This window comes from Oncorhynchus keta, chromosome 14 (assembly GCF_023373465.1).
Source record: "Oncorhynchus keta strain PuntledgeMale-10-30-2019 chromosome 14, Oket_V2, whole genome shotgun sequence".
NCBI classification, from domain to species: domain Eukaryota; kingdom Metazoa; phylum Chordata; class Actinopteri; order Salmoniformes; family Salmonidae; genus Oncorhynchus; species Oncorhynchus keta.
In genome coordinates, this window is record NC_068434.1 from 67,377,348 (window position 1) to 67,449,436 (window position 72,089).

Consider the following 72,089-nt stretch of genomic DNA (forward strand, 5'->3'; position numbering starts at 1 on the left):
TTAAGCCATTTTGCCACAACTTTGGAAGTATGCTTTGGGTCATTGTACATTTGGAAGACCCATTTGCGACCAAGCTTTAATTTCATGACTGATGTCTTGAGATGTTGCTTCAATATATCGACATATTTTTCCCTACCTCATGATGCCATCTATTTTGTGAAATGTACCAGTCCCTCATGCAGCAAAGCAACCCCACAACATGATGCTGCCACCCCCGTGCTTCACGATTGGGATGGTGTTCTTCAGCTTGCAAGCCTCTCCTTTTTTCCTCCAAACATAATGATGGTCATTAAGGCCAAACAGTTCTATTTTTGTTTCATCAGACCAGAGGACATTTCTCCAAAAAGTACGATCTTTGTCCCCATGTGCAGTGGGTTCTTCCTTGCTGAGTGGCCTTTCAGGTTATGTCGATATAGGACTCGTTTTACTGTGGATATAGATACTTTTGAACCTGTTTCCTCCAGCATCTTCACAAGGTCCTTTGCTGTTGTTCTGAGATTGATTTGCACTTTTCGCGCCAAAGTACGTTCATCTCTAGGAGACAGAACGCATCTCCTTCCTGAGTGGTATGACGGCTGAGTGGTCCCATGGTGTTTATACTTGCGTACTATTGTTTGTACAGATGAACGTGGTACCTTCAGACATTTGGAAATTGCTCCCAAGGACGAACCAGACTTGTGGAGGTCTACAATTTTATTTCCGAGGTCTTGGCTGATTTCTTTTGGTTTTCCCATGATGTCAAGCAAAGAGGCACTGAGTTTGAAGGTAGGCCTTGAAATGCATCCAAAGGTACACCCCCAATTGACTCAAATGATGTCAGAAGCTTCTAAAGCCATGACATCATTTTCTGGAATTTCTGGAATTTTCCAACTTGGTGTATGTAAACTTCTGACTCACTGGAATTGTGATACAGTGAATTATAAGTGAAATAATCTGTCTGTAAACAATTGTTGGAAAAATTACTTGTGTCATGCACAAAGTACATGTCTTAATCAACTTACCAAAACTATCATTTGTGGAGTGGTTGAAAAACAACTTTAATGACTCCAACCTAAATGTGTGTGAACTTTCGACTTTAACAGTATCTTGTGCTGATAATATATTAGAAATGTATATAGAAATGTTTTTCTAACAGATTTTGTTTTGTTACAGCCTGAATTCAAAATGGATTAAATAGATTTGTGTTCTCACTCATCTGCACACAATAACCCATAACGACAAAGTGAAAACATATTTTGCAAAATCTTGGCAGTGGTGGAAAGCAGACTGAAACAAGTTTTCCTCTGGGATTTTGCCTGTGCTGAGCTCCATTCCATTTATTTTTCATCCTGAAAAATTCCCCATTCCTTAACGATTACAAGCGTACCACAATGCTTGAGAATATGTAGAGTCGTAAACAATAATGTGTTGTATAGGATTTGCCTAAAACATAACACTTTGTGTTCAGAACAAAAAGTGAATTGCTTTGCCACGTTTATGAGGTATTACCTTAGTGATTTATTAGCAAACAAGATACATGTTTTGGGACACTTTTATTCTGTATAGGCTTCCTTCTTTTCAATTAGCTTAGAATTCTGGACTACGCGACAGGACAGTTTTGCTATCACAGACTGGAATATGTTCCGGGATTCTTCCAATGGCATTGAGGAGTACACCACATCAGTCACTGGCTTTATCAATAAGTGCATCGAGGACATCGTCTCCACAGTGACTGTACGTACATACCCCAACCAGAAGCCATGGATTACAGGCAACATTTGCACTAAGCCTAAGGGTAGAGTAGAGCTGCCACTTTCAAGGAGCGGGACTCTAACCCGGAAGCTTATAAGAAATCCTGCTATGCCCTCCGACAAACCATCAAACAGGCAAAGCGTCAATACAGGGCTAAGATCGAACCGTACTACACCGGCTCCGATGCCTGTCGGATGTGGCAGGGCCTGCAAACTATTACAGACTACAAAGGGAAGCACAGCCAAGAGCTGCCTAGTGACACAAGCCTACCAGACGAGGCAAGTAACACTGAAACATGCATGAGAGCACCAGCTGTTCTGGACAACTGTGTGATCACTCTCTCCTCAGCCGATGTGAGTAAGACCTTTTAACAGGTAAACATTCACAAGGCAGCAGGGCCAGACGAATTACCAGGACGTGTACTCCGAGCATGCGCTGACCAACTGGCAATAGTCTTCACTGACATTTTTAACCTTTCCCTGTCTGAGTCTGTAATACCAACATGTTTCAAGCAGACCACCACAGTCCCTGTTTCCAAGAACACTAAGGTAACCTGCCTAAATGACTACCGACCTGTAGCACTCACATCTGTAGCCATTAAATACTTTGAAAGGCTGGTCATGGCTCACAACAACACCATTATCCCAGAAACCCTAAACCCACTCCAATTCGCATACCACACCAACAGATCCACAGATGATGCAATCTCTATTGCACTTCACACTGCCCTTTCCCACCTGGACAAAAGGAACACCTATGTGAGAATGTTATTCCTTTATCCTCAACACCGGGACCCCTCAGGGGTGTGTGCTCAGTCCCCTCCTGAACTCCCTGTTCACTCATGACTGCACAGCCAGGCACGACTCCGACACCATCATTACGTTTGCTGAAGACACAACAGTGTAGGACTGACCACTGACAACGATGAGACAGCTTATAGGGAGGAGGTCAGAGACCTGACCGTGTGGAGCAAGGTCAACAACCTCTCCCTCAACGCAATGATTGTGGACTATAGAGAAAGGAGGACCAAGCACGCACCCATTGTTAAACAATATTTTTTCATACAGAGTGAGTCCAGGCAACTTATTATGTGACGTGCAAATGTTAACTCCTGAACTTATTTAGGCTTGCCATAACAAAGGTGTTAAATACTTATTGACTCAAGACAGTTCAGATTTCAGAAGTTTTTACATTTTTAAACATGATTCCACTTTGATATTATGAGGTATTATGTATAGGCCAGTGACAAAAAAAAATCTAAATTGTATCTATTTTAAATACAGGCTGTAACACAACAAAAAGTATAAAAAGTCAAGGTGTGTGAATACTTTCTGAACGCACTGTAGAATAGCTTGCTGCAAGATAAATGAACCTGATGCTGTGAATACCAAGAGTAAACGCAAGTGGATGCTATGCTCTTTCACCCTCACATTGCTACCTTTACAGGAAGTGTGTAGTGAGTGACGGAACACTCTTGATGGGTCTGAACTCAGAGTGCAAATTTTGACGTCACAGTCTGGGCACATCTCTCTAAGCACATTTAGCTTTCTAATGTGTTGAAATACCAACGACTGTCTCCAAGGAAATGGTCTCCTCGCCAAAGTTACCAATAAATAGTCTGTGGATGGGTTCCATTGAGCCTTTGCTTTTGTGGTGGTCCAACAGCACTTTTTCACTTCAAGGCCTCATATACCCTTTACATGCTTGAAATAAATAAACAGCCTTAATTCTATATTTATATGACAGCCAGAGACAGTGACTCTGGGTAATTTGAGGATAGCAAAGCTCTGTTACGTACAGCAAAAAAAATAAAGACATCGATATCAAAAACTTTCATCACATCCCAGGTTTCTGCAGTTAGTAGATGAATAGATAGAGATTTAATTGAAGTAGACCCTCTTGTTCAGTGTCATGTCATGGACAACCATGGAATAGGTTCAAAAGCAGTGTGATCAGCAGGGCCCTTGGCAGACGACTGAAAGCTGAATAGTGGTGAGTGTTGGTGGAGGTGTCGTCATGCAGATGCCTGCACTGAAGGGGTGACATCAACATCAATAATGAAAGTGTCTCATCAATGACCAGGGGAGGGCTACTGTATAAAAAAGAGAGAGAGATACTCTAAGCACTTATAAAAGACTGATCAACCAGCAAGACGGGCCACTCCAAAGCATTACAGAAAAACATATCTAAACTTTGTGGAATACACTCAGGCAGAAACTGGTAAGTAAAAGTTTGCAATAAATGTTGAAATCTGATCTTGACAATCTAAGATACATTTAATAACTGTCTTAACGTTATGTTAAATGTGTAGCATTGTTTTACCACAGAGTTAAAGAGATAGACATGTTACTGACCTTTATGGAAAACAGATTACTAGTAATGAGTTAAACAAGTTCATAGGAGATTGCTGAGACGTGTTCTTAATTTTTCAGGCAATCAATATGCTTTCCATCAAATCTTTGGACAAACTTGTTTTAATAATTGTCCTCTGCAGTTTACACACAGAGGCGAGACCAATGAGGTAAGTTGACCAACTTATCTGTCGAATTGCAATTTTGTGTATTGCGTTTCATACCATGGTTTATTCTTCAATGGCATTTCATTGCTTTGTTGTATCCTGTATTCTAAGTCACCTCAATTAAAATGGGTTGCAATGGTTATTCTCTGACCAACAGAAAGAGGTCCATCAGTGAGGTCCAGCTCATGCATAACGTGGGAGTACACAAGCAGGTGGGGGAGAGACAAGACTGGCTTCAGCTGAAGTTAAAGGATATAATTGCAGCTTCACACGCCAAAGCACAACAACATGGACAATCAGGGAAGCTCCGGAGTCTGCTTCCTGATGATCTCACAGGACTGGGCCTGTATACAAGTTAAGCCTCAGTACTGAGGGTTTGTCTTCTCTTCAGTCTTACAGAAGTGTTACCTCGTTTAAAAAAAAAAAACAGTTCAAATCTCACAATGAAACAAAGTTTTCACTGTAAATGTCATTTTAGTTTTAGACATTTTAAAAATTATTATTCTAATTCTTTTTTTTATTAATGTAAGTACTATTTATTTATTTATTTATTTATGTTTTATATATATTTCCTGATTTTACTGCATTTGAATAAACAATACATTTTGTTTATGACCACTACCTGGACTAAAGCACACAGAACAGTATATTTTTTTACATTGCTTTCCCACCTTATGTGTCCAATTACCGTTAACAGTGTCAAAAAAACGTTTGCTAATGTCTTTGATATGTCCATCTCTTTGACATTGCTTTATTTCAGTGTAAAGCACTGTTTACTTTAAATAATGTTCACAATGAGGACCATCTTGGTTACTGTTTGTACCGTTATAATCATAATGACATCACTGTTTACTACTCTCACAGATGCTTTGTAATTTCAAAATAAGAATTAATGAAAAGCACAAAATGTTTTTTTTTTTTTATGTAAAAAACATTTCTATGTGAATATCATGTGAGATCATTTTTATATGCATTAATAAATAGAATATTTGCAAAACAATTGTGCAGGTCTACATTTTGTGGGTTGGAAGCAGAGTTGCAGGGACTCAGGGACACCCTGAATGAGACATGAGTCCCCCTAAATGCAACAAAGTCAAACTTTGGGGGGGTCTCTAAATAATGCTAATTATATATTAATTGTATGCATGTTTGTACTGCTATAGTAGTAAATATTAAAATAAAAGCTTATTCCAACTTAAATTAAGACCCCCACCTCTGTGTCATGGTTGAAACAAATTTATTCCATGTATCTGAGCTAGCCATCCTGGGACAGTCCCGTGTCTCAGCTCCTTTCAGGTGTCCCATCTTTTATTTCTACAAAAAATGTCCTTTTGACAGCAAGACACATCAATTAATTAAGGCTACAATAGCGTATACCCAATGACATTCGCGGAATGTGTTCATGACAAGTTAAAAGGAAATAAAAAAGACGTCTTTACTATTAAGCCCATGCACGTGAAGCGCGTGCACACATAGGAGGACCGAATGTTACGGTATAATTCACACCCTTGGTGTAAGTAAGGCAAGGAGTTGAGACTGGAGGAAGAAGAAGAGTCTCTCCCTTCTCATGTAAAATTAGACTTTGTGAGATACCCTAGCTTACTGTATGTGCACAAACCCCTTCAGTGTCACGAATGCAAAAGATTGTCATGTGTCACTTGTATGCCGAAGGGAAGAATATTGTATGCCAGCGGAGGTTACAGTGGCTTGCGAAAGTATTCACCCCCCTTGGCATTTTTCCTATTTTGTTGCCTTACAACCTGTAATTAAAATATATTTTTTTATTCAGCCCCCCAAAGTCAATACTTTGTAGAGCCACCTTTTGCAGCAATTACAGCTGCAGGTATCTTGGGGTATGTCTCTGTAATCTAGTCACTGCTGCAGCTCCTTCAAGTTGGATGGGTTCTGCTGGTGTATCGCAATCTTTAAGTCACACCACAGATTCTCAATTGGATTGAGGTCTGGGCTTTGACTAGGCCATTCAAAGACATTTAAATGTTTCCCCCCTTCCCCACGTGAGTGTTGCTTTAGCAGTATGCTTAGTGGCATTGTCCTGCTGGAAAGTGAACCTCCGTCCCAGTCTCAAATCTCTGGAAGGCTGAAACAGATTTCCCTCAAGACTTTCCCTGTATTTAGCGCCATCCATCATTCCATCACTGCTGACCAGTTTCCCAGTCCCTGCAGATGAAAAACATCCCCACAGCATGATGCTGCCACTATGGTGTTCTCGGGGGGATGAGATGTGTTAGGTTTGCGCCAGACATAGCATTTTCCTTGATGGCCAAAAAGCTCAATTTTAGTCTCATCTGACCAGAGTACCTTCTTCCTTATGTTTGCAGAGTCTCCCACATGCCTTTTCGCGAACACCAAACATGTTTGCTTATTTTTTTCTGGCCACTCTTCCATAAAGTCCAGTTCTGTGGAGTATATGGACAGATATTTCAATCTCCCCTGTGGAGCTTTGCAGCTCCTTCAGGATTATCTTTGGTCTCTTTGTTGCCTCTGATTTGTTGCCTCAGTATTTCTCAAGTGGTGTCAGAAGTTCCAGAAAACCCAGCCACAGTGAGGAGTGCGTGCATGCTATAAGATGGAGAAAGGTGACGTGACGCTTGAGTTGGTGAACACTGCTTATGACTGGTTCTGGTGGATGAGCACAGAGAATGCCCTGTTTGAAGGGTCCTCTATCCGGTCATCAGGGCCTCTATCCATGAATTTCCACAGGCCTGGCAGCACTGGGCGGAGCTTACCTGGCCGACTCACCGTTGGAGCAGCTCTTCAAGGTGCAAAGGTTTCTACTGGAGGTGATGGGGGGAGGCCTGTGTCCGGGAAAGGAGCTGTGCGACTGTGATACCCGCACCCCTAAGATAAGGTGTGCATGTGACTGTGGCCATGACTGGGAAGTCTGCCCTGGTGGCAAGGCCTTGTGTTATCACTGCAACAAGCACAGGCACGTACTGGCTACCTGCGTGTTCCACCAGCCATGGAGGTCCGAGGCGTCGGCTGTACCTGTTGTAGAGGCCCCACACTCAAGCACTGTTACCGACGAGGAACTGTCCACTCTGTTCTGCGGTGCGCTCCTGGAGGAGAGTATGAGCTTTCTCTGTCTGCTGGTGAGGTCCATGATCTATCTGTCCTTGATCTTCTGCTTCCTGCTGGAGGTGAGTCCGAGCTGCAGGCTGGGGTGCCAGAGACTTCATCGGAGCTGCAGGTTTCTGATGCTGTTGATGAGCTGGTGGCTAGCCAGCTGCCCATGGCCAATACTGCTGAGCTGATGGATGGCAGTGGATCGGAGTCTCTGCCGGTTGCTGGTAAGAGTGGAGAGCCTCTCACACGCTATCTGCCGAGACTGATAATACTGAGTTGTGTCCTAGGCCTGAAGCTGGGGAGGGGTCTGACCCTGCCCTTGGTTCTGCTGGGTTACTGGCAGTCAAAACTGAACATTTCTTTCCTGATGGACCTGACCCCCCTTCTCTACAAAAGGTGACTGTGCCAAGAAGGGTGGACACACCCTCAACAACCAAGCAGGTCAGTGAAGACCCGGGAGTGAAGCTGGTGGTCAAGATGTTCAAGATTAACAATCATACAGAGTGCAAGTTCTCATTGTTTCAGGTGATGTTGTTCATTCGTGTTTACCTGTGTAGGACTACTGCAATGCAATGTCAGGACTCTGGTCAGGTAAAATCCCAGCAAGCTCCGATTATGGTTCCTGTTTCTGTACATTCAGCTTGGTTATGTAAATCCCCTGTTTTTGTGTTTAAATGCTTTTGACAGCCTTCTTTTCAAGGGAGGTTATAAACCTATAATGGTTTAGTGCTTTTTCTCCACACTTCGTGCGTCAAGGAGAATGGGGAGTAAACGTGACACTTGTCATTATGTTATACGTCACATAATCTAAATTCTTGCCTGATTATGTATGTCCAGACATTGATTAACACCTGTTTATTAGGCAAAGCACATTTATTGACTGTTAGTGATGTGGGAAAATGTATCATGTGAATATATTACCTGAATGTGTTTGCATGTCATTGGCATACCTTTTATTGAAGTTGATTAACAATTAGGTAATTGGTAGGGTTTGTGATGCGTTCTGGGTAATGGGTGTTGCTACAATAAACATGTCTTGGCTTTGTTTGGGAGACAAGACAGACAGGTAACAGGTCGGCATGGTTTGAAGCCTGGGTTTTCATTTATTAGGTCTACTAGCTATATCCACTTGCAAGTAAAAAGCCTCACATAGGCAAAAAAAAAGCACATCTTCCTCGTATGCCTCCTCGCTGTTAAAATCCTACCGCATAGTAAGCTTTAGTAGAGTCTGCACCAGTGAATGGGTTTGTTTGGTGTTACATTAGACAGAGCAACCTTGGATCATAAATAACTACTCATTATTATTTGTTGATCAGTCGGTCACCATTTAACCATGACACATTACCGTTTTTCATCCCCTCGAACACGGCTAATGTTTCTCAGCAACTGATGGATCATGTCATATTGCGTGTGAAAAAGGTGGACTTTGTATCATTAATTGCAATGTTCATAAACTGCACACCACAGATGGAAGTAATCTGAGAAAATTGGAATCATTGTGAGTGCAGCTGAACACTTTTTGGGCTTCAGTGATTTTACAGCAGAGGCCTAAAGGGAATCCTGTTGAAGAATGATCCACCATTACAGGCCCCCGAGCCTGTAGCGATGTGACTTGAATTGGATTGTGACTGAAGGAGTGAGATGGGGTTTTAATGTGTCTACTTTTTTATATTATGTCTGGCTTTTTTCTGCAAAGTTTTTTTATTTATTCTATTGTTCACTACCTGGTACAGTAGGTGGCGGCAATACATCTTATAGGATGTAGTCTGCCTCAAACCTCAGATAAGCAGTGTGTAGGAGGGAGATTCCTAGATTTTATAAGTGTGCAGGAGGACATGAGACAAAGGTGTGTGTGTGTGTGTGTGTGTGTGTGTGTGTGTGTGTGTGTGTGTGTGTGTGTGTGTGTGTGTGTGTAAACTGTAGGGGTACCCATGGTGCTGGAGATCAGAACTGTGTCCGGTGAGAGAAGGGCAGGTTCAGGTTGCCAGGATCAGAGTAGTGCAGAAGGTGTTGTATGCTAAGGCAGTGAAGAGAGTAGTAGAGGAAGGTGGGTGTGGGATCCTAAGAGGATCCCTGTGAGTAGGCCAAGGCCAATGGAGTGATAGGAGTAACGTGCTTCAGTAAGGCTGTTCTTTTTGGCGTTCAAGGCCATGGTTGTCAATTGTCCTGCAGGGATGGAATGTAAATCACAGATGATAGATGATGTGGTGGCAGCTACTGAGAAGTACTTGGGTGTAGGAGATTTTACTGCCAAAGCGTTAATGTTTTTGAATTATAGTGTCCCATCCTCCCAGACTGCTGGCCTAAAGTAGGATCATATGGGGCCAAAGTAGTGGACTAGTAGTGAGGTTTTAATGGGCGTAGGGTTAGTTGGAAGGGCAATTTTTTTTCTCACAAAGTGTAATGAATTCATACTACAACAAGTAGTACAACAGTAGGTGGCGGTATGCACTATTGATATTTGTTTGCGGACTGCCAAGAAGAAGCTGAAGAAGAAGAAAAAAGTGAAGAATTTTGTACAGCCAAATCTCGCGAAAGCGTCTGAGTAGCAGGGACAACATCACTTTTGCCTTTTAGGGGAAAATGCCAAACCAAGATCCATTATTTTACTAACGGATTGGACTGATTCTTTGAATTCCGTGTATATGTTTTGTATAGGCTATATGCTAGAAATGCGAGAATACTTATAATTTAAAAGGTAAGACTTATTTTGGTGAATGTAAGTGTTCTTATGTCTGAGCTTGCTAGCTAACGTTTGACAGCGAGCAAGCTAGTTTACTGGTAGTTCCTCTGCAAATATAGCTTTTTGTAGCTAACGTAACTATTGATTGATTATCTATCAATACCCTGAATTAATGTAGCTAGCTAACGTGACATGAAACTAGCAAGGTTTTGTTTTGTCCAGTTAGCCGACGAGTCAATAGCCAATTGTTAGCCCATCATGTTTGGTCAGGTTAGCCACTGCACCTATGTGAAACTAGCCACAATAAGGATCAGCCACAATAGTGGAATTTTCTGTATGCCTTCAAAATAAAGGTCCCCAATTGACTGATGCAAACGGAAACAAATAGTGGTAATACAATTATTATTATAGTTATTTTGACCAAAAAAAATCTAAAGTTAATCGCACTGTGGATGTGTTAAGAGTTCAGAATTGCATTGGGGGCATACTAACATGCACCGTACAAGCCTTACCCCATTTCGTGAACCCAAGATCCATAGGTAAGGCTGTACATTGCAATATGAATGTCATATGGTCAATTCAAATTGTATTAGTCAAATATTCTGAATACAACAGGTGTAGACCTTACCATGAAATGCTTACTTACAAGCCCCTAACCAACAATGCAGTTTAAAAAAAACACATGAGAATAAGAAATAAGTAACAAGTAATTAAAGAGCAGCAGTAAAATAACAATAGCGAGACTATTTACAAAGGGGTACCGGTACAGAGTCAATGTGCAGGGGCACCGGTTAGTTGAGGTAATATGTACATGTAGGTAGAGTTGTTAAAGTGACTATGCATAGATGATAACAACGGAGAGTAGCGGGGGTGTAAAAGAGGGGGGGAGGGGCAATACAAAGAGTCTGGGTAACAATTTGATTAGGTGTCTTATGGCTTTGGGGGGTAGAATCTGTTTAGAAGCCTCTTGGACCTAGACTTGGCGCTCCAGTACCGCTTGCCGTGCGGTAGCAGAGAGAACAGTCTATGACTAGGGTGTCTGGAGCTTGGCCCCAGTGATGTACTGGGCCATTCGCACTACCCTCTGTAGTGCCTTGCGGTCAGAGGCCGAGCAGTTGCCATACCAGGCAGTGTTGCAACCAGTCAGGATGCTCTCGATTATGCAGCTGTAGAACCTTTTGAGGATCTGAGGACCCAGGCCCAATCTTTTCAGTCTCCTGAGGGGAAACGGTTTTGTTGTACCCTCTTCACAACTGTCTTGGTGTGCTTGGACCATGTTAGTTTTTTGGATATGTGGACACCAAGGAACTTGAAGCTCTCAACCTGCTCCACTGCAGGCCAGTCGATGAGAATGGGGGTGTCTTTTACCTGTAGTCCACAATCATCTCCTTTGTCTTGATCATGTTGAGGTAGAGGTTGTTGTCTTGGCACCACACGGCCAGTCCGTCTCATCGTTGTTGGTGATCAGGCCTACCACTTGTGTCATTGGCACACTTAATGATTGTGTTGGTCGGAACAGGGAATACAGGAGGGGACTGAGTACACAACCCTGAGGGGCCCCTGTGTTGAGGATCAGCATGGCGGATGTTGTTACCTACCCTTACCACCTGGGGGCGGCCCTTCAGGAAGTCCAGGATCCAGATGCAGAGTGAGGTGTTTCGTTCCAGAGTCCTTAGCTTAGTGATGAGCTTTGAGGGCTCTAAGGTGTAGTCAATGATTAGCATTCTCACATAGGCATTCCTTTTGTCTAGGTGGGAAAGGGCAGTGTGGAGTGCAATAAAATTGCATCTGTGAATCTGTTGGTGCAGTATGTGAATTGGAGTGGGTCTAGTGTTTCTGGGATAATGGTGTTGTTGTGAGCCATGACCATCCTTTCAAAGCACTTCATGGCTGAAGACTTGAGAGCTACAGGTTGGTAGTCATTTAGGCAGGTTACCTTAGTGTTCTTTGGTACAGGCACTATGGTGGTCTGCTTAGAACATGTTGATATTACAGATGTGGAGAGGGAGAGGTAGAATGTCAGTGAAGACACTTGCCTGTTGGTCAGCGCATGCTTGCAGTACATCCTGGTAATCCGTCTGGCCCTGCGGCCTTGTGAATGTTGACCTGTTTAAAGGTCTTACTCACATTGGCTGCGGATAGAGTGATCACACAGCCTTTCGGAACAGCTGGTGCTCTCATGCATGTTTCAGTGTTATTTGCCTCGAAGTGAGCATAGAAGTAGTTTAGCTCGTCTGGTAGGCTTGTGTCACTGGGCAGCTTTTGGCTGTGCTGTCCTTTGTAGTCTAATGGTTTGCAAGCCCTGCCACATCCGATGAGCATCAGAGCTGGTGTAGTTAGATTCAATCTTAGTCCTGAATTGATGCTTTGCCTGCTTGATGGTTCGTCAGAGGGCATACAGGATTTTTTATACAGTAAGCGTCCTCCTCTGGTTACACATTTAACATGCTGATAGAAATTTGGTAAAACTGATTTAAGTTCCCCTGTATTAAAGTCCCCGGCCACTAGGAGCGCCGCTTCTGGGTGGGCATTTTCTTCTTTGCTTATGGCCTTAGAGTTGGTTGAGAGCGGTCTTAGTGCCAACTTCGTTCTGTGGTGGTAAATAGATGGCTACAAATAACATAGATGAGAATTCTTGGTAGATAGTGTGGTCTACAGATTATCATAAGGTACTCTACCTCAGACGAGCAAAATCTCGAGACTTTAATATTAGACATTGCGTACCAGCTGGTCTAAGAAGAATGGTCTTGAACACTGGGCTGTCGTCAATAAACATCTTTCTGACATGGGTGTTCCTCTTGTCCAGATGGGAGAGGGCAGTGAGGAGTGCAGTAGAGGTTGCATCATCTGTGGATCTGTTGGGGTAGTATGCGAATTGGAGTGGGTCCAGGGTGTCTGGGATGATGATGTTGACGTGAGCCATGACCTGCCTTCCAAAGCATTTCACGGCTATAGATGGGGCGATAGACATTTAGACAGGTTACGTTGGCGGTCTTGGGTACAGGATTTATGGTGGTCTGTTGAAACATGTAGGTATAAATAGACTGTCAGAGAGAGGTTGAAAATGCTGATCATCTGGTCATGCTGGTAATCTGTCAGGCTTCACAATTCTGAGGAGTTTACACAAATATTAGCGTTGTAGCTCATATTAGGGAACTTTAACTGTGGGAAATCACCTCACTATTCAGCCTGTTGTGCATATTGAACATTAATATTGCAATTTACAGCCTTACCTATTGATGTCCGGTACTTATTGAGGTTTTGGGGTCACAGTTTGGTTCGTTTATGGTACAGCAGGAAATTGAAATGCCAACAGTTACGGTACTGTAGTTCATTTTTGTTTTTGGCAAAAGACTCTAACCAAAAAGCAGCCTATTTGTGGCCAGAGTCCAGCTTCTGTAACAGCAATCACAATATTCCTGCATTGTCTGTTGTGACATTTATTTTGGGCCTCTCAAGTAGTCTTCAGGGGTTCAAAATGTTGGACCCATTCCGAAATGGACCTGGGGCTTTCCCACTCGATATGCATAAATAAAATGTTCAATATAAAGACCTGTTCCGAAGAGAACTAGACCAGTTCCGTATAGACCTGGTCGGATCTGGACCCAATCCGAGTGAGGGAGGCAGCAGCCGAAAAGTCCATTTGTAAACTACTTTGTTAACCAGAGTTGATAAAGCGTGAGGGAGAAAGAGGTGCCGCTGTAGTAGATGGAGGGGCCTTGTGTGTGTGTGTGTGTGTGTGTGTGTGTGTGTGTGTGTGTGTGTGTGTGTACTGTGAGCGAGTGACACGGGGAGCAATGTGGGGAGAGGGAGACAGAAACCAACCATACCAAGCCGACGCGCTCTAGTAGACTAACTTCTAGCTTGTCATACCTAAGTTATCATCCAATATGATTACGTTATACCTGTCCAGACTGCATCAAACCGAGAAACGCTAGTTAGCTAGCTAGGCTAATTGAGGCTGCATGCACTTTTTACCTGTCCTACAGTTCAAAATATTACTTCCATTCAGATTAAGTAGCAGCCTAACTGTTGTCGCTTGGTCGTTGTAGCATATCCTTCTCATTCAACTTTTAGTTCCATGGTCCATTAATTTAAATAATCTCCTAACTTGCTTTGCCACACTGAGACTCTGACTGTAGGGCCACTTTGATGACTTGTGATAGCCCAAAAACAACAAGCTACACATGCCACTCTGCATAGGCTAGTCTCGATGAGCAGTGGTGACCCTTAACGTTTTATCCACAACTCTCTGTCCATCGCCGTTGTAATCTACCGTGAAGTCAAAATGTTTCCAAACTGGAGATGTCAACGATGATGGAGGATCCTCCATTTCTGGTTTATCGACCCCACCACTCGCCATTGTACCGAAGTAGTTGCCGGCTGCGCCTCACAAAAGTATAGTTTGAAATATGCCAGTTAAGATTTTAATTTTGATTACAAGGCTCTAGTTAATGGAATAGCCTACAATGTTTTTTTTTAGCTCAGTTTTACTCAGAGGTAGTGGCATACATCGCAGTGTAGGCGTAGCCTTTTAGTAGTTTAAAATGTATTTAGTATGTTTTTATTCAGGTTCACAGTATGGACCCAACAGAGGACCCCGTACCGAACGGTTCAGTATGAATAAATGTACCGTTACACCCCTACAACCTATGTATAATTGCATAGTTGGTTAGGGCTTGTAAGTAAGCATTTCACTGTAAGGTCTACTACACCTGTTGTATTCAGCGTACGTGACAAACTTATATTTGTATTGAACAATTATATTGCAATGTATACCTTACCCTATTTCATGGACCCAAGATCCATAGGTATCAGCCTACTCAGTGACACCCACAGATGACACTTCTGAAGTGTTTACACAAATATTAGCGTTATAGCGCACATTAGTCATCTTTAACTGTTGGAAATCATCTCACTATACAGTGTTTAGTCTCGCAATAAGAGCTACGACGCTAATATTTGTGTGAACTCTTCAGAATTGTAATCTGTGGATGTCAGAGTCAGCTGATACCTATGAATATTTGGTCCTTAAAACAGGATTAGGCTATACAGTGCATTCAAAAAGCATTCAGATCCCTCGACTTTTTCACATTACAGCCTTATTCTAAAATATATATTTTTAGGTATCATTAATCTACACACAACATCCGTTATGACAAATCAAAAACAGGTTTAGAAATGTTAATTTCTAGTAAATAACTGGTCACATTCAGTATTTAGACCCTTTACTTAGTACTTTGTTGAAGCACCTTTTTGTAGCAATTACACCCAATTAGACTTGAGGCTGTGAAGCTACAAGTTTGGCACACCTGTATTTGGTGAGTTTTTCCCATTCTTCTCTGCAGATCTTCTCAAGCTCTGTCAGGTTTGATGGGGAGCGTCGCTGTACAGCTATTTTCAGGTCTCAAGAGATGTTCGATCATCGGGTTCAGGCTCTGGCAGGGCCACTCAAGGACATTGAGACCTGTCCCGAAGCCACTGCTGTGTTGTCTTGGCTGTGTGCTTAGTGTCATTGTCCTGTTGGAAGGTGAACCTTCTGCGGTCTAGAGCACTCTGGAGCAGATTTTCATCAAGGATCTCTCTGTACTTTCCTCCATTCATCTTTCCCTCAATCCTAACTAGTCTCCCAGTCCCTGTGCTGAAAAACATCCAAACAGCATGATGCCACCACCATGCTTCACCGTAGGGATGATGCCAGTTTTCCTCCAGACGTGACGCTTGGCATTCAGCGCAAAGTGCTCAATCTTGGTTTTATCAGACCAAAGAATCTTGTTTCTCATGGTCTGAGATTCCTTTAGGTGCCTTTTGGCAAATTTTAAGAAGAGTGGCCTCCATTTGTCCGCTCTACCATAAAGGCCTGATTGGTGGAGTGCTGCAGAGATGTTTGTCCTTCTGGAAGGGTCTCCCATCTCCACAGAGGAACTCTAGAGCTCTGTCAAAGTGACAATTGGGTTCTTGGTCACCTCCCTGACCAAGGCCCTTCTCCCTCGATTGCTCAGATTGGCTGGGCAGACAGCTCTAGGAAGAGTCTTAGGGGTTCCAAACTTCTTCCATTTAAGAAGGATAGAGGCCACTGTGTTCTTGTGGACCTTCAATGCTGCAGACATTTCTTTTGGTAACCTTCCCCAGATCTGTGCCTCAACACAATCCTGTCTGACTTCTACAGACAATTCCTTCAATTTCATGGCTTGGTTTTTGCTCTGACATGCACTGTCAACTGTGGGACCTTATATAGACAGGTGTGTGCCTTTCCAAATCATGTCCAATCAATTGAATTTACCACAAGTGGACTCCAATCAAGTTGTAGAAACATCAAGGATGATCAATGGAAACAGGATGCACCTGTCTCCTCCCCTTCATCTACACTGATTTGAAGTGGCTTTAACAGATGACATCATCCAATAAGGGATCCTTGCTTTCACCTGGATTCACATGCGCAGTCAATGTCATTGAAAGAGCAGGTGTTCCTAATGTTTTGTACTCGGTGCCTGTAGAAAAAGTCTACATACACTCCCTTGAACTTTTTTCACATTCTGTTGTATTACAAAGTGGGATTGAAATATGTAATATTTTCTCATTGATCTTCATAAAATACTCTGTCAAATTGAAAAAAGAATCCTACAAATTTTTACAAATTAATAAAATATTTAACTAAAATATAGTCGGTGCATAAGTATTCACCCGCTTTGTTTAGGCAAGCCTAAATTAGTTCAGAAGTCAAATGTGGCTTAACAAATCCCACTAAGTTATATGTGAAATAATAGGGGTTGACATAAAACAAAAAATGATGACTACCCCCTTCCTCTGTCCCCCATACATACAGTCAAAAGTTTGGACACACCTGCTCATTCCAGGGTTTTTCTTTATTTTTACTATTTTCTACATTGTAGAATAATAGTGAAGACATCAAAAAAAATATGCAATAACACATATGGAATCATGTATTAACCAAAAAAGTGTTTAACAAATGAAAATATATTTCATATTTTAGATTCTTCAAATAGCCATCCTTTGCCTTGATGACAGCTTTGCATGCTCTTGGCAAACTTTTGACTGGTACTGTATATCCATAAGGTCCCTTAGTCAAGTATTGAATTTCACAGATTCAACTACAAAGACCAAGGAGCTTTTTAAAAGCCTCATAAGGAAGGGCAGTGACTGGTAGATGGGTAACAATAACAGATCAGACATTGAATATAACATTAAGCATGGTTAAGTTAATAATTATGCTGTGGATGATATATTAAACCATCCAGACACATCAGACTAAGTTGTCATTCTGAACTGAGCTGCATGACAGGAAGGAAACTGCTTAGGGATGTCACCATGAGGTCATCGGTGATTTTTAAAACAGCTACGGAGTTCAAAGGCTGTGATCGGAGAAAACTGAAGATGGATCAACAACATTGTAGTGACTCTACAATAATGACTTATATGACAGAGTGAAAAGAACAATTTAAATACACAGAATAAAAAATTCCAAAACATGTATGCATGAAGGCACTGAAGTAATACTGCAAAGAAAACACAGCAAAGGAATGCATCACTGAGTTAACTGCCTCCTTATGTTCAAGCATGGTGCTGGCTCCAGCATGGAATGAGTTTTTCAGGATGAAAAGAAACGGGACAGAGGTAACCACAGGCAAAATCCTAGAGGAAAACCTGTTTGTCTGCTTTACACCAGGTACTGGGAGGGGAATTCACCTTTCAGCAGGACAATAAACCAGATATGCACTGGAGTTGCTTACTAAGAAGAAGAGTATGTTCCTGAGTGGCCAAGTTAGCTTTGACCTAAATCTGCTTAAATCTATGGCAAGACCTGCAAATTGCTGTCTAGTCATGATCCCCAGATCCTTGACAGAGGTTGAAGAATTTTGAAAATAATAATGGGCAAATATTGCACAATACAGGTGTGCAAAACTCTGAGATTTACCCAAGAAGACTAATAGCTGTAATCTGTGCCAAATGAGTTTCTAACGTGTATTGACTCAAGGGGGTGAATACTTATCGAATGAAGGTATATTAGTGTTAACATTTTCATAAATTCATATTATTATATATTTTTTTAAAGATTCTCCTTCCACTTTGACAGAGTATTTTGTGTCGGTCGTTGACCAAGAAATGACACATCCATCCACAACCTTTCGCTAACTGGCCCAACGCGCTAACTGCTAGACTACCTGTCGCCCCACAATTCTGAAGTCTTTGTTTCTTCAAATTAACAAATTGTTGTCTTTTGCTAAGATTATATAACAACATTTCGAACTTGTTGAGCATTATCTTGTCCAAATATGGACAGATTCCGCTATATGTATCCGTTTGCATCGCTTTCAATGGAGGACCTTTATCTTGAAGGCTACCCGCAAATTCCACTATTGTGGCCAATCCTTACTGTGGCCAGCTTCACATAGGTAGCCACTGCCTGGCAAGCTAAACAAATATATTGCAAGCATTCTAAATCATCTGCTATTTACTAGTTGGGACTGGTAACTAATTTACTGCTGGCTATGTTGTGATCACATTAGTTCGTTTGGGTGCTAGTGTCATGATTGTTAGTTAGCCACCATTAGTTTAGCTCGTATTATTCGGGATCATCGTGACATTAGCTGGCGAGCAGCTGTCAAGAGTTGGAATGCGAAGGGGAACTGATTTTAGTTTCGTATTCACTGAACGTATAACTTGCATTTATGTGAATATTTACCGCTTGTTTTGCTCTCCTGAATCAACCCAGTGAATTAATATCTAACTCGACTCCCTTCGTCATGTCAGATTATGAATGGTGAATAATCCGGGTTGGACGTCTCTGTGAACTGGTGATGGCAGCACGTCCACAGTCATATGATAGCAACTCAAGTGACACTGAGAATTGGGAACGAAAAACAACCGACCTCGCAAACTCTGCAAGCACTCGAGGTGAGGCAATTGCTTTGTATTTGATAGTGTGTAAAGTGAGAAAGAACTGACACTAACCAATGTTGTTGGCATTTCTGTAGAGGCATTTCTCATCCATGAGCATGTGTATAGTGCTATAGGTATAGGCCATCATATTATAGGCTAGACAGATGTTTTTCAGCATTGTCACACACTCATTGTGCATTTTGCAAATATTTTCTTACAAAAAAAAGCTCTGCATTGTTGGTTAAGGGTTTGTTGGTAAGGTTTACACCTTTTGTATTTGGCACATGTAACAAATACATTTTGATTTCATAAGGTTGACATTGTCCTTTGTGATTTCCAATGAAGGGATGGTTACTCTTGAGCCCAACATCATAAAAGGCTACTGTTTTTATCATAACTGTAAAGTCAGATGGGCTGTCATAATGCTGCCAGTAGTCATTCTTTTTTCTTTCAGTCCACTGTCATGACAGCACTATGTACACTTTATAACTACACGTTTAAGTAAAGTGTTTGCTAATGGTCTATGCCCTTTACTGGCTGTTGTGTTAGCAGAAAGCAAGTCTTTGGCATTTCTTGGGTAATTGTAAGTTCAGTTATTTAAGAGTCCAAAGAGAGACTAGCTACCTAACTTGCAAAGCAAACTCTTGCAAAAACAGACCTTATTTTTTTCCTCATTTTTAAGAACTGGTGCAGAACATGACCATGCAAGTTTGTGTCTTTTGGCTTCTCTCCCAACAGGAATGTTGGCCTTTTTATACTTCCATGGCTCACTGATGTGATGTGTCGTCATATTAAGAGGCTGGGACAATATGTTCAATATTTCAATACTAAATGGGACACCATTACTCATGATTGTAGGCCTATATAGGGAAGCAACCATTTGTGATTAAAGACCCTGTTCCATTTTGATAGTGCTTTTAATGTCTGTTCCCTTTAAAAGACGTACCATTAGACAAGTGGTCTGCCTCCACTTAAAGGGATTCTGCTTTTGTGTGTACATTTGTCTTTTTCCATTCTGTCCAGTTAGTCTTCTTGGGTTCGATGGCTGCTTCTATACTGTCTGTCTTTCCAAATATCTGACTTTCACAGTATAGATGCATTGTTACTTATTGCTTTGAGTGTGTGACTACATTGTTTCTCTTGCTCCAGGCAGTGCATCAGGTCAGGGCGGTGTTGTTATAATTACCTCTAGAGGTAAATACTGGTTCTAGTAAAGCTCTAGCCCCGAACCATACTTTCACTGTGGTTCTGAGTGTCTCTACGGTTACAGCAGACACAGGATTTGTGACCTGCAATCTGTAATAATACATTAGGGGAGGAAGGACAACAGAGGGAGAGGGTGTGTGTTGTGTGATATCTGTGTAGAGTTGAACTGCAATTAGTATTTATTGTGCTTTCTGCTCTGGCCAGCGCTCAGTAGTGTGCATCTCGACTGGAGGCAGACCTGGTGAAGATGAGCCTGCATGGTGCTAGCGGGGGCAATGACCGCTCACGCGACCGCCGCCGCTCCAGCGACCGCTCCCGAGACTCGTCGCACGAGAGGGGAGAGGGCCAGCTCACCCCTTGCATCAGAAATGTCACCTCGCCTACCCGCCAGCACAACAGTGGTGAGTAGAACGTACTGAGAACACTTTCATAAGTCTCCTAAAATAAGATTTCTAAGAGAACATGTTGGATTCTAATGTTGGCATGTAATAGGAGTAGTCTGTGAGAAAGGTCAGTTGTCATGCCAGTGAGTTAGTGCCTCTCTCCCTCCACCTCCAGACCGTGAGAGGGACGGTGGCTCCAGGCCCAGCAGCCCCCGTCCTCAGAGGATTTCCCCCAGCGGCTCCAGTAACAGCGGGCTGGTCAGCAGCCGTAACAGCAGCCTGTCCAGCACTGAGGGCTGCTTTAAGAGCCTGGGGGTGGGAGAGATGGTGTTTGTCTATGAGAATAGCAAGGAGGGACTGGGCACGGGCCTGGGTACCCGCAGCATCCGGACCTCAGGCTCCGAGAGGGTCACTCTTATAGTAGATAACACACGGTTCGTGGTGGACCCTTCAATCTTCACAGCACAGTCCAACACCATGCTGGGCAGGTAGGGCTGACCTCATTGTTGTACTTTATTATGGTAAAATCATCAATCTGTATCAAGTTTTGTTTTACCAGTGTGGTTATGAGGCTATTTCACCTACATTGGTTTTTTCCTTTAGCTTTTTTATTGTATGAACGTTGAACAACACTGAAATGTGACCTGTTTTGTGGTTTCTTGCAGAATGTTTGGATCTGGAAGGGAACACAATTTCACACGGCCCAATGAAAAAGGAGAGTATGAAGTCGCCGAAGGCATCAGCTCTACGGTGTTCCGAGCCATCCTGGTCAGTCAATAGCACTGTATTACCAAGTACAACACTCCCTTTTACTAGCTTGGTCAATTATTGACTATTTTTTACTTGAAGAAAACAATTCCTTGATCTAGCGTTGCAGTTGCTAACCTTTGCTCTTCTGAGCCACAAGGGTCAGCCTGCTACTCATAGTCATCCTGAATTGATTAACTAATTTGTAGCCAAAAACATTTACTCAAGGCTACAGAGTCAACCTCGGACTGTTATTATAGAATAGAGTAGATGCCATGAGTTGTCCACTGAGGCTATGAGTGTCTGGAGAACAAGTACAAGAATCAGTACCAGTGGTTGTAGGCTGCTGATGTGAATATGGAGGAATGGATTGATTCAAATGTGGGCTGTTGACAAACAGGGATCACTCTTAGAGGCATAGCATTTGATTTGAAAGATGTGCCTTTTTATTTTTGTCTCTGTAATGGCTGCCTTTTGTGTTTTCTCTATTTACTCTCTAACTGGCAGGATTACTACAAGTCTGGAATAATCCGTTGCCCCGATGGAATCTCCATCCCTGAGCTGAGGGAGGCATGTGACTATCTGTGCATCACCTTTGACTACAGCACCATCAAGTGCAGAGACCTCAGTGAGTACACCCCCTTTTTACCCTTCTTGACCTGGTTGGCTCAGTGAACATAAATCATGAGCCCTTGGTTTTCATATCCCTTATTAGTGATTTAATTAGGTTTCCATAAGACTGATGGAAATGTTCTGGGAAGTTAGCGTGTTGGTTTGCATCTCTGAACTGCTGTCTACTGACTGACCATGTCCCATTGTCCCTAGGTGCCCTCATGCATGAGCTATCTAACGATGGTGCCCGGCGTCAGTTTGAGTTCTACCTGGAGGAAATGGTTGTGCCTCTGATGGTGGCCAGCGCCCAGAGTGGAGAGAGAGAATGCCACATCGTGGTGCTCACTGATGATGACGTAGTGGACTGGGACGAAGAGTACCCACCACAGATGGGAGAAGAGTACTCACAGAGTGAGTGAATCCACACACACTCTCCACCCACCCCTATTTGACCTAGATATTTTGTGTGTACGTTATGTGGTTCGTTTTTTAATGTTTGTAGTTCTGTCCTTGAGCTTTTTCTTGTCTATTAATATTCAGTATTATTTCATGTTTCATGTTCTGTGTGGACCTCAGGAAGAGTTTCAGCTTTCGCAAGGGCTAATAGGGATCCTAATAAGATACCAAAAACGTGATCTTCCTAATTAGTAATCCCTGCTGTGGATTAAACTGTTGTTCACTTACCCAAAGGGACACATTTAATTGACACTGCTTAAAAAGTTGTTGATAATGAGTTGCTGTTTCACATTTTATTTTCTCTCTGCAGTAATATACAGCACAAAACTATACCGGTTCTTCAAGTATATAGAAAATCGAGATGTTGCCAAATCAGTTTTAAAGGAGAGAGGACTGAAGAAAATAAGATTAGGCATTGAAGGTAAGATTATGGTTTTATCATGTATTTGCTGGGGTTCAGAGCAAAAATGTAAGATTTTGATTCAGCATTGCAAACTCACTGGCTCTGTTGGCTGCACCATGTATTGGTAGGTTACCCCACGTATAAAGAGAAGGTGAAGAAGCGTCCTGGTGGCCGTCCTGAGGTCATCTACAACTACGTCCAGAGGCCCTTCATCCGCATGTCCTGGGAGAAGGAGGAGGGCAAGAGCCGCCATGTTGACTTCCAGTGTGTCAAAAGCAAGTCCATCACTAACCTGGCTGCAGCTGCTGCAGATATCCCCCAGGACCAGCTGGTCAACATGCACCCTGGCCCTCAGGTGGACGAGTTGGACGTCCTCCCTAACCAGTCCCCCAGTGGACCCCAGTACAGCTACAACAACGATGCTGGTGACCCAGATGCACCCTCTCCCGCAGTCTGAGGACTGCCCTCTCCCTGACACTTCCCTTCCCAGCGTACTGCAGCATGTAGCAAGAGGGGGATCAATATAGAGGGGGATCATAACCATATTGCCTTGGCACCTCCTCCACAGCCTTAGAGCCTCAAGGATCTGGTCGACTGTAAAAACCCTATAAGGGACAAGACTGGCAAAAGGGCATATTTCTCTTTTTCTTAAAAAAAATACTTGACCAAAGGAATTTATTTTTCTGTTAATTGTTTGAAATAAATTTAGCAAACCCAATTATTTTGTAGCTATTATTATTATTTACAGTGGTTATCGGGCTGTGCACTGTGTGGTGTTACTGTGCTCTCCCCCTGAGTTTTATTTCACGTGTGGTTCTGGGCATACTTCCTGGATGGCAAGACTAGTGAATAGTGTATCTGTTTGGGGGACAGGTGCAGATCATGATGCCTGGCCATGGAGAAAATCCTCTGATTTCATCACCATTCAGTGGAAATTGCTGTTGAATTCCCCTCAGATATACTTTGAATCATGTAATGGTTGGGTTGGTTGACATCATAGGATTGGTAATGGGATTCTGTGCTCCCTGGATATTCAGCATGACATAAAGACATTAAAATCACTACATTGTATGGTGTTTTTTTATTCCTATCATTGTGCTTATTATCCATTAATAGCACTTGAGTTGAAAGAGGTTACTTTCACCTTATCCTTCTACATAGAGCCCCTACACTTTCAAACTGAAAGTTTAAAAAGTAGCCTAATACATGTGCAATACCTAGCCTGCAATTGTGGTTTGAGTTGACCTGATTTCAGATCAGGAGGAAAGTTTTCCTTTTATGGGTCATTTGGATAGTCTGCCTGTTGCTAGGGAACAACTATTTCCCGGGGGTCAGTAGTAAAGCACATCCTGTGTGTGCCTCTGGCAGTGAGGTGGTCCAGGAAGGTGAGTGGGTGATGAGAAATGGTGTGCCCCCATAATATGCAAACATCACAAGTGGTGTGGACAATACCAACCAGTCTCCTAGCAACTCTGGCAGAGGAACTAGTCTGTGATTTGTCACATTTCATCTATTGTTGGCAAGCAAACAGATTACTCACTATTCCCACACAACATATTGTAGCAAAGTACCTTGGATTTCTGCATTGTAGCAATAATGTCAAATCCCGTCAGCTGATTTTAACAGTGATACTGTGTGCCACTGGATGGTAACTTGATACAGACCGCCCTGTTTTGTATTTTTGAAAATGGAAATAAGCAATAGAGGAAGTTTAATTTTTTTAATAATTCACTACTGATACAATACACTTGTACATATACATATTTAGAGAAAATTAGAATAAACAAGTATGATACAATTTTCTTTAGAAATATTGACATGTTTTTTTGTAGTGTAAAAACACAAACAATGCCATTATAAAAGAGCTGGGTTCAATGCCTGTGAGGATGAATGGACATAGAAAAACCCGGATAACTGGTACAATAATACTACAGGGGTAATGAGGCAGTTTCACCTTTCCCCAACCGCACTGAGGTGGACTGTACATCATGGCTGATCCCAGGCCTAGTATTCCTTCCTTTTCAGGGCCCGCCTGCCTTACTGTGAGGCTACAGTCACATTAGCCCTGTTGATATGGCTCTCTGGTACTGGTCACAAACTGACACAATGTGAATACTGTAACACCCAGCCCTTACTCTACCATGTTCAGCCCATTTAGGAGGCCTTGCCTGACAGTCCTCACAGTGGCCAGGGCAGGTCACTGAAGTCCACTGGGCCTCCCAACCCTGCGTCTGCCTCCAGAAGGCTCATGATCACAGCCATGGCTGCCTCGTCATTACTCGGGCTGCTGGAACCTGGCTCATCCATGATGTCAATGCCAATGTGAGAGTTATCGCCTAAACAGGGTAAGGACAAGGGTTAAATATCGAAGATTTTATGTGGATAGTTTCATTAACTGTAATCAAGATTAGATTTCATAGCGGGGGAAAATGCATACTTAGATTGGAGTTATTGGAGTACGGATAGCCTACGGAGTCTGGTCCCGGTATCAGCCCTGCCGAGGGATGTTCTGTGGTTCCACTGTTCTGTATCTGTGAGAGAATTGACATTCAGGAATCACCATTGCATCCTGAAGTATGAGCCACCAACAGACATTAAAAATATCCACCAGATGTGCTCATTACTGACTTCACATGGATGAGCAGTGGATTGATTAGCAGACTTCCTCCCAGTTGGGAGGGGTTGAAGTGGAAGAGAATGGGAAGGACAGGTCGGAGCTCTTACCTTCTTTCCCCCTGGGGACGACATGTCTGGGGGTGGAGTGCTGGTGAAGTTATGAGGACTGGAGCCACAGCTGGAGGGAGAGGAGCCTCTTATCCTGGAAGAGTAAAGAAAACACAGGGTAAAAACAGCAGGACACAGCCCCATACAGTTTGTCACACACAGATATTTTCATTATGCACTGGGGGTCGATGACCATGGTATGGTTATGACCATACAGACATGCCAATTTATGTTTGACAAGACAATCATAACACAATCCACATGGTTCCTCTCACCTCTGGATCTCCATCACCTCTTCTGCGATTATCCGGCCGATCTTTCCCGCCCCTGCCCTTGTGCCGCCGGGGATGCCAGGCACGGTCTGAAGGGCCCGCTTGCCAGTTCCTGCAACCAACAAACGCAAAAGCTCAGTCACATTTTGGAAAAATCAAACAATTACTTAGTCACAGTCATGCCAGGCACAAAGAAAATGTATGTCAACTCATCAAAGTACAGTCACGCTTCATCCAAGCGGGTGAGGGCAGGCTTACCATCTGTGAGTACACTATCCATGCTCTGGGGGGAGGCGGCGAGCTGAGGATAGATGCCATCAGATCCTTCAGGCACACTGAGACAGAGGGAGAGAGAAGAGAGAGTGAGCGTCATCACTGAGCATGCTCGTGACTTCACACCTCATTGGGCAGCTTATTAACATCTATTGCATAGATAGCCCAACAGCTCTAGAAAGACACAGTAATAAATATGCAAGAGTTCCAATAATACATGCTTTGTTTTCTGAGGCAAGCCAGACAGCTATATGAGTTGGACATTGATTTCATGTTGAAACAATAGTGGTGGTGATAAAACAACTTTGACACAGTAGGCATTGTAAATGTAATCAGCTGTTTGAAATCTTACATTCATTATCCAACTTTATTAGGCTATGACCCTAATATAATGAATACAGTGTAATATTATGCATTGACTAGTTAAATGAGGACTGCGGAAGAAAGTCCTAGCAGAAACAGGTGTAGCTACTTACCAGACAACAGTGTTGGTGGAGACAATGTACTCCACCTCTTTGGTCCAAGGGTTCATAAAACTGAACCAGCGACTCCTCAGCGTGATAAAGGAGCCGTCTTTTATTTTGAACTTGTAGCAGTTTGTATTGATCTTCTCCCTCATCTGGAGCACTAAGAACAGAGGTGGCAGCCAGGGGGTGAGCTCAATAAGGCATGATATCTGCACACTTGGCCTCTGTGACATACCAAATGGTAGCCTGCCAGGTTCTATATTAATTCATATCAGGGTCTACTCGCTATGTGACAAGCTTAGCGCAATACATTTTATATGACAAAATGACCAGACATTACAAAATTATTCACGTAAGGCCTGAGACTCAGGGATGTATCGCCGAGTCTAAAACTTTGCTCTTTGGTGTTATATTGGTGTCCTTGTTCAATCTGATACATACCTTGTCTATGACATTCCGCAAGGTGCCCTATGTCATCTTGATGAAAGTATTCATAAAACGATGTACCCAGCAACTCTTGGGGTAGATAAGCCAAAATGGCAGTGGCCCTACAAAAGAGAACAGTATTAAGCACAAGTCCTATCAATGCAGGCCAGTGGTATTTAGGACATTTTTAAGGTTAAGTCTAGACCACATCTTTTTTTATTGTATACAAATAAAATAATATTCTCCTCCCTGCTTTGCATGTTTGATCATAATCAATGCCATGACAATGCAGGGCTGGGCAGTATACCCTATTTGACTATATACCGGTATTGATGTACGGACCGGTTTCAGTTTTTACTTTAACTTCTATAACGGTATTTCAATGTTTGGTTTGTTAAATGTAATACGCAACTCTGGCGGGTGTAATGTCTGTTTTTATAGTTTGCTTCTTGAGTCATGCTGCTAACCACACCAAGCCCTGCCCCGTCACTCAAGAAGAGAGCAATTGCTCGACCATAGAGTCACAAGAACTTTCTTGCTGTTCACTCCGCAAAGTCAGTGTTGGTGACATGCTACTTTCCACGAGCGTTCTATAATTACTCTATTCGTTTGTGTATCTTACTGTCTGCAAACTACTGTTTGCTAGTTGGTCTTTTCTTAGCAAGGTGTTTCTCAAATAATTTGTGTTAGCCGTTAATGATTATCGATAGTTAGCTGGCTAGCTAGCTAAATGTAATAAGTCAGAGCAAACGTACTAACTCAGTACTTCTGAGAAAATATAAAAGAGCCCTACTAAATTCTAATAGACCCTCCCCCGTCCCCAAAATCCCTTCCAAACCCAGTCCAACCTCAATGGCCTTACACCTCAATCTTTCCCTCACCAACTCTTTTGGCTAACTGGTCTACAATTTCATTCCCTTCCACACCGGAGTTGAACTACTACAACCAGTCTCTCAATTCTCCATAATAACATTAATACCTCCAATAGTAGGTTACTCCTATTACATTTGCCAGATGATATACAGACAGGAAATTTGAGCATACTATAATCCTGACAGGTTCTACGTCAACTGTTAAACTGAGTATATGTAGTCATCTACATATCTGCACATTAAATTCAGGAACGTAAATGCCTGCTCCTGTGCGCCCACTATCTGGGTGGGCGCACAGGAGCAGGGTCCTTGGATCCACCTGTGAAAAGCGGTAAAAATGCATAAAAACTTCTACCAATGTAATTGTGAACTAGTTTCCCTATATCCTTGACTTCTGACCAATCATTCCTTTTTTTCTACCAAGTTTAGATCAACAACAGGCTATGGGAGAACCCATGGAGAAACATCCCCTATCACCACAGAAGAGCCAACCTCCAACTCACTCAAACCACTAATCAGCAAGCTTTCCAAATGCCCAACCAAAACCACTGCCTTGTCTACTAGTATATTCCCAACAGTCATCTAGAACAGTAGCAGTGGGATGGTAAAGAATATGTTGGCTAGCTAGCTACATGAAGCATGAAAACATGTCATGTAACACCTAATTAGAGTCACCTAGAAACAGTGATGAAAACTTTGGTTCTCACCCTATCGATAATTCCTCACTGTTGTCATGTCAAACAACAATGTATCCAAGGTGCTGCCCACTATATACCAACTATAGAATTAGAATAATCATTATATTTCCATGATTTCAATGGTTCAATTAGCTCGGCTTAGATATCATGCTGCGTGGCACAGTGTGGAAATGATAATACAAGTGCAGGAAAAGCAGAAATGGATAAATGCTGAAAATCACTTTTGTTTGTATTGAACAGTAAAAAGGGATAAAGCCCATTTGAAATCACTTATAATTTATGCGTTGCCACCCTAGGGTTATTACTCAGAAAACATTTAGAACTTTTATTATTCAAAAACATAAAATACTGTCAAATACAGTTTAAAATAATAATATTGTGATATGATATTTTGTTCATATTGCCCAGCCCTATGACAATCACATAGCACCCTGTGACATTATCTAGAAATTCCCAGTGTGCCAAACAGTATTAGTGACGTGGTGAGGTTATGGGATTGTTTTGTCAGGGGGCAGTGGAGTATTTGTTGTCAACATATCTACTCTGAATCCTGTCTGCCCTCTCGGCCTCCATTACACCTCCATCTGGAATATTTTGCTGATGCTATATTTGGACATTGACAAAAACCTCACTCACACATAAGCTGTCACTCTGCAGTAAATCCAGCTCTGGACTACCCACGAGGTCCAGCCAGGTGTCAGAACATCACTGTGCACGGGCCAACTGGCACATCCTTTGCTACATGTTTGTATGTCTGCATGCATGCCATAAAACATCTCTCACCTCTGATCAACAAAGACAAACTTCCCGTCGATGGCATGACGAGAGACATACTCAGTGGGTTTGACACGGATCTCATTGTTCATTGGCTGAGGGACAATGTGGGGATGCAGCTGTCCAATGGCCACCAGGCAACTGAGGTTGCAGCCCTCGTTGTCTGGTTCATTGTCATCATCTAGACCCATCTTGGTGGGTGGCCAGCTCTTCAGGTAGCCAGTACTGTGTATTGTGCAGAAGCTCTTACGGTCAGCTGCGGATACAGTGGTTGGATCATCATCAACTAGTTCTACTCTGGAGCTATCACTGACATCAATGAGTAAGTAATATATTGGTATGAAACCAAATGAACTGTTAACTCAAATTAATCACAGGAGATTAAAAAACACCCTTGAGTAAGTTACGTAAGGAAAAGACAGGAGGCTAAAGTACCTTTCTTCTTGGAGCAGGTGGAAGGAAAGTCCTTGTCCTCCATTTTGATGAGGGGCCGATTGCACTTCATCCTGCAGAAGAAGGATCGCCTGGCTCCAGAGCAAAGTCTGGATGGGCCGGGGGTGATGTCTGTCTTTACTGGGAGGCCAGCTGAGGACAAGACACAAAATAGCATTTAACCTATGCTGCAACGACAGGAACAGTATCACCCATGATCCTTAATATATACTGTATCAAGTCGTACTCTGGCAAATAAAGCTACAATATATATATTTTTGCTATTACAAAAAAATTGCTGAATTTACATAAATGGTTTGACTGTTTATATTTACCCTAAACCCAGCGTGTCTTGATATAAAAATAGCACTACCCTACATTTAGCTTCGTACATTTAAATAATGAGGAACACACAGTACAGGGGGATACATTGAGTGTCACTGTGCTAGCTGTGTAGGGGACAGCAGGCTGATGATTACAGTCTGCTTTTCTACTCTATCAGACACGGTGTCCCTGATTTCCTTGTTCTCCACCCCCTGGGCACTTAGAGAAAGGCTGTTAACTAGAGGCCAGGGTGCATTACTTTTGGAATCGATGAGGCGCTCCCGTGGCGCCGTGTCCGACGAGGACAGCTGCTCCTTGACTTTGGCAATGTCTTTAGGATGCAGGTAATCAAACAGGCTCTGACCAATCAGGTCATTCTGCACAGAGAGGGAGAGAGTGCCGTAAGATAAGACCACGTTACATAAATGAGGCCCATAAAAAAATACAAAATAACTAACACCCTTGCCTTTTGTGAACTAGCACTTGTACTTGACTTTTTCTGACGAGCACAGACTGCTGATAGCTACTTTATTGTGGAAAAATGTACTGACTGATATGTAGTTGTCTTAGTGCATTCATCTTAAGACTCTGGATTAGAGTGTCTGCTAAACGACTAAAATGTAAACATCTGTAAAGTAAATGTCTCTAAAATGTACATTTCTGTAAAGTAATACCAGGTTACAGGGGGTCTACAATCATCAAAACGAATGAATAAATGTTATATTCATGTCATCAGGGTAGCTTATGAGGGTAAAAATGACTACAGTATCACCATTTAATGGAGAAAAAACTGCAACATATTGGAAAGGACGTACTTGGCTGTAGTTTAGGATTTTGTAGACTGACTCGGAAACAAACAGTATCTTCCCTCGATCGCAGCCAACAACAAACAGAAAACCATCAGATGCCTGTGGAGAGGGAGAGACGAGAGAGAGAAAGAGAAATACTGAGTCACACATGCATACTTATTGTGAAATGCACTCGGAGGACAACATACAGTCTATGGAGGTAAGGACACCCACCCTCAGTATTAAGTGCTTCAGTTCGTCGTCTGACAGGAAGGCTGGTTTGTAGTTAGCTTCAGTGTAGGGGTTAGCGGCACCTGTGAGTCAGAAAAGGCTAATATGTAAGGCTAATTAATTAATATGTAATTTGTATTTCTCTGATGTACTTTATTGATAAGCTGCATGGTGGTGGTTGTCATCACTGTACTGTTCTGGCAGTAGTCCTATTAAAATCCTTCTCGTCTCACCTCTTAAGGTCTTCATGTGCTGGACAGCCATGCGCAGGACTGTTAGTTTGTCCAGTTTACGGGACATAGCGTTGCATGTAGGCACTAGTGCGGCCAGCTCGTCTATGAAGCTGTTCATCTTGTCCCTGCGTCTCTTCTCAATCTGACTGTGGGCCTCTCTACCATCCAAACAATACAAAGAGCATTTAACACAGACAAACGAATCAACACATCCATAGTCTGCCTGTATTTACAGAAACATGACTAATCTCTCATTTTTATTCCATCGATTTTTATGTCATCCTATGGGAGATAGAAACATTTGGTTACCTGGCATTTTTAATCCGGCCTTGATGATCACCAAGTCTATCATTGTCTGTGTCCATGCTATCCCTTTGAGGAGGAGCAATAACATTAGTACAACGAAATATAGTAAAACAATTATTTTACAACAAATATTAAATAATGATGTTACAGTATGCAATGTAATTATGAATAAAGCAAATGACTAAAGTGAGAAGTCGTTTGAAATTTGTATAATTAAAAAAACATGGAGAGCCTTTACTTGACATGAAACATCAACATTACTAATGCAAGCCATTCAAATATTTTCTTACCATCTTTGGTAGAATCTATATGAATAGTTATTAGAAATGTTCCTACAAAATTATGAACCTGGTTTCTTTGAGATCTTTCTTAGTGTAGATTCAGGTGAAATACCTTGTGCCTCTGATATTGTTCACAGCTGAACTCCTACTCTGTCATCCCACTCAGCCTTACTGTCCTTTCACAAACAAGAAATTAAGCCATGACATTTTTTATTTAACCTTTATTTAATTAGGCAAGTCAGTTAAGAACAAATTCTTATTTACAATGGCTGCCTAGGAACAGCGGGTTAACTGCCTTGTTCAGGGGCAAAACAACAGATTTTTACTGTGTCAGCTTAGGGATTTGATCTATCAACACTCTAACCACTAGGCTACCTGCCACCCCTAGAATGGTGGCACATATCCTGTGCCACTTCAAGACTTGTCAACTCCATACTATATAATAGCATTCAACAGTCTCAAATAAAGGTTATTTCAAATATGATTGGCTCTACAAAATTGACCCATAGGTATTCACACAGAGTTGTTGTCTTAAGTCTCACAAAGTGAAGTAAAAACAAATCTGTGCCTTTAGTGAATGAGCTACAGACAACAATATAATGTACCATCCATCATACATCAAATCAGGGTGCCCTCTCTATTAAATTAAACCCCGATCAAACTAAATACCAGCAAATACATTTTTTAACACAACTTAATACATTCTTGGTGCTTCAAGATTGTTACTGCAGCACCCCTTCATGCTTTGATATTTATCCTAATTCTAGCTATTCAAATCTACACTATTGCATGACTGGCTCTCCCATATTCACAGCGATCTATAGTGTACATACTAACTGACCAGTCACTCTCAGGGTACTGATCACCATAGTGCATTCCTTTTGATTGACCTAAATTAGGGATGAGGAATACATTAGTGTCTAAACTCTCATTCTAGGGGTAAATGCTAGAACAGTTTGTGTAGTTTGATCAAAGAAGAAGCCAATCCTGACCAAACAAGGATCCCACAGGGCCAACTAATCAGACACGGGATTGGCTCCTTTACTACAATGTACTTTAACATTCATAATTTCATTTGATACTTACTCAAAAGAAAATCCATCAATTCTGTGAAAGCAAGGAAGTTTGTATATTACAATTCAAATTAAGTACACTGATTATTCTGATCTAATCTAAATCAAGGTTATGCTACCATTTGTTCCTAATTGGTTGTTCATTTCTAGGTAGGTAGTTATCTTGTCAACTTTAAGTGGAAACCTTTGACACATAGTAAGAAAATATTTCCATATAGTTAATCAAAAAGCTGCCATGCAAACATACACATCTGTCAAAAAAATGGCATAAATGACAAACAGAAAAATGTGATCTCACTAAACCAGAACTAACGTGACATTAATATAATAAAGATGATTGGCACATGTACTATCTTCAGGTGGCAAGTAGGACAAAGTCTATCAACAGTTTTGATGTCAGGCTTACTGGTAGTCTGTGGTGCTGCTTTTTCTCTTGCGTGTGTAGTCCATGCCGGGTGTGCCGATCGAGCTGATTAGATCAGTGGAGCCGGGAGACATGAACTCGTTCATCGTGGAGGAAATGTCCATTCTTTGGTCTGCCATTAGATCATCTATAGAGAGAAAACACACTGATTTCAGCACTTATTATTATCCATAAGACACAACAAAAAGGTCAGTTGACGTGAAAGCGACTTCAATGAAAGAACACAAGATATTCAAATCTCAATTCCTAGACAAAGACAATTTATCAAAAAGTGAAATAAACTGTGGCTGTTTTAAAGATGGTGTGATACTCACCACAAATATTCATAAGGCCAGTTATCCTCAAAACATCTCACTCAGTTTCTTTCCAGCAGTGACCCAGATCTGAAAGGCAAGTCAGTGAAGAGTCAGACATCCTCTTTATATACAAGGCATGAGGAAACCACATCAGCATCATATAACAAAGCCCTCTGAACCGGACCAGCTGCCGTATGACCTGAACGTGGTGCTGATGTATACCGTAGATGGTCCATTCGGTAAAGAGGATGTAAGAGGACCGATTGATTTCTCTATGGTCTTACATAAGGTGAAAGCTATAGCAGAGTCTCAAGCCTCTCTCTCTCTCCCTTAGGCAACAATCAAGAGAATCTTTGAGAAGCATCATTCACTTGACCTCCAGCTAAAATGAACAAGAAGAATGATAGAATTTATTTTGTTGTGAATGAAAACCTTGGATTACTAAAAACGGATGCTTTGGAATAGTGTTCATAACATAATGCAGCATATGTTACATAAACCTAGGTGTCAGTCAGAGACATGATTTAGTGAGATTAGTCCTTAATATAAAGGCTAATTTAGATAAAACAATGCCAATGTTACAGAGGAAGACAGATTGTCAGGAGGGGTCACATTTCCTAAAGAACCCATATCTGCATTGATCACTGTTTATATAATCCAACCAGTATGGCCTTTTATAATATTTAATATGGCCTTTTCCTAACCTCACTTAGATAGATTAAATTAGTCTCCTCTGCTAACCCATCACTTAGCGCTCCTGGTAGTTTCCCACGCAACGTCCTCAAATTACAAAACATTGTAATCCTGGTCAATTTGCCTCGATAGATGAGAAAGTCCATTTAAACCAATTAAAATATAGATATTTTTTGCCATCCTAGGGTCATCCACTACTTATAAAACCTATTTTCAACCTTTATTATTCAGAACAATAGAATACTATCAAATACCGCCATACCGTTTAAAGAAATTGACTATTTTGGTCATATCACCTAGCCCTACCCTCACAGATTGCATGTTTCCTAGGCTTTGTAAATAACCTATTAACAATGCTACTAGCACTTTCAGGTTTACAGTAAATGTAATCCGGCACACTCAAATTAGTATGATATGTTACGTTTGGTATGGATACATAAAACAGATGGTTACTTAAGGTAAAAACAAAAGTATATCGCGAACATCTAGCAACCCAATGGCTGCGAGTTCGAATCTCATCACGGTCAATTTTAGCTAATAAGCTAATTTTCAACTACTTACTACTGTTTAGCTACTTTGCAACTAGTTAGTATGTTAGCTAACCCTAACCATTTAACTTAATCTCCTAAATGTAACCCTAACTTTAACCCGAACCCCTAGCCTAGCTAAAGTTAGCCAACTTGCTAGAATATGTAACATATCATGCGTTTTGCAAATTCGTAACATAGTGTAACGACCCTGGGTTTATAAGCGCGGAAATCGACTCTGCCGCACGAGCACGCTTTTGCGGCAAAGTCGATAGCCGTCGGGGCTAGAAGGTCGAAGGTTCGAGTCCTGCTCTCTGCTGTTTCATTACAATATTGTATTGTTGTTTTGCAAATTCGTAACATATTGTACATCTCGCAAATTTGTAAAATATAATACAAAATTGTCATTCGTAACATATCATACGAATGAGTAATGGACATTCATAAATTAATACATACCATATGAAACTTAACATTTCATACTAAATGGAATGTCTCGGGTTTACATACAGAATAATTACGAAATGCTCACAGACCAGGTTGCACAAAAATACCTTAAAAAGCCCAGCCACCTCAGGTCACTGTGGCTTGCCCTGCTCCTGTAATCAGACCAGAACTAATGCTCTGCTCCACTGTGCCTGAAAGTCTTTTCACTGTAATTAGATTCTCCAATGGCCTATTTTTCCCCAGCTCTTTTTCCCTATCCGTTTGATGTGACAGTTTCAGAGTTTAATTACATCGAACCACACCATAATTACACCCCATAATTTCTTGCCTGCAGCAAGGAACTTTGTTATTGTCACCGTCACCATAGACAACTACACTACAACCTGACCCTTCACTCTGGTATATGTCACAACAGACATCCGAGCTGACCATGTAATCCACCGGGCAAAGAGGACTTGCTATACCATTCATCATCAATGGGTTTTTTTACATGTTTTTTTGTAAGCTGAATAAAACAGTACTCCTGAGAATAAGCATTTTTTGTAAATGTTCATTTTGTCACCTAAGCCAAAGGAAGGCTAAAAGACCTACACTCAGTGTACAAAACATTAAGAACACCTGTTCTTCCCATGACATTAACTTACCAGGTGAAAGCTATGATTGATTGTCACTTGTTAATTCCACTTCAAATCAGTGTAGATGACGGGGACAGGTTAAAGAAGGATTTTTAAGCCTTGAGACAATTGAGACACTACCATTCAGAGAGTGAATGGGCAAGACAGAAAATGTAAGTGCCTTTGAACGGGGTATGGTAGTAGGTGCCAGTAGGTGGAGTCAACACAGGCCAGCATCCCGGTGGAATGCTTTCGACACCTTGTAGAGTCCATGCCCTAACAAACTGAGGCTGTTCTGAGGGAAAAAGGGGGGTGCATCTCAATATTAGGAAGGTGTTCATAATGTTTGGTATGCTCAGTGTATACTCAAACACAAAATCTCTCACTCGTACTGACTAAAAAAGGAGAAAAAGGAAACCCTGCGTTAAAGTCAGCTTAGCTAGTTGTGACAAATCTCTGGTTTCCCGGATACAATGGTGCAGGAACCTCTTGAATGGTTGCCAATTAGGGAACTTTTCCCACTACACATAACCCACTGATAGCATGCAGGTCACACCTCTCCTCACGCCACCACTCCACTGCTCATCAGTCTAATGAAAATACTTTTGTATCATTTTACCATCTCCATGGCATTCACATATTCAGTAACACTCAACACCATCCATGTTACAACACTAGAAGATCACTAAGGTGGATTCTGATCATGTCTAATGTTTTAATGCACATGACCTCTGTGGTATCTAAGAGTCAAAAAGGTTTATGTTTAAGCTGTGCGGAAACAAAAACTTTGATCAGATGAGAAGAAGCAGGGAAGAAGCAGAACCAGGAAGCAGTAACAGGGTCAGGGTGAACATAGTGTGTCAGCTCAGCTGGATACGCATGGTTAGCTTACACAGCACTATGATACTGTCTGCCGTGCAAGAACTTCACCCTTTCATAATGTTCTTAATGCTATGTCACTGTTGCGTTCCTATTTAAGCCACTCCCCTGACGTGATCCCATCGTTCTGTCACGTTCAGATGAAACAGAGTGTTCTGTGCACTCAGCAGCATCATCATAGCGCTGTAAGGCTGTCTGTAATTCCCTTCTATTGTGTGCCGTCCTGGAAAGCTCAGGCTTGGCTCCTGTAATGACATGGCCTATGTTCGCTATGTAAGTCAAGCTGTCCGTTTCTCAGTAGGCTCCTATACTCAGAACAGAGCATTCTAAGAGCCAGTCTAGAAAGATAGACAGGAGACGTTAATGCTTTGGTGGAATAGATGGTTAGAAGACATGTTTAAAAAAAACAGAAATAAGACTCCAGTTCAAGTTAATAAGATGCAAGATAACAATATTGATGAAACACAGAAAGCTGTGAGAAAACCACCCTCACACATGACTGTGCTTATGTATGACTGACTGACTGTGCTCATAACTTACTTCATCCCTAACTGTTCTCCCCGCCAACTGCTCATGTGGTCATTTTGAAGTGAAACAGCAAGAAGCTGTGCGTCACAAATGTCAATGGTGATTCACTTCAAACGAAGGTCGTGAACTCATTTCAGAGCGGCTGTCAATTCTTATGAAATCACACAGAACCATGTGCGTCCACATACCTGGATGGGTGGTGCAGGAAGTGGAATGGCCTCCTTATGTCAGAGCTGGGCTTTTTCTAACAGATGCACCGACCAGCACAGTACCTGGAGAGGGATCAGATAGGACAAGAGGTCAGGTCACAGCGTAAAACACACTGGCCAGCTGGGAGTGGCGACTCATCTAGGCCTATGATGTAAGAGCGAGTGGTGCTCTGATTAAGTGGCTTGTTCAGAAAGCTCAGATGGGCAACAGATGGGAGGTGATCTGGAGATGTGTGTGAGTAGAGGAGATGGCTACAGATTCTCCTCTATGCCAAGCCCCAACAGGATAGTATTAGCAATGGGATCGCAATCACTGCCATGCTAAATCTCATGCCTATAAGACTAATCATACTGCAGTAGTTCTCCACAAAGTACAACATTACGAATGCCACACAGTATACTATGGACAACAGACAGCCCAGTCCCTGATGTGATTCCTGTAATTAGGAACATAACAGCTAGGCCTATATATGTTTATGTTTCCCAGACTATCTCATGGCTCTATGGGGAGATGTATACAAAAGAGACCACTTCTCAATCCTTTTAGCATGTGCTCTTATGGCTCCACACACACACACCTTATTTATAGGTCAGTGAGACACATGCACACTTATCCGCACCATAAACAGAACAACTTTCTGTTTCGACTTTTAACCTTCCTGCTCATATCATCATTGGAGTACAAGGATAACAGCAATGCCTTCTTTTGATTTGGAATGTTTACACCTATAGCTGCACTCAGCTACTCTCATAAACAACTCCAGAGGAAAATATCAAGCATGTCAGCAGAATGGACAAAACACACGCACAAAGAAAATGAGACCATTTTGGGTTAAAAAATAAATAAAAAATCAGCAACAGAGATTAACAAGTATTGTGCGTGCCTAAGGGATAGGCCAAAGGAGACAGCTGGACAACCATTCACAATAGCGTAACAAAACATTTCAGACCGGTCAGCTCTAGGCTTTAGGTGGCAGCTTTTGCTCTACCTAGCCTACTACGCTTGTGTCATCCTTTGACTTTGTGAATTATTATTTCTGTATTATTACTCTATTATTGGTTGAGAAAACCTATTGCTTCAAATTATTGGGTTAGGTGGGTTAAGTGACATGAGCCTTACTCTAACACCTAAAGCAGGGATCATCAAATAGATTCAGCGCGGCAGATTTTTTTCTTGAGCGGCTGGTCTGGTGGCATAGTTAGGCTACAAATAATTTGTAGAATGCAAATCTCACTGCAAGTAGCCCAAACAGATATAATATTTGACATAAATGTAATCATATCAAACTGCTTACATTTGCTTACACGTCTCTCTCTATTATGCATGGGAATACTTGGGAAAATATTTCCTAAATTCAAATCACTTGGAGATGGTTTCCTTGTGTTTTTACAGCATGTAATGAATTTTGTAAAAAATCCAAATAACTTCACAGATCTTCATTGTAGGGTTTAAACACTGTTTCCCATGCTTGTTCAATGAACCATAAACAATTAATGAACATGCACCTGTGGAACGGCCGTTAAGACACTAACAGCTTACAGACGGTAGACAATTAAGGTCACAGTTATGAAAACTTAGGACACTAAAGAGGCCTTTCTACTGACTCTGAAAAACACCAAAAGAAAGATGCCCAGGGTCCCTGTTCATCTGCGTGAATGTACCTTAGGCATGCTGCAAGGAGGCATGATGACTACAGATGTGGCCAGGGCAATAAATTGCTATGTCCGCACTGTGAGACGCCTAAGCCAGCGCTACAGGAAGACAGGACGGACGCAGTGGCAGACCACGTGTAACAACACCTGCACAGGATCAGTACATCCGAACACCTGCGGGACAGGTACAGGATGGCAACAACAACAGCCCGAGTTACACCAGGAACACACAATCCCTCCATCAGTGCTCAGACTGTCCGCAATAGGCTGAGAGAGGCTGCAGACTTGTTTTCAAGTTGCTGTGCGTTTTGTTGCCAACCTATTTTGCTACCTGACAACTTTACGGTTTTTACTTTTTAATTACCGTTTATATATATATATTTTTTTCCTCAACTTTTTCACTCCGGACGCTTTATCTGGAAACGATTCGTCAGGACCTCCAACAGCCGAAGCTAAGTAGTAACATTAACCTGTTACTCCTACCCCCTACTTTTTCGAACATTCTGTTAAAAATCGCGCAACATTTCAGCGCCCTGCTGCTCATGCCAGGAATATAGTATATGCATATGATTAGTATGTGTGGATAGAAAACACTCAGACGTTTATAAAACTGGTTAAATCACGGCTGTGACTATAACAGAAAGTGTGTTTCATCGAAAAGCGCAGGAAAATCTGATCACTGAAAATGGAAATATATATCCATCCGCCACTTCAACCGATTGATAAAGGCGAACCACAATAAATGGGGCTGAGGTTGCAATACCTACAGCTTCCACACGATGTCAACAGTCTTGTCATTTGCCTAGGCTTTGTTTCTTGGTCAAACGAAGAAGAGACAAGCCATTTGTTCAGGTCTCCGACCGGATATTTTGGTTGAGATTTACCCGGACATTATTTCCAGACGGACAGCTAAAGAATATACATCGCCTCGTGATCAATTTGATTGCTTATTAACGTGTACTAATACCTAAAGTTGCATTACAAAAGTATTTCGAAGTGTTTTGTGAAAGTTTATCGTCGACTTTTTTAATTTTAAAAAATGACGTTACGTTATAAGACGCTATTTTTTTTAGTTTATCACACAGTCTTCATAGATCGATATCTAGGCTATATATGGACCGATTTAATTTTTAAAAAGACCCAATAGTGATTATGGGACATCTAGGAGTGCCAACAAAGAAGATGGTCAAAGGTAATGAATGTTTTATATTTTATTTGTGTGGTTTGTGTAGCGACGACTATGCTAATTATTTTGTTTACGTCCCCTGCGGGTCTTTTGGGGTGTTACATGCTATCAGATAATAGCTTCTCATGCTTTCGCCGAAGAGCATTTTAAAAATCTGACTTGTTGCCTGGATTCACAACGAGTGTAGCTTTAATTCAATACCCTGCATGTGTATTTTAATGAACGTTTGAGTTTTAACTAGTACTATTAGCATTTAGCGTAGCGCATTTGCATTTCCAGATGTCTAGATGGGACGCCTGCGTGTCAGGTAGGAGCAAGAGGTTAACATGATGCCTTCTAATTGCAGTCGCTGTACTCGCCTTATGGCGAGGATAGCTGTGCTACAAGCCCAGCTTCAGACGAAATCGTTAGGCAAGGGTAATTTCAGTGTAGGAAAGGATGAAACAGCGTCTGTGCCACCAGTAAGTACAGATAGTAGTATAAATCCCCTGGCACAGTCCCCGCAGCCGGACAACTTTCTCACGATTTCTGGAAGGAAATGCTGTAGGAACGCTCAACTGGTGTCGCTCATTCAGCCGACAGAAACTTTCAACCAGTTTTCCCCATTAAGCAGCGAGTCGGAGTCAGAGGCCGAGTCTTCTCTGGTCTCTACTCCTCCCGTTACGGGGTCTGAGACGCCGAAGCTTCCCACCATTAGCTCTGACAAATTGAAAACTCTAGTCATTGGCGACTCCATTACCCGCAGTATTAGACGAAAAACGAATCATCCAGCGATCATACACTGTTTACCAGGGGGCAGGGCTACCGACGTTAAGGCTAATCTGAAGATGGTGCTGGCTAAAGCTAAAACTGGCGAGTGTAGAGAGTATAGAGATATTGTTATCCACATCGGCACCAACAATGTTAGGATGAAACAGTCAGAGATCACCAAGCGCAACATAGCTTCTGCGTGTAAATCAGCTAGAAAGATGTGTCGGCATCGAGTAATTGTCTCTGGCCCCCTCCCAGTTAGGGGGAGTGATGAGCTCTACAGCAGAGTCTCACAACTCAATTGCTGGTTGAAAACTGTTTTCTGCCCCTCCCAAAAGATAGAATTTGTAGATAATTGGCCCTCTTTCTGGGACTCACCCACAAACAGGACCAAGCCTGACCTGCTGAGGAGTGACGGACTCCATCCTACCTGGAGGGGTGCTCTCATCTTATCTACCAACATAGACAGGGCTCTAACTCCTCTAGCTCCACAATGAAATAGGGTGCAGGCCAGGCAGCAGGCTGTTTGTTAGCCAGCCTGCCAGCATAGTGGAGTCTGCCACTAGCACAGTCAGTGTAGTCAGCTCAGCTATCATCATTGAGACCGTGTCTGTGCCTCGACCTAGGTTGGGCAAAACTAAACATAGCTGTGTTCGCCTTAGCAATCTCACTAGGATAAAGACCACCTCCATTCCTGTCATTATTGAAAGAGATCATGATACCTCACATCTCAAAATAGTGAGAACTTAATGTTAGATCCCTCACTTCAAAGGCAATTATAGTCAATGAACTAATCACTGATCATAATCTTGATGTGATTGGCTTGACAGAAACATGGCTTAAGCCTCACCTCCTGGCTACACTAGTGACCATATCCCCCGTGCATCCCGCAAAGGCGGCGGTGTTGCTAACATTTACGATAGAAAATTTCAATTTACAAAAAAAAAAGACGTTTTCGTCTTTTGAGCTTCTAGTCATGAAATCTATGCAGCCTACTCAATCACTTTGTATAGCTACTGTTTACAGGCCTCCTGGGCTATTTTCAGCATTCCTCATTGAGTTCCCTGAATTCCTATCGGACCTTGTAGTCATAGCAGATAATATTCTAATCTTTGGTGACTTTAATATTCACATGGAAAAGTCCACAGACCCACTCCAAAAGGCTTTCGGAGCCATCATCGACTCAGTGGGTTTTGTCCAACATGTCTCTGGACCCACTCACTGTCACAGTCATACGCTGGACCTAGTTTTGTTCCATGGAATAAATGTTGTGGATCTTAATGTTTTTCCTCATAATCCTGGACTATCGGACCACCATTTTATTACGTTTGCAATTGCAACAAATAATCTGCTCAGACCCCAACCAAGTAACATCAAAAGTCGTGCTATAAATTCACAGACAACACAAAGATTCCTTGATGTCCTTCCAGATTCCCTCCGTCTACCCAAGGACGCCAGAGGACAAAAATCAGTTAACCACCTAACTGAGGAACTCAATTTAACCTTGCGCAATATCCTAGATGCAGTTGCACCCCTAAAAACTAAAAACATTTCTCATAAGAAACTAGCTCCCTGGTACACAGAAAATACCCGAGCTCTGAAGCAAGCTTCCAGAAAATTGGAACGGAAATGGCGCCACACCAAACTGGAAGTCTTCCGACTAGCTTGGAAAGACAGTACCGTGCAGTACCGAAGAGCCCTTACTGCTGCTCGATCATCCTATTTTTCTAACTTAATTGAGGAAAATAAGAACAATCTGAAATTCCTTTTTGATACTGTCGCAAAGCTAACTAAAAAGCAGCATTCCCCAAGAGAGGATGACTTTCACTTTAGCAGTGATAAATTCATGAACTTCTTTGAGGAAAAGATTATGATTATTAGAAAGCAAATTACGGACTCCTCTTTAAATCTGCGTATTCCTTCAAAGCTCAGTTGTTCTGAGTCTGCACAACTCTCCCAGGACCTAGGATCAAGAGAGACGCTCAAGTGTTTTAGTACTATATCTCTTGACACAATGATGAAAATAATCATGGCCTCTAAACCTTCAAGCTGCATACTGGACCCTATTCCAACGAAACTACTGAAAGAGCTGCTTCCTGTGCTTGGCCCTCCTATGTTGAACATAATAAACGGCTCTCTATCCACCGGATGTGTACCAAACTCACTAAAAGTGGCAGTAATAAAGCCTCTTTTGAAAAAGCCAAACCTTGACCCAGAAAATATAAAAAACTATCGGCCTAAATCGAATCTTCCATTCCTCTCAAAAATTTTAGAAAAGGCTGTTGCGCAGCAACTCACTGCCTTCCTGAAGACAAACGATGTATACGAAATGCTTCAGTCTGGTTTTAGACCCCATCATAGCACTGAGACGGCACTTGTGAAGGTGGTAAATGACATTTTAATGGCATCGGCCCGAGGCTCTGCATCTGTCCTCGTGCTCCTAGACCTTAGTGCTGCTTTTGATACCATCGATCAACACATTCTTTTGGAGAGATTGGAAACCCAAATAGGTCTACACGGACAAGTTCTGGCCTGGTTTAGATCTTATCTGTCGGAAAGATATCAGTTTGTCTTTGTGAATGGTTTGTCCTCTGACAAATCAACTGTAAATTTCGGTGTTCCTCAAGGTTCCATTTTAGGACCACTATTGTTTTCACTATATATTTTACCTCTTGGGGATGTTATTCGAAAACATAATGTTAACTTTCACTGCTATGCGGATGACACACAGCTGTACATTTCAATGAAACATGGTGAAGCCCCAAAATTGCCCTTGCTAGAAGCATGTGTTTCAGACATAAGGAAGTGGATGGCTGCAAACTTTCTACTTTTAAACTCGGACAAAACAGAGATGCTTGTTCTAGGTCCCAAGAAACAAAGAGATCTTCTGTTGAATCTGACAATTAATCTTAATGGTTGTACAGTCGTCTCAAATAAAACTGTGAAGGACCTCGGCATTACTCTGGACCCTGATCTCTCTTTTGAAGAACATATCAAGACCATTTCAAGGACAGCTTTTTTCCATCTACGTAACATTGCAAAAATCAGAAACTTTCTGTCCAAAAATGATGCAGAAAAATTAATCCATGCTTTTGTCACTTCTAGGTTAGACTACTGCAATGCTGTACTTTCCGGCTACCCGGATAAAGCACTAAATAAACTTCAGTTAGTGCTAAATACGGCTGCGAGAATCCTGACTAGAACCAAAACATTTGATCATATTACTCCAGTGCAAGCCTCTCTACACTGGCTTCCTGTCAAAGCAAGGGCTGATTTCAAGGTTTTACTGCTAACCTACAAAGCATTACATGGGCTTGCTCCTACCTATCTCTCTGATTTGGTCCTGCCGTACATACCTACACGTACTCTACGGTCACAAGACGCATGCCTCCTAATTGTCCCTAGAATTTCTAAGCAAACAGCTGGAGGCAGGGCTTTCTCCTATAGAGCTCCATTTTTATGGAACGGTCTGCCTACCCATGTCAGAGACGCAAACTCGGTCTCAACCTTTAAGTCTTTCCTGAAGACTAATCTCTTCAGTGGGTCATATGATTGATTGTAGTCTGGCCCAGGAGTGGGAAGGTGAATGGAAAGGCTCTGGAGCAACGAACCGCCCTTGCTGTCTCTGCCTGGCCGGTTCCCCTCTTTCCACTGGGATTCTCTGCCTCTAACCCTATTACAGGGGCTGAGTCACTGACTTGCTGGGGCTCTCTCATGCCGTCCCTGGAAGGGTTGTGTCACCTGAGTGGGTTGATTCACTGATGTGGTCATCCTGTATGGGTTGGTGCCCCCCCCTTGTGCCATGGCGGAGATCTTTGTGGGCTATACTCAGCCTGGTCTCAGGATGGTAAGTTGGTGGTTGAAGATATCCCTCTAGTGGTGTGGGGGCTGTGCTTTGGCAAAGTGGGTGGGGTTATATCCTTCCTGTTTGGCCCTGTCCGGGGGTGTCCTCGGATGGGGCCACAGTGTCTCCTGACCCCTCCTGTCTCAGCCTCCAGTATTTATGCTGCAGTAGTTAATGTGTCGGGGGGCTAGGGTCAGTTTGTTATATCTGGAGTACTTCTCCTGTCCTATTCGGTGTCCTGTGTGAATCTAAGTGTGCGTTCTCTAATTCTCTCCTTCTCTCTTTCTTTCTCTCTCTCGGAGGACCTGAGCCCTAGGACCATGCCCCAGGACTACCTGACATGATGACTCCTTGCTGTCCCCAGTCCAGCTGGCCGTGCTGCTGCTCCAGTTTCAACTGATCTGCCTTATTATTATTCGACCATGCTGGTCATTTATGAACATTTGAACATCTTGGCCATGTTCTGTTATAATCTCCACCCGGTACAGCCAGAAGAGGACTGGCCACCCCACATAGCATGGTTCCTCTCTCAGTTTCTTCCTAGGTTTTGGCCTTTCTAGGGAGTAACCACCGTGCTTCTACACCTGCATTGCTTGCTGTTTGGGGTTTTAGACTGGGTTTCTGTACAGCACTTTGAGATATCAGCTAATGTACGAAGGGCTATATAAATGAATTTGATTTGATTTGATTTGGACTGAGGGATTGTAGGCCTGTTGTAAGGCAGGTCTTCACCAGACATCACCGGCAACAACGTCGCCTATGGGCACAAACCCACCGTTGCTGGACCAGACAGGACTGGCAAAAAGTGCTCTTCACTGACAAGTCACGGTTTTGTCTCACCAGGGGAGATGGTCGGATTTGCATTTATCGCAGAAGTAATGAGCATTACACCGAGGCCTGTACTCTAGAGCGGGATCAATTTGGAGGTGGAGGGTCCGTCATTGTCTGGGGCGGTGTGTCACAGCATCATCGGACTGAGCTTGCTGTCATTGCAGGCAATCTCAATGCAGTGCGTTACTGGGAAGACATCCTCCTCCCTCATGTGGTACCCTTCCTGCAGGCTCATCCTGACATGACATTTACATTTAAGTCATTTAGCAGACGCTCTTATCCAGAGCGACTTACAAATTGGTGCATACACCTTATGACAACCAGTGGAACAGCCACTTGCATCTAAATCTTGTTGGGGGTGAGAGTGAGAAGGATTACTTACCCTTACTTACCCTATCCTAGGTATTCCTTGAAGAGGTGGGGTTTCAGGTGTCTCCGGAAGGTGGTGATTGACTCCGCTGTCCTGGCGTCGTGAGGGAGTTTGTTCCACCATTGGGGGCCAGAGCAGCGAACAGTTTTGACTGGGCTGAGCGGGAACTGTACTTCCTCAGTGGTAGGGAGGCGAGCAGGCCAGAGGTGGATGAACGCAGTGTCCTTGTTTGGGTGTAGGGCCTGATCAGAGCCTGGAGGTACTGAGGTGCCGTTCCCCTCACAGCTCCGTAGGCGAGCACCATGGTCTTGTAGCGGATGCGAGCTTCAACTGGAAGCCAGTGGAGAGAGCGGAGGAGCGGGGTGACGTGAGAGAACTTGGGAAGGTTGAACACCAGACGGGCTGCGGCGTTCTGGATGAGTTGTAGGGGTTTAATGGCACAGGCAGGGAGCCCAGCCAACAGCGAGTTGCAGTAATCAAGACGGGAGATGACAAGTGCCTGGATTAGGACCTGCGCCGCTTCCTGTGTGAGGCAGGGTCGTACTCTGCGGATGTTGTAGAGCATGAACCTACAGGAACGGGACACCGCCTTGATGTTAGTTGAGAACGTCAGGGTGTTGTCCAGGATCACGCCAAGGTTCTTAGCGCTCTGGGAGGAGGACACAATGGAGTTGTCAACCGTGATGGCGAGATCATGGAACGGGCAGTCCTTCCCCGGGAGGAAGAGGAGCTCCGTCTTGCTGAGGTTCAGCTTGAGGTGGTGATCCGTCATCCACACTGATATGTCTGCCAGACATGCAGAGATGCGATTCGCCACCTGGTCATCAGAAGGGGGAAAGGAGAAGATTAATTGTGTGTCGTCTGCATAGCAATGATAGGAGAGACCATGTGAGGTTATGACAGAGCCAAGTGACTTGGTGTATAGCGAGAATAAGAGAGGGCCTAGAACAGAGCCCTGGGGACACCAGTGGTGAGAGCGCGTGGTGAGGAGACAGATTCTCGCCACGCCACCTGGTAGGAGCGACCTGTCAGGTAGGACGCAATCAAGCGTGGGCCGCGCCGGAGATGCCCAACTCGGAGAGGGTGGAGAGGAGGATCTGATGGTTCACAGTATCGAAGGCAGCCGATAGGTCTAGAAGGATGAGAGCAGAGGAGAGAGAGTTAGCTTTAGCAGTGCGGAGCGCCTCCGTGATACAGAGAAGAGCAGTCTCAGTTGAATGACTAGTCTTGAAACCTGACTGATTTGGATCAAGAAGGTCATTCTGAGAGAGATAGCGGTAGAGCTGGCCAAGGACGGCACGCTCAAGAGTTTTGGAGAGAAAAGAGAGAAGGGATACTGGTCTGTAGTTGTTGACATCGGAGGGATCGAGTGTAGGTTTTTTCAGAAGGGGTGCAACTCTCGCTCTCTTGAAGACGGGAGGGACGTAGCCAGCGGTCAGGGATGAGTTGATGAGCGAGGTGAGGTAAGGGAGAAGGTCTCCGGAAATGGTCTGGAGAAGAGAGGAGGGGATAGGGTCAAGCGGGCAGGTTGTTGGGCGGCCGGCCGTCACAAGACGCCAGCATGACAATGCCACCAGCCATACTGCTCGTTCTGTGCGTGATTTCCTGCAAGACAGGAATGTCAGTGTTCTGCCATGGCCAGTGAAGAGCCCGGATAAAATAAAGGTAAAATAAAGGTAAAATAACAACTCAATGTTTATATCCCAGGACAAATTAGCTAGCAACAGCAAGCTAGCTAAATACGACAAATTAGCTAGCAAGTGCAAGCTAACTAGTTAATGCCTATCCCCAAATTAATATAATTGGTTCAGAGTTTCTTTTGAAATTTTAACTTGCGTGTTGTGATCGCGTTTGGTGTGGGGGAACAAAATAAATGTATGCACAATGGCGTACGATGGCGGTTTGGGTTCCGTGTTATGTTCATATAAATATTTACACAAGCTTGCTGAAAATAAACGCAGTTGACAGTGAGAGGACGTTTCTTTTCATAAGTACACACATATACATATACAGTGCCTTGCGAAAGTATTCGGCCCCCTTGAACTTTGCGACCTTTTGCCACATTTCAGGCTTCAAACATAAAGATATAAAACTGTATTTTTTGTGAAGAATCAACAACAAGTGGGACACAATCATGAAGTGGAACGACATTTATTGGATATTTCAAACTTTTTTAACAAATCAAAAACTGAAAATTGGGCGTGTAAATATGAACTTTATCGAACAAAACATACATGAATTGTGTAACATGAAGTCCTATGAGTGTCATCTGATGAAGATCATCAAAGGTTAGTGATTATTATATTTCTGCTTTTTTTTATCAATACCTTTGTACCGGTTTCCTCCAGCATTTTCACAAGGTCCTTTGCCGTTGTTCTGGGATTGATTTGCACTTTTCTCACCAAAGTACATTAATCTCTAGTAGACAGAACGTGCCTCCTTCCTGAGCGGTATGGCGGCTGAGTGGTCCCATGGTGTTTATACTTGCGTACTATTGTTTGTACAGATGAATGTGGTACCTTCAGGCATTTGGAAATTGCTCTCAAGGATGAACCAGACTTGTGGAGGTCTACAGTTTTATTTCTGAGGTCTTGGCTAATTTCTTTTGGGTTTTCCCATGATGTCAAGCAAAGAGACACTGAGTTTGAAAATAGGCCTTGAAATACATCCACAGGTACACCTCCAATTGACAAAAGAAATGATGTCAATTAGCCTTTCAGAAGCTTCTAAAGCCATGACATAATTTTCTGGAATTTTCCAAGCTGTTTAAAGGCTTAAAGGCACAGTCAACTTAGCGTATGTAAACTTCTGACCCACAGGAATTGTGATACTGTGAATTACAAATGAAAGAATCTGTCTGTAAACAATTGCGGGAAAATGACCTGTGTCATGCACAAAGTAGATGCACTAACCGACTTGCCAAAACTATAGTTACTTAAACAAGAAATTCGTGGAGTGGTTTTAATGACTCCAACCTAAGTGTATGTAAACTTCCGACTTCAACTGTAGTAACCAAAAAAGTGCAAAACACATCAAAATATATTTTATATTTAGATTCTTCAAAGTGGCCACCCTTTGCCTTGATTACAGCTTTGCACACTCTTTGCATTCTCTCAACCAGCTTCATGAGGAATGCTTTTCCAACCGTCTTGAAGGAGTTCATAAATATGGTGAGCACTTGTTAGCTGCTTTTCCTGCACTCTGCGGTCCAACTCATCCCAAACCATCTCAATTGGGTTGAGGACGGGTGATTGTGGAGGCCAAGTCATCTGATGCAGCACTCCATTACTCTCATTCTTGGTCAAATAGCCCTTACACAGCCTGGAGGTGTGTAAGGTCTATTTGGCCCAAGAAAGTATCTTCTTATTATTGGTGTCCTTTAGTGGTGGTTTCTTTGTAGCAAATCGATCATGAAGGCCATTTTCTTCTGAAAAGTTGAAGTTGTGATGTGTCTGGTACTTGAAGTCTGTGAAGCATTTATTTGGGCTGCAATCTGAGATGCAGTTAACTAATGAACTTATCCTCTGCAGCAGAGGTAACTCTGGATCTTCCTTTTTCCTGTGGCGGTCCTCATGAGAGCCAGTTTCATCATAGCGCATGATGGTTTTTGCGACTGCACTTGAAGAAACTTTCAAAGTGCTTGAAATTTTCTGGATTGACTGACCTTCATATCTTAAAGTAATGATGGACTGTCGTTTCACTTTGCTTATTTGAGCTGTTCTTGCCATAACATGGACTTGGTCTTTTACCAAATAGGGCTATCTTCTGTATACCAACCCTACCTTGTCACAACACAACTGATTGGCACAAACGCATTAAGAAGGAAAGAAATTCCACAAATTCACCTTTGACAAGGCACGCCTGTTAATTGAATGCATTCCAGGTGACTATCTCATGAAGACGGTTGAGATAATGCCAAGAGTGTGCAAAGCTGTCATCAAGGCAGGATGGCTCAACAGCAAATTTGCAGAAAGAGCAGGATATGCCGAGAGAGAAGAAAGGAGAAATGTTTTTATGCTTAGAAAACTTGGGAGGCCAAATAAAAAACCCTGCGGGCCACCAGTTGAGGAACCTTGACCTCAAGTAGTCGACATCATACAAGGTCTTTCTCCTTTCTTCTCCCTCGGCATATCCTGCTCTTTCTGCAAATTTGCTGTTGGCTTCAAGCATGTTGCACAATATTTCTGACTGACTTGAATTTCTTAGCATGTTCTTTGAGAGTTACTGTAGGCTCAGAGAAACCTCAGTGAAAACACTGAGAGGAGCATCATACTGGCAGGGCAGGCAGATATGGTCAGGTTATGGTCATATACACTGTAGGAGTTTGTTCAAATTCTATGCCTTGTTTGCTTTTCAATCCCCCCCTTGAAACATAAAATTGGCTTTGGGGATGAGGGCAACATGAAGAAAGAAAGACAGAGAGACTTCAGAATAGAAGTGAAAAATCAAGGAGTGTGTAATTTTGGGAAGCCAACATAAAAGCTACTGCGAGTTGCACAGCTCCAGTGGAAACAACCAAGCACCACACATAATGCAACATGTTGCAACTCGTTAAAGTAAAGGATGATTACCAACATTTGATTAAGTAGCCAATAGAATCCACTTTTCCTGTGTTAATATGCAGTACTGACAGGTAAATATTTCCTAAAACAAAAACAAGACCTGTCTTATAGCCTACTACTGTCCACCAAGGAGTTAGTAAAGACAACGCAATCACAATTGAATTTTCTCTGACCCCAATGACCTCTATTTACCTTCATGGCATATTATGTCAAATTAAAACCCTGTAGCATCATCTATGTCATTACTGTCACATTACTGATATACTTGTTGACTTTTTCAGGAATAGCTGTTTCATATTTTAAGAATAGCATGAAGAGTAATGTCCTTCTAAAAGTGAGCATTGGAATGTGCATTCCCTGGACATGGTGTACTGTAGCCATTTATTCGTCAGGAATAGACAGCATATTGAGACTCTTTTTATAAATAGCTTGCCCAACTTATATCGTTTGTTATCGTTTTTCTTTTTTTACAGCAGTCTGCAATTAATGGTGTACTTTTATGAGCAGAGGGGTTTGCTCAAATTATAACAAAATAGTATTTGTTTTCACTAACATTGGAGCTTGGAAGAAATACTTGGCCTTTATTAGACTATTCTGCACTAGGATGTGTCGAGCATATAGGCCTATTGACAACGGTAAATAATGAAACATAATCGGTTACAAACGGCAAGAAATCTGTCAGTGTCTGTCACATTGATTTGATATTTTCTGAAACAGAACAGAATCCATGCAGTATGTTTTCATTACATTGTATCAATATCAGCCCAACATCCGCATTGCATTGCTCATATAGAGGAGAAACATTGTTGCTGTTAATTAAAGGATGACTATACAGGCCTATAAAAGGCAAATGATTGTAACAGGTAATCAACCGCCCGTCACTAGATGTTTTATGCAACACAGCTATGACCTCGTTTAATCCGAGCCGTGGTAGGGAAGTTCAGGCAAATCACGCAATGTACAAATAGAAAAAAATAGCCTCCCAATCAAATAAAATAACATACGGTCATTCCAGATTTGTAAATTAGGTTAGACACCTACAAATCGCATTTTTTCCCGGCATTACATGCCACTGTGTGCCTTTAAAAGTTACACTGTAAACCGATGACTGCACCTCCTCGGGAATGGCTTTAGACAGCCAATTGAAACCATAATACGAGTAAAGAAATGCACACAGTATACCAAATTCACAATGTTGAATAAAGGAAACATGATATAGTCCTTTTGCATAATATATAACAAAGTATGTGACTTACGTGTGGAAAGGCAGCACATGTGTACTGAGGCGGATTGGAACGACAATAGGCAGGAGGAATACACTGACCTACTTTCTTCCTCCTGTGATGATCGTTGCACCACTAACCCAGTTTATGAACCAATTGGGTGCTTTCGAGATCAAGGCATTGAGCTTCTAGCAAATAGAATAACTCGGTGTATTTATGGACCAATGAACATGGGGAAGACAATATAGGCTATATCCAATGAAATTACATGAAGCATCAAATGAAGCTACAGAATAACGCATCGATTCAGCCAATGGCAAAATAGAATACAGTCAGCAGGAATATATATTGTATCACAACACATGTGGGCAGTAAACTCGAATCTTTGTGCTGGACTCATCTGTGGAACTCTTGTAATGGACCAAGTCAATAATGTGTGTTACAATGCATAGATGTGTAGCCTATTTATCTCAGGAAGATAAAACATTCAGTGTGGCATGTAGGATCACCGCATAGCAAACAATTAACACAAACAGTATGTCTTTGACATTTTATTAGAAATAGTTACAGTATTTACCTAATCATTACTGTTCTATTTCTTTAGGAATAACTTGATATACTACTCTGTAACAATCTTGTGAGTATGTAATTATTCAGAAATAATATGTTTGTGTATTCTTGGAAAACATCATTATAATGCACTAAAGCATTGTAATTCAATGTTGTTACAATGTATAGTTACACAAATGTGTAGTTACAAAGCAAATATCAACCAAAAATAACGAACTATCTAATCTAATAAAGAACCATCACTGCCTGTGTCAAAGTAACATATGTTTCCATACCAACAGCCAAATTGAAATATGAGTCACAAACAGTACATTCTTACCACATCTCATTCTAATACAAGTACATACGAGACAAATACCTTCAGATGAAATATGGAAAGTCAATGTTACCAAAAACAGAGAAACAATGGATATTCAAAGATCTGGCATGGTTTTATAACATGTTGATGAGTGGGGGTTCTTAACTTTTGGGCTATTTCGTGCTTCCACCACAGATGGGCAGCAGAGTATAACGTATAGATGTGAAGAGGGTGGCCAGTTGTAATTTCACATTTACATACATATATGGCTGGCTGGCTACAGTATGTCTCCTAAAACAACTATGCAATTTGCATATATAGGCTATTCAAATGCAATAGAGATGTTTCATGTTCCCTTGGGATGGTTTCAGATGCATTGTAATATGACGTTTTCTGAGGCTTGCTGAGATTTCTGTTAAGGAAAAGTATTCATACTCTATTTTAATGTACATAATAGGGGATTGTGTTAGGCAGATCTCAGGTAATACAGTAGACTTCTTATATGGTAATCCCCAAATATGTCTCCATTTCAGACGGACTGGATCAGAATTAGCCTGACTATTGGAGATGGGCAGGTCAGTGGTACTTGTGAAATTGTTAATAAATGGCATATTTGGTTTGGCATATCCACTGACATCCACAGATTCTCCTTTTGATCTCTGCACTGTGGAATATGATGACATATTAAGTTGCACCTGGTGATCAGTTCAAAGTGTATCAGCTGCTTGGAATAGGTGCTTGTGTCCCAGCTTGACTTGACGTCTGCTGCATCACTGAAGCATTTATTTTCATTCGCCCCATGTGAACCCTGTCCCTGCATACCCCCCGGCTCTCTCCCTGCCACACAAAGGGGGAAGGCATCTTGTCATCTCCTGCCCATAAGCGAAGCAGCTTACAAAAGCTCTTCGCAAACAGAGCCTTGCTGTTATCACCCAACCTGCAGCTGCCACCCAGCCACATATTCAGCAAAACATGGGCAAAAAGAAGAGATTGTGAAGGGCTTTATTCAGGCTGCCATTGCAATGAGGGCATGAAAGCCCCTGTTCCCCTGCCCCGCGGTAAAGGGGACTTGCTGATCCCTCAGTTGCTGTTCCTGTCATTTGTGCTGCCTGACAGTCTCAGGGGATTTGTATCCCATCCGTGATGATTCAGCATGTCTCTCATGTCTTTGAGTCCAGACGCTCCTCGTCCCAAGAGGCTTAGGCAGACTGCAGTGGATGAACTAATGCACTTTTTCAAAAATTAAGAGCTGTAGTGGTATCATAATGCATCCTGTGTTCAAACCAGATTTTCGGTGCTCTTACCCGTCTCCCTTCCCCTCTCTGCTCAGGGCAGTTGAAGGGGAGGTGGAAGAGTGTGAACTATGTGTGGTGTGTCACACAGTTTAGCTTGGCGATGTGAAGCAGCAGAGCGGCAGGACGGGCATAGAGAGACAGCTGCGTCCAGTCAGGTCATGCAGACAGAGAAGGTTCAGGGGAGGTAGTCAGATTTCTACACCTCTTACCTGACTCACCTCTCAGTGCGTTATTGTTCCTTGACAGACACAGCCCATAGTAATATCTTATCATGCATAAAGCTTTTTCTGTGTGAACAAACCCAGATGAAAACATAATGCTAGATATGAGTAACTGCAATTACCACTCCGGTCATGTGAATGGTGAAGCTGTGTGGGGTTGTATGGCATAGGCCATGACCTGCACTGTGAAGACCTGCCCCTAGTAACGGCCACCCCGATTGCACTTTTTTCTTTTCTTTTCTCACAAGCAGCTTGTATAGGAAGTGATTGTGAAAGGAAAGTGCTTGACAAAATGTTCTGGCTGCTGGAAGAAAACAAAAGGTCCCATTGCCAGACCTGTCACGTGCCAGTGAGCGCAACCTTCTGATAGGCTGTTTCCATTTTCTATCAATCAACCTTTCACCTTCTTGTGATAGAGGGGTCTCGTGAGGTGAATTCCCTCTCCAGTTGCATGCCTGTGCATTTCTCCTCCAGACCTCCATATGGAAGAGAGTGGGAGGGTATTTAGCAAATCTTGGGATTCTCTGTTATACAAGATTTATATAACGACTTAGGAGCTTGTCATGTTTATCCATCGACTAACTAAATGTTGGTGTTATAGTGAACGTAACATTCAAATTGCAGATTGTGTTTGCTGTTTGTTATTAAGTCCGGGTTTCACAGCTCGTGCAGGTGATTTGTGCTCATCATGCATGACTGGTCTGCTGGAAAACCGTCTCGCGTTCAGCGCTGCTTTCTGTGCCACTGAACTCACACTTCTGAACTATGACTGTAATGTGAGAAACACTCATTTTATCAAATATATATGGTGTGCTTGTTGTTCCACTTTGGACAGTAGGGTGAGGGAGGAATGGGTTTTTATTTTACATAACTCACCACGTATCTGGGGGTGATGAGGGAGTCTGTTGTAGGGCCCAGATGTTGGATCAGCCATATTAAGGGTAGTGAGTAACAGGAGGCAGCAGGATCAGGTGCAAAATAGTATCCAGTTAATTCACAGTGAAAATGTTGTACAGCTGACGAAATGCAATGGATATGTACGTAGGTCTAGAAAGATATTTACAAAATAAACAGATTTCAAATACTGTCAAAACACTGAATGAATCAGGCTTATCCCAAGCCAACTGTAGCAGATTGGAGTATACCAGCCTATTGCCCCTCAGCTTCCCCACAACTCACATACCTGAGCTAAAACAGAACTGAAGTACACCTGAAAACAGGTATCTTTATACAAATGGCCTCTATCATACGGACCATACCTGTAACCATGTATACTCTTAACCAAAAACATTCATTACATTATGCAACAGGTATCTTCAATGTATCCACATTTAAATAGAAATAGTGTAACATTCTAGGAGTAAACTCAAAGCAGGAACACTTTTAATAAATGTATATATTAATATACATGTCATAGTACTGCAGGACAATAGGCAGCAAGGTAGGACTATTACTAGTTGCACCTATCAGAGTCCAAAACGTGTATGCTTATTTACAGCGGTGTTCTATAATATTGGACCGTTGGCTTTTATACTTTGCGAATTCTCAAACAATTATTCCAACTGTGAACACATCCAAATGAAAAGAGGACGTGTACAGTACGTGGAGCCGCGTTGGTTGGGAATTTTGGCGAGCTGCGCATCCGAGCAGCATTGGTGGGTGATACATTTTACCAGTATTGTAATTGTCTTTGATTTGTCTAGAAACAATATCTGATAATGGATACGATCGTACTATTCAGGAATGTATATATTTTTGTTCTTTTTCCCAGACAGCCATAGGCAAATGTCAGTTCCATGATGCCATTAAACATTCATTTTAGTTGGAAATGAAATATCATACAATTTATTTATAACACATTTTTTATACATTTGTACATAAATTGTATTGAATATTCTTTTAAGTGATTTTTCATGTTTTCCTAATATTAATAATTCAACATGACGCCTGAATGTATCAACTTGCCTTAGTGACAGCTGAAAAATGTATTTACCATGAAAAATAAGATATTTCCACCCATCCATTTTGTGAGATTATGATAACAACCATATGATTTCCCTATCTAAAACAAATAATTCAATGTAAATTATACACAATATACTAATTTACCTCGAAAATATGGGTTGTGATGGAAATGACATGTGGAAATGGAAATGTGGATATGGATATGACATAACATTATTTTATTGCAAACATGTTGAACAACAACCATTATTAAACATTTAATTAATATAAGCCAAAGTAAGATTCCAAAACACTGGAACTAGCACCTTTTCAACATAAGAACAATGTTTTAGCTACACACAGACGTAACAACTAGAAATTCTAGCACAAATATATTGAGGGATGAGTTCATTGAGAGCTACACATGTTTTATTTAATGTATGATTTTATGTCCTGCTTTGTAAGTACTGTATAGTGAGTTTCCAAGGGCATCTACGGTTTAGAAAGAGAGCTAAGTTGCTCTCAGACCAATGTATCCATCTCCATGTGCCTTTTGGTCACTGGATGGGGCTCAGGGACAATTCCAAGCTTATGCTGGGGTCTGTACCATAAAACAAAACGGTTGGGGCCAATGCGACAAGAGCACCACTCTCTATGTGAACGTCTTGCACGATGCCAGGGTAAACATCCTGATCATACTTCACTTATATCTTCAATGGGCTGGACGGCGATGTGAGATGTGTTGGACTTTCCATCTTGGTCTGCGTCTGTTTTTTTCAACCAGAATCAGTCTGTGGGCTGAAACAGCTGCAGTGACGTGGAAAGAAACAGAAGTATCTTCCAAGTTATCTCTCCTGGACTGTCGGTGACGATCTGGAAACACAGGAAATTCAAAAATATGTAATGATAGCATCGTCTATAATCGTCTATGTTTGTATAACACATGTGAGATTTGACATAAACTGACCCATAACTATTACCTGGTATATCGTCATTGTCCCACGGATTGTCTCCAGGTGATCTGGTAGGAGGGCCTCCATGCTCGCTATCTCCTCCTCTGAGATATATAACTGCTTGGATAGCTGACTGATAATTTTGACATTTCCTCAAATACAGGTCTTCCATTTGGGAGGTCCTTGCCTTGTGTCACAATTCCATCTGCTCTTCGTTTCACAGCTGCTCCTACCTCATCAGCTTGGCCTTTTCCATGTCTGGCTTCTAGGAAATTCCATGTGAGTCTTTCACTTTATTATTTTTTTAAATATTGAACCTTTACTTAACGAGGCAAGTCAGTTAAAAACAAATTCTTATTTACAATGACGTTCTACTCTCTGGAAGCCCATTTCAAAGGGAAGGGTAGAGAGATGGTATACATTTATTTTAGAGCTGTACTGGGTTGAAGGCCCATCACTCACAAAGTGTTCAGCAGTAGCCAATGGGCAGAGCTCGCTCAAGGAAGTAGGTCAGTGTTTTTGAGAGATGGGCCCAGATAGCAGAGGTGTCATGCCACATAGAAGAGTTCAGTGAGCAAAGTGAAACTGTATCATTTGTGGCATATCCAACACAGGTGTGGAGAATCTGCTTGTGAGAATCACAACTATCTGGATTTCACTGGTGTATTTGCTTCTGCAAAGTCAATATGCATGATGATCTCCTCCTTCCCCAGAGTATCTTTTAACTTAAAGGATCTGACCCTTTTTTTTCCTAAAATGACATACCCAAATCTAACTGCCTGTAGCAAGGATATGCGTTTTCTTGATATCATTTGAAAGGAAACACTTTGAACTTTGTGGAAATTAATGTAGGAGAATATTTTTCATTTTATTTTACTAGGCAAGTCAGTTAAGAATAAATTCTTATTTTCAATGATGGCCTAGGAACAGTGAGTTCACTGCCCTGTTCAGAGGCGGAATGACAGATTTTTACCTTGTCAGCTCTGGGATTCGATTTTGCAACCTTTCGGTTACTAGTCCAACACTCTAACCACTAGGTTACTTGCAACCCCAATACAACACATTAGATCTGGTAAAAGGTTACATACATTGAGATAGGATTCTAGGTATAATTTAGATGTTGTCCACAAGATGGAAGCTGTGTGCAAAGTTTCAGGCCGATCCAGTGAAGAATTATCACCACACAATATTTTATATCAAGTCTGCCAGGAGTTTGCTCAAATGTGCCTAATTTGTCAATGTATCCATTTTCAAGAACATAACCATAGAGAATATACAAAAATGCTATGGTAATAGGAAATGTAAGTTTACACACTCCCAGGAATGTCATACATAATGGATCATTAGCTTCCATACAGAAAAGACACTAACCTTCACACATCTAGACGGCCGGGTGGGGTGGGTGTGGAGCCAGAGACAGCAGTGGGGTCAAACTGTACAACCCAGTTCCTACATTTGAATATAAAAATATATTTTTTTCAAACAAAACTACACTACATTTTTTTCTCTGGGACCCTCAGGATGGCAAATCAGAGCCAGATTACTATAATGTAAGTACATTATTTACCTTCAGAGGTAATGTGTCGAACCACTTGCCGTGATAAATGTGTTTTGTTGTTGTGCACTGTCCTCAAACAATAGCATGGTATTTTTTGCTGTAATTTCTACTGTAAATTGGACACTGCAGTTAGATTAACAAAAATGTATGCTTTCTGCCCATATAAGACATGTCTATGTTCCCCGGAAAGTTGACTGTTGTTTACAAAGGCATTCTAGTCACATTATTGCATATTTATTATTGCTCACTCGCGAGCGCTCCTAGTACGCACCTGACAGACACTGACAGACATGGAGCCCCGAGATGCTCAAATTACAAACAAGGGAAACAAACCAATTGTATTTTTTGTAAGCTCAGAAGGTGTTCATGTCACCTAAATATCGTATCCACTTCGAGGATGCAAACAGGTAAATTACTGCATTTAATAATGAAACTGAAAGTAAATTAAATGTGCCAATAACCAAGCATTTCCTCAACACATGTAAATACTCGTGATTTGAGAGAAACCATTTATAAGGGGATGTATTAAAAAGCGTGTGAGCGAGCATTCCATTCCATTCCCACTTCATTTTATGTTCAGGGCCACTTAATTTTGATCATACAATGAAAAATCTCAAAACTTAATTCCCATTGAAATATTTATTTTGAGTTTCTGACTAAAACCGTGAATAAGCCTACATCATCCATGGTGTGTGATCTTTCGCTCTATCTCTCTCTATCTCTCTATATCTCTTTCTCTCTCAACAGCTGGGCAATAACAGGCTCTTGTATCCTCTAATTCAATATTTATTCAGACAGAATGATGAGAGCAAGCAACATTATATAGTTATTTGATTATGAGCAACTCCACCCATCTGCTCTTTTCTGAGTGAAAGTGTCATATTACCCATCAGGGTAACAGTGAACTAAGTGGCTTATATTCAGTTATAGATATTTTGTAACACACCAATCATACCCACCAGAAGCAATATTTCGAATTGCTTGATGCAACTTGGCAACTTGCCATAGATACACAAGGCCTACCCATTGCATTGAGAGGCAGGTTTACAAAATAAGCCAGTCAGTGAACACAAAACAGGGATTGTTAGCTGCAGGTACTGCCATTGGGGACCACAGGAGAAAATGAGATCCAGTGTACTTCTCCCATCTTCAGTTTCTTTTCTCTCCATTCTTACTTAGGCTCATCTCTTGTAAGAGTGCCCTGAAAGAAATGGCACATCTGAATGGCTTCATGTAGATAATGCTCTCATTCTTCCACCAAAAGTCATATTAGCCAAGACCATCTTAAGACGTTAAGTTTGTCATTAGTAACTCACTCCTACCTTACCACATAGTTTGTACACTATAGAAAGTATTCTAGGTAATGAGGCTCAGAGCAGTACCTCACAATGCATAACCAAATACAAGGCTGGTGGACAGAAGTGTTCTCATGAAGTGGTCTCCGGTCCACATGTTTGTCTTTGGTGACCATGCCTTAGGTAGAGTTGACAAAGTCAGGCTCTATCTTTTCTTTATGTGGCTCTTTTCTCCCTGAGAAATGTTGAAGCCTTTTTTACATGACCTCTAGGGAGGCAGGCACAAAGCTGTCTCTGTGTGCACATTTGTTTAGTAACACCCAGCAGCACAATGGCAAATCTTTGCCTCAATAGAGCATTAGATTAACAATTGTTCTCTCAATAAGGTTTTCTACAGAGCCAACAATTATGTTGTGCATTCATGAGAAATGACATATGTTGTATGTGGAAATGTTAACTCTGATATAGTATTTTGGTGTTTTTTTATCCTTGCGTTTGATGTTTTCCCCAGTCATAGCTTTGTAGCACAGAAGACCTGTCTGGACAGGTAGGTTTGAATACAATGAGGCACTCAACCCTTTTAGACCCCCCTATAATGTCCATCCTTCCTAAGCCTCCTGCAGTACTGAGACCGTGCCTCCTCTCGCCCCCTAACCCTGTAAATTAGGACACATTTTGTTGGGAGGGATTTAGACAAGCTGTCAATAGAGATGGTCCCCAGGAGCTTTCAGGTGACTTCTCTGGTTACTCTGTGTCTGCACATCAGCTGCTGAGGGGACGTAGAGGGACACAATACTGCTTTTCTTCTCTCCTCATGTAGCTTGACTGTAGTTTGTATACTACTAGTTATTCTCCTTATAGATCTAAAGGACATTCAAGCTACTATGACAAATCCACAGATGGATAAATGTCTCTGCATGATAACAAAACACACATTTCAGACATGTAAAACGTATTTCTAATAGGAGCCCAGTTTCCTGCAGAGCAAAGCTGTGTATGACTTCCATCTCCTTCCATAGAAGCATCAAAGGACACCAATTATCTTTATAGAAAGGTAAGGCCAGTAATTATTGTATAAGACAGTGTTACAATAGGCCTAAAGAATTGTCTAGGCTAATTGTAACCTAACCATAGTAGCTTAGCTCACATAAAAATAATTGAACACAGTTCTGATTATATATGATCCCTTTAATGGTCTTTTATATTCTCTAGCTTTGGCAAACATACTGTAGCATCCCGGAGAAAACTAGTGCTCATGTATCATCCCGCCCAGACAACACATTATCTCAATGGATCCCCCTCATTCCATTTATTAAAAGGCCTGCGCTGAATTCCCCCTGATATCATTGTGTCTTAATCTTTAGCAGGGACAGCAGTTCACACACTGTCTAGACAAAAAAGAAAAGTCCCAGAGGCTTCTCTTGGAATCCAAGGGCATGTTGGGATTGTGAAGCTGAAATGGTTGTGGTGCTAGAAGAATCCTGTTCGCTCAGAGCTAGAGAAATGCCAGCTCTGGTACCTGGGCCCAAATTGTGCCCGATGAGTAAGCTTTGCTATTGTCTAGCATTGTCTGGCTTTGGGAGAACTCATTGTGATAAATCAGAATAAATTGTGTGGTAGACAATCTGATAACAAGTCAGTTAGTCAGTCAGACTCAGTCATAACACAAACATCTCCTTAATTAAAGTGCATTTGCAGACACATGCCATGCGATTTGCTTTGTCTTTGATTTCTTCTGTATCATATGGATTGGAACAATTTGATTTCTTCCATCTCGCATAAAACAATTCTGACGCAAATAGATTTTTTCCCCCAGAGGATTATCAATTTGTGTTTTTCCTTACATGATTGCAAACAAGAATTTCATCCAATTTGGCTACGCATCTTGGCTTCGGAAGATTTAGTAGACTTGATCATCATATGTTTGACTATCGGTATGTTATAACCAGAAGGAACAATGAGGAGTATGGTGATGAAGTTTTCAGCAGTTGCTTATGAGGCAAGAGATGTAGAATCGTTGATCTCAGTGCTCTGAGAGAGATGTCACATAACCCAGCTGCCAGAGAGACAGGACAGGACAGCCTAGGTCCCTTTCCTTCTCTGCTAATGGGAATTCCTGATGAGATCACTCAGCAGACCATCTCCAACAAGCCAGCTTTTATCAGGCTGATTACAGCCAAACCTCACCTGCTGTGCAACAGGTCCATAGTCTCTTTTGATGTCGGCTCACCTTGAGCCTGCATCCCTGAGCTCACTCGCTCTCTGGAAGAGGAGTGTTGACTCCAGCTAGAGATGTTGTCTTTGACAAGGTAATGAAAATTGAACCCAGATTGTATATTTTCTTGTGATTTAAGGATTTAAATAACAATCATTTTAAGTCAGCCCCATTATTTGCATATTTTTATTTTCCTTTTTAACACAGCGACACACAGACACACATGGTACACTCGTAACCAGTCCTTGCCACTGTTTATAACACATGTCCATTCTCTTCAGCATATGGGTGCTTGAACTATTGCTTCAGGTCAGAACAAGGGCTTAAAATCTGCATTCCGCAAACGGCAATCTGTGCGTATTTGTTTCGCAACACTTATATGATAGAGAGTATTAGCAACGACCCTGCAAAGGCTATTGTTTTTGTTGGGGTTTAAAGTAAAGAATTTAAGTGAATGTTATTGCTCCCAAATGAGAATGATGGAGATGTGCTGATCCCTTGGACATGATCAGATGTTTAAAACACTGAGAGGATGCAATCTACTGATATAATACTACTGTTTAAAATGGTCTTTCTCCCATAGCAGTGCAGGACTAGGATGTTCACTCTTCAAAATGTATCCGCTGTGTCATTACTTCAGATGAGTATTTTATACTTTCGTTCTCACACCAGTGTTTGTGAATTTGGTATAATTAATTAAGAGATAATGGGTCAGAGACATTGATATACAGATATTGTGAAAATATCCCAGCTATTTGGTGCTGTTTGACCTCACACCAAAGATGGTTTAGTGTGAAGATATGTAGAATCTGATTATCAAATACAAACCCCTGATCACAATAGTAGCGATAGGTTCATGCGTAGAAACACGTCATCAGGTCTAACGGTTGTTTAAATCAAAGGTGCTCCTTCAATATAAAGGAGTTTTGACGAAAATGAAAACGTGTCAGTTTGTCACTTTCATGAGGTTGGAGTAATAACATGTTCAGCTATTTTGCTCCAATCTAGGTTGTGCCTTCATTGACTCCTCAAACCCCATTCTGGTCTGCTGAGTCTGCTTCCCAAGTGTTCTTGGAAGTATCACGATTTTGGGCCTCTTAGTTTAGAAACTCTTTGCTACTGCTTATACCATGCAAACCCCATTATATTTTTGTTTATTCCCCCATGGTGTTAATAATCCTTCTCCGTGGGGTGGCCTGTTGTCTACCAGTCCCAACATATAAATGCAGGTATTAAAATGCTCTATAAAGACTGGGCGAGGCCTGAAATACAGAAAGTGACATTTGAAAAGCCAAGGTTCACTAAGGCATACCCTGGATATTTCTCCGGCCGCAATAGTAATGCTGATTTAAGTGGGTGGTGACCTTCTTCTCAGTAAGTGCAGGCTTTTCCTTTTTTTCAAATGTAGGCCTTCTTCGGACACACATTGAGTAACCATTTTATTTAATCTCTTCTATAAGTTCTCACAGATGTCCAGACAACAGGTTGCCAGGACAACTCGATTGACCTTTTTACCTCGAAGGAGGCCTCGGCTTTTAATGGCAACAGGGAGCTATGCACTCAAGCACATTGATCTGACAAAAGGTCCCAGTTCCCACTCTATACTTGCATTGTTAGTAGAAATGCTACATATGTGAGTCAAAGTTTCAAAGTATTTCTCAGCTATAGTATACTGGAGCCCGATCATAAATGTAGTACACTGTTTTTACAGAGATGTATTTCATCAAGTATATTGGTGTCTATGAGACAGATAAGTCAGACATTTGAGAAGTACTGAGATAAATCAGATGAGTATTGAGCATTTTGTTGAACAGTAGAGCAGGATGGGGCAGAGCTGTTGCTGAAGTATCCTCTCATTTCATGAATAATTCCCATCATCAGAGAAACCAGCTCCGGATACCCCTTACCTTGGGCCTGCCTTCCACTGATGAACATGCACTCAAGAATGGAGATAAAATAATGTTTGGTACCAAGACTGTGAGAATTAAATTGAAACTCCCAGGTCTTCTTGACGGCTCTTATAAATGGAGAGAGAGAAGGAGAAAGAGAAGGAGAGTGAGAGGGAGCACAGATTAGATCAATATCTTTGGATCAGGTTTAATAAAGGTACAGATGTAGGATCTTAATTTGATCACCCTGTTGCAGGATAACTTAAAACTTGTAGTGTATTTGATGGTTAAAAAACCTTCTGAAGTTTGTAATTTCCACTCTGAAATTTGATTTTACCTTACAAAAAATGTATCAACCTCTCCAAAATGTCCATTAATTTTAATTCACATAATAATTCACATTTCCTGTAGCTGCAGGATTATTATCATACTGTAGCAAACTGGCTGAAATTAAGACACAAACAAGGCAGCGCAACAGGCACGAGAGGCAGCCCCCAAATGTTTTTTGGGGGGCACACGGGGAGATTGGCAGAGTCAGGCAATAGACCTGAGCCAACTCCCTGTGCTTACCGGAAGAAGTGGTCTGGTCAGACACCGTGTTACGGTGTCGCCATTACGCTCTCATAGCCCGGTGCGCTATAGGCAAGCCCACCGCAAGTGCCATGTGAGAGTGGGCATCCAGCCAAGGCGTGTTGTGCCAGCTCAGCGTGTTTGGTCTCCGGTATGCCACTTCGGCCCAGGGTATCCTGCGCCGGCGATGTGTGCTGTGTCTCCGGGGTGCTGGGAAGGTGCAGTTCGCCCTATGCCTGCACTCCACCCATGTCGGGCAATTGTGGGTTTGGAGCCTAAGGGAGAGGTGCGAGTGGTATGCACCAGATCTCCAGTGCTCCCCCACAACCCAGTTTAACCTGTGCCTGCACTCTGGAGGGTCCGGGCTAAAGTGGTCATCCAGCCTGGAGGAGTGGTGCCAAGGCTGCGCTCCAGTGCTCCCCCACAAGCCGGTCCATCCGGTGCCTCCTCCACAGCACCAGGCCTCCTGTAGGTCTCCCCAGCCTGGTGGGTCCTGTGGCAGCCCCACGCACCACTCCTCCAGGCTGTGTTGCTTCACAGTCCCCGCTGTTCCATAAGGTGTTTTTTTTATCTGTTTTTTTCAATCTAATTTTACTGCTTGCGTCAGTTACTTGATGTGGAATAGAGTTCCATGTAGTCTTGTCTCTATGTAGTACTGTGTGCCTCCCATAGTCTGTTCTGGAAATGGGGACTGTGAAGAGACCTCTTGTGGCATGTCTTGTGGGGTATGCATGGGTGTCTGAGCTGTGTGCCAGTAGTTTAGACAGACAGCACGGTTCATTCAACATGTAATAAATAAAAGTAGTGATGAAGTCAATCTCTCCTCCACTTTCAGCCAGGAGAGATTGACATGCATATTATTAATATTAGCTCTCTGTGTACATCCAAGAGCCAGCCGTGCTGCCCTGTTCTGAGCCAATTGCAATTTTCGTAAGTCCTTTTTTGTGGCACCTGACCACACGACTGAACAGTAGTCAAGGTGCGACAAAACTGGGGCCTGTAGGACCTGCCTTGTTGATTGTGTTGCTATTTTTTTTTTTTTTTTTTTACTTAACTTTTATTTAACTAGGCAAGTCAGTTAAGAACAAATTCTTGTTTACAATGACAGCCTAGGAACAGTGGGTTAACTGCCTTGTTAAGAAGGCAGAGCATCGCTTTATTATAGACAGACTTCTCCCCATTTTAGCTGCTACTGCATCAATATGTTTTGACCATGATAGTTTACAAACTAGTGTTACTCCAAGCAGTTTAGTCATCTCAATTTGTTTAAATTTCCACATTATTTATTACAAGATTTAGTTGAGGTTTAGGGTTTAGTGAGTGTTTTGTTCCAAATACAATGCTTTAAGTTTGAGAAATATTTAGGGCTAACTTATTCCTTGCCACCCACTCTGAAACTAACTTCAGCTCTTTGTTGAGAGTTGCAGTCATTTCAGTCGATGTAGTAGCGGACGTGTATAGTGTTGAGTCATCCGCATACATAGAAACTCTGGCTTTACTCAAAGTCAGTGGCATGTCATGAGTAAAAATTGAAATAAGAGTTTCAAAGAGAACTGGAGATATGCCCTCAAGGGCACTCAGGGACTCTTCAAGGAGGGCCTTGTGTTTATCTGTCAGAAGGCTTCTCTGAACTGGATGATTTCAGGACCCTAATTAGTGTTCACCTATGGAGTGCACATCACTAAATCTGAACAAAACAATGCAATACCATAACGTCGGAGAATATTTTGCATTACATGTGTTTGTTTAGGAGACACCCTTATCTAGACTGAGGTTTTTCTTGGAACATGAAGGGAGTATTGTTGAATAGTGTCCTGCATACAGTTTTCTTATGGGACTAGTGGTCCAGCAGCCATCTGTATGTGAAGGACATAGATGTGGGCTGTACTACCCACTCTTTGAGGGGAGTGTGGATGGAGGTACTACAAACCTCCTGAAATCTGAAGTCACTTTGAAGTGAATATGCAGGCTTTGAAATCTTATCCACAACAGGGTTTTGTTTTTTCTTTAGTCAAGCCCACATGTCTACTTTAGATCTTTAACCATATCATTTTCACTTTCCTGCACTATTGAGACCAAAGAAATTAGGGGAGAGGATGTGTTTTGCAAGATCAGTTCCAATAATGCAAATGTACTGTAGATAGTAGGACAACCTTTGATAGTCTTCAAGGAGACTGATAAATGCATCATATCATATCATCATTGGCCTTCTCCATGCAATGCATCTATACCAGTGTAGGCTGCTGAGGGGAGGACGGCTCATAATAATGGCTGGAATGGAGTATAATGGCTGGACTGGATTGAATGGAATGGAACACATGAATGTATTTGATACCACTCCATTTACTCTATTCCAGCCATTATTATGAGCCGTCCTCCTCTCCAGCAGCTTACACTGGTATAGATGAATGGCCAATGATGATCTGGTATGACGAATTTATCAGTGTCCTTGAAGACTAACTTAAGTCCATAGTTTGATGTGAAGAAAGGTGGGGCTGCAGTATCAAGCTGACAAAATGAAACCCATCCCAACCTGGGACACTGAGTGCTTCTATGCACGTATCTGCACGCCTAAACAAACACTCTTCTGCCCTGGGCTGAGGATATTTCTGTGTGACCAGGATAAAGGCTGAGCAAGTGATAGATTGGTCTGACGTCAGAAGAACCAACAGTCATTCCGTCCGTATGAGTGATGAACATGGATGCGGAGATGTCTCTGTTGAATGAGTTCTGTGATTTATTCCTATACCTGTGCTTTGTTTGGTTGCTGTTTCTACTGCAACACTAGAAAATAACCCCTAATACAACTGTTGTGCTGGAATGGGTGAGACTCTAGCTGCAGTTTGCTGTATTTGCACTGTGGGTGGAACCTGATGTCAGGTGATAGATTCCTTTTTATATACTGTTGGTAGGGACCTCAATGTATGTACAGTACAGCAGTCAGCTGAGATATACAAAATCCCCTGTTTCTAAGGATTAATGCATCACAAAATGTCACCCTTTCTTCAGTCATTGAGCTTGACATTAAAGGGAAATATTAAACAACTATATTTTGGTATTTGTTTCATTTGTCTATTGTTGACATAGTGTTTTGCTTGTCAGCACTCAATTTTTCATGATATGTAACGCCCCAGCATCAAATGCTTCAAAATGCATCATATGGGGACGATTTCTGTATTTTGAAAGTTCTTGAAAACTTGAGTGCTGACAAGCTAAACATTTTGGGACTACATCAACAATGGACTAATTAAACAAATACCAAAACATCATTTTTGGAAAGACTTTTCCTTGTGACATACAGTGTACCAGATAGGTGCAGTGAAATATGCTGTTTTACAGGGTCAGCAATAGTAGTACAGCACACCTGGAGCAAATAAGTGTTAAATGCCATTCTCAAGGTAACATCAACCAACATCAACCAATGTTAGGCTATGTTAGCCAATGCTAGGCTACTCATCACCTGAACAACCTACATTTTTCTCAACACAGAGACCTACATCAGATTGAGCCAGAGGTGGATTGTGCTAAACACATCAAAGAGCAGGTGTGAAATTACAGTCATATAGAGAAGTGCCAAAGAGCCTTACTTCGACCTCTCTCTTCTCTCTCTCCCTATTTATTTATTTCTATCACTCTTTCTCTCTGTCCCTCTCTCCACCTCAATCTTTTAAATTGCTTCTGTCTGCCTCTCTCCCCCTCTCACTCCCTCTTCCTCTGAAAATACAGGGTTTAGGCCAAAGCACCAGGCATTAATCCATCTTTGTCGATGTGCCAAGTCCCCTCTGTCCCACCCCCAGCCCAGATCCCAGATGACATTTAGGATGGTGAAAATTACCCATAGCATACACAGAGCAGATCACAGTGTTCCCACACACAGACAGAACAGCCTCAGCGCTCCTCATATCCAGCCACTACGGATTAGGACAGACAGAGCCCCACACATTAAGGTTCAATTATTCCAGAAGCCCAGAGCTTTCGCTTTTTAGCCCACTACTGTGCAGTGTTGTGGCTATGGCTGCTGCTGTCTGTCTCCCTGAGCCATGCATTGTGGAGAGGCTGCTGGGGGTGGAAGATACCCTGGTTGGGGATCAGGGGTCATTCATCAGTGTCAGCCAGAGCCATCTCATCTCTGGAATATGTATAATCAATCCAGTGCCATCCCTGCCTTCTTCAGAGGATTAATAATGAATGGAGTGATGGCTTTTTGTCTTCACTGGCCTACTCACTGGCCTACTATAATCATTCTTAGGATTGATCAAGTTAATGTATGTTTTTCTATTGCTTTCATTAGAATGATAAGTATGTTGTCAGAGTTTCCAGAACTGGTTGGAATGTTCTGTATGCAAACATAGGGGGGCCATACTTGTGAGCATTAGAATAAGTTGAAGTTTAAGCTTTTTCTGCGTCTCAAAATGTGCATCAGCCAATTAATTAAAATGGTTGACGTAGTTGCATGTGATCAAACGCTATGTTAGCTGTTCCCATCAGATAACCTGGCAGATTTAGCCCTATGCTAACCTACACAGCCGTGATTATATCTGGTTCAAATTCCGTACCAGCCAATTAAAATTGTCTACGTAGTTGGACGTGATCCAACACCTGTTCATGAAAGCGTCCTTGTTCAACCGCAGGTTCTGAAAAGTAAAGCAACTAGATCACGTGTGTTTGACTGACTCTGTCACGTTCTGACCTTTATTTCCTTTGTTTTGTCATTATTTAGTATGGTCGGGGCGTGAGTTGGGGTGGGCAGTCTATGTTTGTTTTTCTATGATTTGGGGATTTCTATGTTTCGGCCTGGTATGGTTCCTAATCAGAGGCAGCTGGCAATCGTTGTCTCTGATTGAGAATCATACTTAGGTAGCCTGGGTTGCACTGTTTGTTTGTGGGTGATTGTCTATGTTGATTGCTTGTTTCAGCGCAGTTCGCATTAGCTTCACGGTTGTTATTTCGTTTATTGTTTTTGTATAGGGTTTCAGTGTTCAGAGTTTTATTTATTAAAATGAATGATGAACACCTACCACGCCGCATTTTGGTCCTCCGATCCATCCTCTCCTCTTCAGATGAAGAGGAGGACGACCGTGACAGACTCGTCAAAAAAAGTCAAATAACTCTCTGTGGAGAGTGCCTTGCTCCATGTAACTGTCACAGATTGTGGCAAGGGTTTGAATCTCACATGACCCCCCTTGAAATGTAGAATGACATTTATTGCATTAGTGTGTTGAGAAGAGGAGTGTAGCCAAAACCTTGTAATTTACATACGATTACAAATTGTTTGAGTCCCTTTTACAGACTGACACACAGGCTACTAGATAAATCATTTTTGCTACAATAGGCTATATTACATAGAAGTGCCACCAGGAACGTTTAAAATATTCCTCTGGTGGCCAAGTTGTCCTATTTTAAGAAATGCCATTGGTTGGTGGATATGAAGTTTAAGATCTTTGATAGGTTGATATGAAATGTGTTAGTTTAGGGCTATGTGGCAGGTAACCTAGCTGTTAGGAGCATTGGGCCAATAACCAAAAGGTTGCTGGTTTGAATCCCTGAGCTGACTAGGTGAAAAATCTGTCTGTGCCCTTGAGTAAGGCATGTAACCCTAATTGCTCTTGTAAGCCACTCTGGATAAGAGCATCTGCTAAATTACAAAAATTATGTTTTTTTAATTGGCCAGTTATCTTATGGGGGAAAAGCTAGTGTTGGAGAAGCTACTCTGAAATCATAGTTTACCAAACTATCAATTACTTCACACTGGAAGGAGTTAGGCTACGCTAAAACTACCCTTAATAAAAAATATAGTTTACTTAACCAAAGCTACTTTGAAAAAATAGTTCACAACATCCAAGCTACTTCATGACAAATTATCATATTGAAATCTGAAATGTCATAGACTACAAATTGCAAGAACAGATCACTCTGGAGTCAGATATGAACATAATTTGTACTTTAGCCTATTACAACCCCCTAGAGTCGATGTCTGCGTCCCCGCTGATGTCGAATTAGCATAATACAAAGAATCTGTCTGTTTAAGCTACAGATATCTGTTTTATTTTTGCATGGGCTGCGTCTCAATCCACCGCATCCGCCAATGGCAGTCTTCCGCACCTGTGGTGGAAGGTGGCCGAGCTGGTTGTCAGACCCTGAGAAATCCTGAAAATCGTTTTTCTCAGGAAAACGTCTGTAGCGTCCGAACGGCCTGGCCTACACACTAATATGACCCCGCTATGGAAAAGTAAGACTCTCACGAACACGTACATGTCAGTACATGCTTTGCTGTAGGACGCCCACAAATCTCACAAGACTTGCCTGAGGGTAGCCTGGTACCGGTTCAAAAACATGAATAAAAGTATATATGGAATTAGTTTCGTGCCAATTTTGGGGGGTTAAATAGGGCTAAACATGGGTTTAAAGGTATAGGACAGATACTTTAAAACAAACTTCCTTTTGATGTATTTTTTGAATATCTGTTTTTCCATGTATGAATCTGTTATGGAATGTGTTTCTATGAACTAATAGCAGTAAGCCAAGTTCAATGTTTAATCAAATATTTTATTTATTTACATTTTTATACCTAAAAAAAATCTAAAGGCTAAATGACCCTTGCTATGACCATCTTAAAACAATTCAATATGTTAGCTTAGACCGTTAAGGATTAAACCCCCAAAATATGTTTCAAGTGAGAAAAGTAGTGTGTAGCTTCAGTAGTTAGCTACATTGCTGCTACATGGCAATTAATTACTGAAAACAATACCAAGATTTGAATTTAGTTCAACTACCACCAAGCTACTGCAAATTACAATTTATTTATTTAATTTATTTTTTATTACTACAATTACTAATTGAACTTCATGTAGTTCACTACTCACCAACATTGTCATTTGATCATGTGCAACTACATCGATTATTTTTAATTGGATGATGTGCATTTTGAGACAGAGAAAACGTTTAAACTTAAACTTATTCTAATGCTCACAAGTATGGCCCAATGTGTTTTAATGGCCTTTTCATTGGTTGTTATGTCTCGACAAGATGTCAGTTAACCCTACCATTCTTTAATATATGGGTAAGGTATTAATTACTCTGATGCATTTATAAATCTTTCTTGATCAAACAGTCCCCCTGCATGTCAACATAACAGTCCACAATGTATTATACTGTACTTAGAGGGCTATTGACGTTGGCAAACATCTCAGCAAGGATGCTAGGTCAGTTGTGTTGAAGAAGGTCATAGGCAAGGAAAGAGACATCTGAGTTTTCCCTTTCCATGAAAATATATCATAGTTAAGCCACAAACCAAATATTGAATTTACAGAGGTTTAATCTGTCATACACGTCTTAAATCTTCATAAA

At 41.9% G+C, this 72,089-nt stretch overlaps 2 protein-coding genes across 7 annotated transcripts; one reads left to right on the top strand and one right to left on the bottom strand.

Annotated features, from left to right (window-relative positions):
- The first annotated feature begins 9,845 nt into the window (after window positions 1-9,845).
- Window positions 9,846-23,785, top strand: LOC118393835 (BTB/POZ domain-containing protein 10-like). Of its 4 annotated transcripts, none has more exons than XM_052462209.1 (9): window positions 9,847-10,031; window positions 18,789-18,932; window positions 20,328-20,524; window positions 20,682-20,994; window positions 21,172-21,274; window positions 21,761-21,881; window positions 22,079-22,276; window positions 22,632-22,742; window positions 22,853-23,785. In XM_052462209.1, the coding sequence occupies exons 3-9, from the start codon at window positions 20,371-20,373 to the stop codon at window positions 23,179-23,181; spliced, it is 1,329 nt and encodes a 442-aa protein (XP_052318169.1). In that variant the 5' UTR covers window positions 9,847-10,031; window positions 18,789-18,932; window positions 20,328-20,370; the 3' UTR covers window positions 23,182-23,785. The 4 variants fall into 4 exon arrangements, with proteins under 4 accessions (XP_052318173.1, XP_052318169.1, XP_052318172.1 ...); XM_052462212.1 differs by lacking the exon at window positions 9,847-10,031 and adding an exon at window positions 18,392-18,505; XM_052462213.1 differs by lacking the exon at window positions 18,789-18,932 and having other exon boundaries at window positions 9,846-10,031.
- Window positions 23,786-24,418: 633 nt separating this feature from the next.
- On the bottom strand, window positions 24,419-52,068 carry LOC118393836 (aryl hydrocarbon receptor nuclear translocator-like protein 1). Of its 3 annotated transcripts, XM_035786952.1 has the most exons (19): window positions 51,968-52,068; window positions 37,495-37,578; window positions 33,637-33,705; window positions 33,305-33,449; window positions 32,912-32,932; window positions 31,548-31,610; window positions 31,239-31,396; window positions 31,009-31,088; window positions 30,802-30,894; window positions 30,246-30,363; window positions 29,666-29,815; window positions 29,240-29,486; window positions 26,902-27,008; window positions 26,470-26,620; window positions 25,979-26,055; window positions 25,724-25,832; window positions 25,449-25,542; window positions 25,162-25,255; window positions 24,419-25,060 (listed from the first exon to the last, which is right to left on the bottom strand). In XM_035786952.1, the coding sequence occupies exons 3-19, from the start codon at window positions 33,647-33,649 to the stop codon at window positions 24,903-24,905; spliced, it is 1,878 nt and encodes a 625-aa protein (XP_035642845.1). In that variant the 5' UTR covers window positions 33,650-33,705; window positions 37,495-37,578; window positions 51,968-52,068; the 3' UTR covers window positions 24,419-24,902. The 3 variants fall into 3 exon arrangements, with proteins under 3 accessions (XP_035642845.1, XP_052318168.1, XP_035642846.1); XM_052462208.1 differs by lacking the exons at window positions 33,637-33,705; window positions 37,495-37,578; window positions 51,968-52,068 and adding an exon at window positions 31,938-31,996 and having other exon boundaries at window positions 33,305-33,431; XM_035786953.2 differs by lacking the exons at window positions 33,637-33,705; window positions 37,495-37,578; window positions 51,968-52,068 and adding an exon at window positions 31,938-32,001 and having other exon boundaries at window positions 33,305-33,431.
- Between the last annotated feature and the right edge of the window lie 20,021 nt (window positions 52,069-72,089).

Bases quoted from the DNA above. Each gene is read 5' to 3' on its own strand.
- LOC118393835 (XM_052462213.1), top strand. From the start codon at position 20,371: ATGAGCCTGCATGGTGCTAGCGGGGGCAATGACCGCTCACGCGACCGC. The intron at 20,995-21,171 runs GTAGGGCTGACC...GGTTTCTTGCAG, and splicing joins TCCAACACCATGCTGGGCAG to AATGTTTGGATCTGGAAGGG. The intron at 22,743-22,852 runs GTAAGATTATGG...ATGTATTGGTAG, and splicing joins AATAAGATTAGGCATTGAAG to GTTACCCCACGTATAAAGAG.
- LOC118393836 (XM_035786952.1), bottom strand. The intron at 31,397-31,547 runs GTAACCAAATGT...TTTGGATGGTAG, and splicing joins GGCCGGATTAAAAATGCCAG to AGAGGCCCACAGTCAGATTG. The intron at 25,833-25,978 runs GTAAGCCTGCCC...TGTTGGTTGCAG, and splicing joins GGATAGTGTACTCACAGATG to GAACTGGCAAGCGGGCCCTT.